General features: G+C 37.6%; 10 protein-coding genes and 1 long non-coding RNA gene across 16 annotated transcripts; 7 read left to right on the top strand and 4 right to left on the bottom strand.

Moving 5' to 3' along the window:
- On the top strand, positions 2569-6466 carry LOC18772038 (poly(A)-specific ribonuclease PARN). The gene is made up of 7 exons (XM_007207075.2): positions 2569-3037; positions 3578-3708; positions 3839-4167; positions 4466-4579; positions 4939-5065; positions 5146-5416; positions 5707-6466. Exons 1-7 carry the CDS (start codon positions 2685-2687, stop codon positions 6428-6430), a joined length of 2049 nt encoding a protein of 682 aa, XP_007207137.1. The 5' UTR covers positions 2569-2684; the 3' UTR covers positions 6431-6466.
- Positions 7938-9605, top strand: LOC18774050. Its single transcript, XR_002271965.1, has 2 exons — positions 7938-8366; positions 8460-9605. It is a non-coding gene; the product is annotated as an uncharacterized LOC18774050 (long non-coding RNA).
- Positions 10757-13505, bottom strand: LOC18773109 (probable L-type lectin-domain containing receptor kinase S.7). Of its 2 annotated transcripts, XM_020565323.1 has the most exons (2): positions 12833-13505; positions 10757-12742 (listed from the first exon to the last, which is right to left on the bottom strand). In XM_020565323.1, exons 1-2 carry the CDS (start codon positions 13111-13113, stop codon positions 11080-11082), a joined length of 1944 nt encoding a protein of 647 aa, XP_020420912.1. In that variant the 5' UTR covers positions 13114-13505; the 3' UTR covers positions 10757-11079. The 2 variants fall into 2 exon arrangements, with proteins under 2 accessions (XP_020420912.1, XP_007208330.1); XM_007208268.2 differs by having other exon boundaries at positions 10757-13505.
- LOC18775212 (outer envelope protein 80, chloroplastic) lies at positions 20504-25693 on the top strand. Its single transcript, XM_007208279.2, has 16 exons — positions 20504-21373; positions 21874-21967; positions 22115-22197; positions 22377-22474; positions 22597-22666; positions 22848-22938; positions 23110-23191; positions 23301-23336; positions 23578-23731; positions 23829-23969; positions 24162-24232; positions 24358-24436; positions 24528-24643; positions 24818-24965; positions 25135-25204; positions 25297-25693. The coding sequence occupies exons 1-16, from the start codon at positions 20696-20698 to the stop codon at positions 25449-25451; spliced, it is 2166 nt and encodes a 721-aa protein (XP_007208341.1). The 5' UTR covers positions 20504-20695; the 3' UTR covers positions 25452-25693.
- On the top strand, positions 28098-30856 carry LOC18775223 (zinc finger protein WIP2). The gene is made up of 2 exons (XM_020565208.1): positions 28098-29168; positions 30173-30856. Exons 1-2 carry the CDS (start codon positions 28476-28478, stop codon positions 30605-30607), a joined length of 1128 nt encoding a protein of 375 aa, XP_020420797.1. The 5' UTR covers positions 28098-28475; the 3' UTR covers positions 30608-30856.
- Positions 35901-41402, bottom strand: LOC18775427 (zinc transporter ZTP29). Its single transcript, XM_020567336.1, has 12 exons — positions 40891-41402; positions 40344-40402; positions 40135-40227; positions 39938-40027; positions 39732-39813; positions 39204-39259; positions 38311-38367; positions 37738-37778; positions 36973-37040; positions 36783-36839; positions 36573-36690; positions 35901-36342 (listed from the first exon to the last, which is right to left on the bottom strand). The coding sequence occupies exons 1-12, from the start codon at positions 40952-40954 to the stop codon at positions 36297-36299; spliced, it is 831 nt and encodes a 276-aa protein (XP_020422925.1). The 5' UTR covers positions 40955-41402; the 3' UTR covers positions 35901-36296.
- On the top strand, positions 45364-47257 carry LOC18772666 (cytochrome c-type biogenesis protein CcmE). 2 transcript variants are annotated; one of them, XM_007205691.2, is made up of 2 exons: positions 45364-46379; positions 46841-47257. In XM_007205691.2, exon 1 carries the CDS (start codon positions 45598-45600, stop codon positions 46369-46371), a length of 774 nt encoding a protein of 257 aa, XP_007205753.1. In that variant the 5' UTR covers positions 45364-45597; the 3' UTR covers positions 46372-46379; positions 46841-47257. The 2 variants fall into 2 exon arrangements, with proteins under 2 accessions (XP_007205753.1, XP_020422457.1); XM_020566868.1 differs by having other exon boundaries at positions 46824-47257.
- On the top strand, positions 50016-50437 carry LOC18772705 (arabinogalactan peptide 23). The gene has a single exon (XM_007206785.2). The coding sequence runs from the start codon at positions 50021-50023 to the stop codon at positions 50339-50341; it is 321 nt and encodes a 106-aa protein (XP_007206847.2). The 5' UTR covers positions 50016-50020; the 3' UTR covers positions 50342-50437.
- LOC18773762 (zinc finger A20 and AN1 domain-containing stress-associated protein 8) lies at positions 51968-54422 on the top strand. 2 transcript variants are annotated; one of them, XM_007205945.2, is made up of 3 exons: positions 51968-52076; positions 52228-52289; positions 53512-54422. In XM_007205945.2, exon 3 carries the CDS (start codon positions 53525-53527, stop codon positions 54044-54046), a length of 522 nt encoding a protein of 173 aa, XP_007206007.1. In that variant the 5' UTR covers positions 51968-52076; positions 52228-52289; positions 53512-53524; the 3' UTR covers positions 54047-54422. The 2 variants fall into 2 exon arrangements, with proteins under 2 accessions (XP_007206007.1, XP_007206008.1); XM_007205946.2 differs by having other exon boundaries at positions 53495-54422.
- On the bottom strand, positions 54989-57906 carry LOC18772939 (protein slowmo homolog). 2 transcript variants are annotated; one of them, XM_020567198.1, is made up of 3 exons: positions 57683-57906; positions 56888-57018; positions 54989-55882 (listed from the first exon to the last, which is right to left on the bottom strand). In XM_020567198.1, exon 3 carries the CDS (start codon positions 55857-55859, stop codon positions 55299-55301), a length of 561 nt encoding a protein of 186 aa, XP_020422787.1. In that variant the 5' UTR covers positions 55860-55882; positions 56888-57018; positions 57683-57906; the 3' UTR covers positions 54989-55298. The 2 variants fall into 2 exon arrangements, with proteins under 2 accessions (XP_020422787.1, XP_007205965.1); XM_007205903.2 differs by lacking the exon at positions 56888-57018.
- On the bottom strand, positions 62825-66099 carry LOC18774176 (AP2-like ethylene-responsive transcription factor PLT2). 2 transcript variants are annotated; one of them, XM_020567197.1, is made up of 10 exons: positions 66047-66099; positions 65767-65956; positions 65258-65636; positions 65064-65146; positions 64903-64911; positions 64680-64768; positions 64483-64556; positions 64320-64370; positions 64140-64216; positions 62825-63916 (listed from the first exon to the last, which is right to left on the bottom strand). In XM_020567197.1, the coding sequence occupies exons 2-10, from the start codon at positions 65912-65914 to the stop codon at positions 63156-63158; spliced, it is 1671 nt and encodes a 556-aa protein (XP_020422786.1). In that variant the 5' UTR covers positions 65915-65956; positions 66047-66099; the 3' UTR covers positions 62825-63155. The 2 variants fall into 2 exon arrangements, with proteins under 2 accessions (XP_020422786.1, XP_020422785.1); XM_020567196.1 differs by lacking the exon at positions 66047-66099 and having other exon boundaries at positions 65258-65873.

Genomic DNA, 68526 nt, shown 5'->3' with positions numbered 1-68526 from the left:
AGTGGCTCCACCAACAACATTCAACATGCGCCTAGAGAACTCGTATGTACCTTAAATCCTTTGTTACCTTAATGTTCCACAAACACACTTTGTTACCTTATGTGACAAAATGTGCAAATTGAAGCCTCAAACAGAGCATTGTACAAACTAAATCCACTATATATATAAGGATCATAAACATTCATGCGTTAGTACTTTATCCTTAACAAGGTTTCATATGATCCTTTAGTTACTTAGAGTTGTGTACATTAATGTATGTTTTGTCGTATATTACCTGGAATGGAGATGGCACAAAATAAATTTGGAGATACTTTGAAGAAGGCTTTTTTGGACACCGAGAAGTATCACTATCGTATGATTTTCTTCTTGACTTTATGTTGTCAAAAAAATAAAATATAGCATAATGATAATGATAATCTTTGATGCATGTTATAATTGAAAATGAGTAACATGTCAAAATGCCTCTATATTTTCTCTTTCTTACATTGTGGCGAATCCAACCTTGAATATATCTTAATTTCTAACTGAGCACCTCACTCTTTCTCACCATTTGGACTAACCTCAAGGTATTTTCTATACTTCATTTTTCATTCTATATTTTATCGGTCATCTTGTGATAAGGGTCAGTACTGAGATTTTGAGAAACCCTGTGCGAAACTTAAACTGGCCCTCTCATAATCTAATATGAAAATAGTTTTAAAAAAAAAACTTATTTAATTTGCCATGACTTAATGTCATAAAACAATGTTTTTAGAATTGAAATTCATAATCAATTAGCATGCAACGACAATTACAAATCAAATTCATAAAAGTTTTAGTGTTTCAATTTGAGAAAATTAAATATAGTATGTTGAATACAAAAAAAGGCTCCTTACACCCCTATAAGCTCCCTTGCTACTTCCATTAACCAATCCGTGTACGATAAAACTAATATATATAATATACATGTTTAAAACTAATATATATATATATATAATGTACATGTTTAAAAAATTTTGCGGCCCTAAAAAATTGTGGGCTTTGTGTAGTGGTGTCACTTGCACCATTTAAAGGCCTAAAAAATCGTGCGTCCTGTCAGTGGCAGACTCACAGAGGAGCAAGGAGGTGCAGTTGCACCTCCCCTTGCCAGAAAAAGCTTTGAAGGCGCTGGAGTTTCCCCTTTGCTATGCTGCCCCCCAACTGCTCGAGTAAATGCCTGAACAATATTATTCTTTCGCTGGCTGTGTTGCTGCACTGCTGGGTTGCGCACATCGCCTTATTTTTTTTTAAAAAAAATCCTAGCCAAAACGACATCGTTTTGGTCTAAGCGAGAAAAAAAAAAGAAAAAAGAAAAAAAAGACTTGTAAACTGCCGACACGGAACGGAAGCCTCCCAATCCAATTTGAAGAAGCCGTGCAAGGTGATATTACTGATATGCAGCGAATCTAAATTTGCTTTTAGTCATGCAAGATGCCCCATCTCAAATCATAATATGAATTTCAACGAAGATGGAGTCCTTGCTTTGGCTTTAAAATTTAAATTTCAGCAATTTTAGGTCTGGTTCATTTCCTTTCTTTTTTTAAATGATAAGTTTTTATTCACACCTTGGCCAATATCAAAACCATTATTGTTGTTTTCTTTTTGTAGAGAACTCCAAGTCTTTTATAAAAACTGATTCATCGATCAAGTCTTGTGCCAAGGAAGAAAATATTGTATCGATCAAGCTTCCAAAGTGTGTTCGAATGTAATTCATAGTTAATCTAGAAAAAAAAAAAAAAAAAAACAAGATGAAACATGCTGGGCTTTTTTTTTTTTTTTTTTCCTTTTTCTTCATCAACCGTGCCAGTTTCATTTTCGGCATATAAATGAAATTAGCATTGTTTAAATTATAAGGCTATTTGGTTGTTAATTTTTTTCAAAGCTTTTAGTGCCAGTTTGGCATTGCTTATTTGGGGTGATAAGTGATTTTTTTAAAATTTTGAAAAGCACAGCCCGTTTGGTAAACTATGAGAAAATCACTTATTGTTAAAAATTGCTGTGAGAGAAAGCTATAAGGGAAAGCAGCTAATGAGATGCTTTCATTTTCTGATTATATGGGAATCAGTTTCAAAGAGGCGCTGAGTTTAATGATTATGCTTCAATCATTTTCTAATTATGTGGGAATTATTACCAACAACATTTTTAACAAAAAGTTTACCAAACGCCAAACTGCTTTCTCTCACAGCAAATTTGACAGCGATTATTTTCACAGCACAACAATGCCAAACTGGTATTAGCCTTTCAAAATTGCACCTCTGCCAAAAAATTCCTGAGTTCTAGTACCTGTAAGTGGCGCCACTTGCACCATCCCAGAATTGGCCCTGCTTGTGACAAGGATAATATTTTGAACATAATACGAATTTGATCCAATATGAATTTTTTTAATTTTTTAATCAACGATTCATTATGGTAAATAATGAATTAACATGATTTTAAAAAATTAGGGTTAGGCTTGGGTCTTCTGTTGGACCAACCTCTAGTTTAGGTTGTGACCCCTTCTTCTCTTGAGCCCAAACTTCCCTTAGGAAGTTGGGCCTTGTTCTATAGCATCCTAGTTGGGCCTACCCAACCCCACGACGCCGTTTAGCTACTTCATCTTCAACCTTGGGTTGAAAACTCTCTCTGCGTAAAACCCGAAGGCCGAAAACTCAGACAATGCTCACACAATGAACACTCACCGCCCTGTGAGGGCTCTATCACGTGCGCTGTCACGTGCCCTATCCAACTCCTCGTCGTCCGTACAACCTTCATCGACCTTTCCTCTGAAAAACGTAACGAAGTCGAACTTCGAGCCGGCACTAGCCGAGCTGCGCCGCCATGTCGCCGCCGCCGACTTCGTGGCCATCGACCTCGAGATGACCGGCATCACCAGCGCGCCGTGGCGCGACTCGCTGGAGTTCGACCGAGCCGACGTCTGCTACCTAAAGGTCAAGGACTCGGCCGAGAAGTTCGCTGTGCTTCAGTTCGGCGTTTGCCCCTTTCGATGGGACTCTTCCAAGCAGTACTTCATTGCTCATCCGTACGTGCCATTGTTCTTTCTTTTCTTTTTCTTTTTTCTTTTTTTGTTCGAAGCCATTTATCTTTCTTTTTAGTTGTTAGTTTGTCCTCTGTTTGGCTGCCAAGAAAATGGGGAACTAAGAAAATAACAGAAATTTAGGGATAGTACATGAGTTTCTTGTTAATGGCACGTTGACTTTTCACTAGTTTGCTGAGAAATTGCTGGGATAGGACACAATTTTGATTTTGAGTGTTTTTCACTGGCGTTTCGAGTGAAAAGCTCAATTTCTGAAGTTTTATTTAAAATGCAGGTAAATTTAAATTACAAAAAAAGAAGAAAATTTGAGATTGATTTGTCTGAAATTGCTTACATTCCTGGTTTATACATGTGTTTGTTGTATCAGAACCTTTAGTTGTGTGGATGTTAAGCTTTGTTTTGTGTAGTTTGAAGCAGATGCAAAAGCACATTCATCTGAGATAAAATGATTTTGTGTAACGAAGTTGCCCCATTGTAAATCTTTTATTTAGTTTTTATTGTTTAACAATATGTATACTCTGGCAGGCACAATTTCTATATTTTTCCGCGTCAAGAGATTTTGGCCACAAACCCTGCTTATGAGTTCCTATGCCAGACTACATCAATTGATTTCTTAGCTAAATACCAGTTCGATTTCAATATCTGCATACATGAAGGTAGTGCAGTTGTTTTATTGTTATATGAAGTAATGATTTAAGAAATTTTATCAGGTGTGGCTCGTATTTCATCTAGTTTTTTTTAAAAGATGCTCTCAGTTTGTAAAATAGGACTGTTGTACAATATCAGGAATATCTTATTTATCCAAAGGACAGGAAATTGAGGCACTAAGACATTTGAGTTTGGCATATGAGGATGAATTATTGGCTAAATGGTCAAACTTGAAAGAACCTGTGCACATGCCAGTGGTCAAGATGGCTGACACTCTCTTCACTGAACGGATGAAGAACATATTCACTGAATGGCGCGATGGGTTGTTGAGAAATAGTAATGGAGAACTCCAACTTCAGGGAAACTCAAATGACTCCCAACAACAGTTACGAATCATTTTCTTTAAGATGCGTCCTGCTCTTAGTCTGAGTGGATTCACTTCTCATCAGCTTAGGTTGATCCATTTGGTAATTTTTTTTGCATTTTAATCTTCTACCATTAGATTGTTATTTGTAACAAATAAATCTTGGATATGTGGTCCAGAACATCATTCCTAGACATTCTTGGGTAATTTCCTCAAATGAGTCAAACTTACTCAAAGGAAGTTTTATTCATCCGAGGAAACCTGGTTTCCAATTTTGTTGTCTCAATATTTTCTTGTACTTTTTGTGATTATGTTGAGATGGATTCTAAGTGGATGTAAATAACATGGTTTCTTCTCAGTCATGGTTTTATTGAGCTGAATATTAAAATGAAATCATGCAGGTCATCAGAAGGCATTTCCAAGATCTTGCTTATGTTCAGATAAATGGTGAAAAGACCTGTCAGCAGCGACTAGTTGTGCGTACAGATTCCAAGGATGACAGGGAGTTACTTATGGTAAGTAATTTGTTTCCTCCAGGTAGATCTGCGGTAAACTTTCCAAAATGTGAAAGATTACTTAGCATGTTTACTTTGTGAAATAGTTTTCAGACTTTCAGTTATTAGAATTTCAGTTTTTTTTCTTCTTCTTTTTGAAGAGAGGTCTTTGTGGTTCAAAACAAATGACAATGATCATTAAAATTACTCTCAAGGGATAGATTTGGCAATTATGTATATGTTCTTTTTTTCAAAATACTTATATGGGAGCATGTTTGTGCTGAAAGTTCAATAGGGAGAACAGAAAATATCACAAAAGGACATGTCTGGGCTTGTTATCATGTGAATTTTAAAATTTTCTGTATGCAAACCTTTTGCAGAAAGAGGTGAAGGATGAGCATTGTAGACAGGCAGAGGTGAAGGTTCAAGCTGCAGTTGGGTTTCGTCACGTTATTGACCTTCTTTCATCAGAACAGAAATTGATTGTTGGTCACAATTGCTTTCTTGGTATAAATATCTGTGCTAGTTTCATAAACAGTTTAATTTGATTTTGTACATCGCTAAGACGTCTTCTTGCTGTCATACAGATATTGCACATATATACAGCAAATTTGTAGGTCCTCTTCCTTCTACTGCTGAAGAGTTTGTCTCTTCTGTTAACAAGTGCTTTCCGTACGTCGTTGACACCAAAATGCTCTTGAATGCTAATAATGTGCTTCAGCAACGGATGAAGAAGTCCCAAACATCACTTTCGTCAGCATTTGCCATGTTATGCCCACAAATTGCTCTTGGGAAGAAAAGCACTGATCTGGCATTCCAATCGTGTGTTAAAGTTGAAGTTCAAGTGGATGATTTGAGGTTTGCTTCTTCCATTATCTGCCCATAATAATAACTTGGAAGTGCCTCATTTATTTGGTGGGTCTCAATAGTTTTTATTGCCACATTTTGAAAGGAAACATAAAAGATAAAGGGTGAAAACTCGAAAGAATAAGATGAACATTTTGATCTCTCTCATAGCATAACTAGTAAATATTGAGAAAGATAATCAAAATAATGAATACTCCTGCCTGTTTAATATACAAAGAAAAGGAAAAGCAGAGGAGGCACCTTAGAAATAAGTCAGTCTTATCAAAATTATCTATTTGCAGGTCCTCCAACTGGAATTCTGGAGCCAAACATGAAGCGGGATATGATGCTTTTATGACAGGCTGTGTGTTTGCTCAGACATGCAGTCATCTAGGGATTGATTTTCAGTCGTTTTTGCCATCTGAACATTTGGCCCACAATGAGAAGCTGCAGAAGCACATCAACCTTCTATACCTTAGTTGGAGTAATAGAGACATTATTGATTTAACCAGTGGTAAGAAGAATGCAGTATCCTTGGGGTATACGAACCACAAAAAGAGGTACCCAGAGATTTTGTTTGAGAACATTGCTTTAATCTGGGGATTCCCATCAAAACTTAAGGCACGGGACATACGAGAATGCATCTCAAAAGTCTTTGGCCCGACATCTGTCACTTCTATCTACCACTTGGATGAAACTGCAGTATTCGTTCAGTTTAACAAGGAAAAATTTGTCTCTGAATTTCTTATTTTGAAGGAAACTTTAGAGAGAAGTGATGGTCCGGTCTCAGTTTTGCATCCTCTTGCTGGACTTTTAGAAGGTGGAAATACCCAAGCTGCTAATTACGAAACTTACAAAGACATTTGCAGTTCACCCAGCTCAAAGATCTTGTTTGCGGATCAGGCAGATGCAGTTGGTACTAAATGGAAAAATAAATTGATTGAATCTAAAGCAGCAATGGAGAGCCTAGAACGTGAGAGCTTTGGTGAAAAAAATGAAGTGAATACTGCTTTTGTGTTTTGCTGACTCAATTACTCAAAACTAATTTATACAAATTCTACCTATTGAGATTTTTGTATACTGTTAGGAATGTGACATTAGGAAGAAAACAAATGTAATTATATGTACTAAAATGCCTTTATAAAAAAAAAAAAAAAAAAAGCCAAGTAAATTATATGTATGAGTGATTTGATTTTTATTGCTGTTAACTTATTTTTGTATCTCAGCGTGGCTAGAAGCCTTTGTATAAAAGCTTCTTTAGGGTTTATTATCAGAAGCTGTACACAAGGTTGGTTTAACGTTCAACGTTTTTAACCCTTAAAAGAAATTACAAAGCAATTTTACGATGCTTTTAGGGGTGTATCCAATTCATACTTATAAAGACTTTTTTTAAATGGGTGACTTTTATAGAGTTGACAAATTCTTAAATACTTTCATAAAGCTGGCAAGACTTTTGCTCTTAACAATTAGGTATGGAAAAGTCATTTATTTAGTAAGTTTTTTAAAAGTCATTAACTTTTTGGATACCACCAAATTTTTAAATACTTTTTAAAAATCACAATTGAATACCACTAAACTTTTATATACTCTTTAAAAGTCTAAATTGAATACCTCGAAACTTTTAAACTCTATAAAAATCATTAAAAATTTGAATTGGATTCACCCCTTAATTTCTTTATTTTTTGTTTATTTATCATGTTCAAACAAACAAGTAACTGTAAATTCAAAGAAAATGAAATGATAATAACTCGAACATGAATGCAGAATTTTTTTCATCACAGTCATCAAGCCAAGCCACTAGCCATATACCAAATCACAAACCTAACCACCCTGCATGTCCTCCACGTGTCACCATTCAACGGTCAAGGTATTCTCCACAGCCACGAAAACCATGCCCCTCTCTTGCATTTCGTCCACACAAAAAATACCCCTCTCTTGCATCACGCGTGATTATTGCATCGTATTGGTAAGGTGAGAGAATCAAATTGGATCCACCTGACCTGAATAGCCGGTCAACATCCTCCTCACCATTTTTGGTTTACAGAGGTTGCTTTGCTTACACGGTTCTTAATTAAATACACGTCATTTTCTGCTGCTTAATTAAATACAGATTTTGAATAATTCTTGGTCACATTAATAATAACTGTGAGTCTGTGAATCTGTGATAGTGAAGGGTTTTAATCCAACTGTGTAGAAAGAAATAAATGTGTTCAAAGGACCATTTTAACCTCACTAGTCGGTCAAAGTTCACTAGTCACCGGTTACAGCAAGTGGCAAAAGGTCCCTATAAGAGGAGGTAAAGGTCACTGTAAGAGGAGGTATCCATCAGTAACTGTTCCATTGTGGTAGAGTTTTTAGCTTATACGTATCTCTCACTCTCACAGATACTCAAAGTAGTCTTTACAGATGAGTTTTTAGCTTATACGTATTTGTTCTGCTTCATTAGTCCTTGTTTCTCAACAGTTATTTTTTGGTGGTTTTACTTCCTCTTAATTTGTCATGGAAAGGAGAAGAAAGAAAGAAAGTGGTGGTTTTCTTTGAGCCTTCTCTTAACTTTTCTTGTTTTTCATCTGTATATATATACATATGCAACTCTGTTTTGATAAAACTTTCATATTGGTGAGTGATATGTTGATAAAAAAAACATCAAGATCATATATGTAATACTTTTAGGGTCAAAAGGCAAGTTTTTATGATTGATTTTTGTATGCATTATCCAAATTCATGGTTTTTCCACTGGCAGGGATGAATGCATGCCTTGTGGCATTGAGGGTGGATGGATGTGAATGTGAATGAGCTGAGAGATCATGTTGACAGAAGAAAGAGAGCACAACCCGCCATTGGCCAAAGAGATCTTCGCCACTGTTGGGAGTGTGCTCTCTCTTCTTCTGTCATCATCTCTTGCATTCCCACATCTGTGATGTTACCAGCACCGTCTGATCTGCATCTATCTAACACATATGTAAGGTCTTCTCATCAACATGATATGTGTTAATTTGAATGCAAACTAAAACTTTCTTTCTTCTTGTGGATCTGTAAAAATAATTCTATGCAGATGATTCTGTATAAGTTTTCCTTTAAAGGTAAACAGAAGAAAGAGGTAGCAGTTGTCACCAATTGAAGCAAGGATGTGTCAATTTTGTAGAAATTAATACTTTTCAAGATGCATGAGCAGATGTTGGTGATCTCTTATTTACTTTCTGTCAAGTAGAAAATTGCACCCTACAACTGTACATGTCATTTTACCGCAGAATAAGAGAGAGAGAGGAAAAAAAAACCCTAGCAGCACTCTGGTCCACTTTCTCTTTGTCAATAACCGACTGCAAGGAAGCTAAGGGGGGAGGTGGCCAGTGCCCCTCCTCCCCTCTGCCCATCTTCCCCTTCCTCTCTTCATCTTCCTTTCTTTTTCTCCCATCTTTTTTCCCCTCTTCTCCTCCCATTCCCCTCCTCAGATAGTCTAGATCTGTTTGGATCTAGGTCTGTTTGTTTTGTTTGATTGTTTTTGCAGTGTTCTAGGTGACTGGTATTGTCTTTGTTCCCGTTGCGGTGATAATAGTGATGCTGGATTGTGTCTCTTCTCGGGAGAGTTGTGATACTTGGTGGCTGATGTTTTGTCTCTATTTCAATGGCGGCGGCAGTAGCGACGCTGGTGATAGTTGTTGGGATCTGGTGCTCTTCTCTACTTTGAGCCGACCGAAGAACTATGCTTGGCCATATGATGTTTTCTTCGTCAGGTTTTAAGTTAAAGTGGAGAGGTTCTCAAGGATCATTTTAATGTTGTTTTGGTGTTCCTCCTTCGTGTTCTCTTCTAGTTTCTGTTATGGTATCCCTTGCAGTTTGTGTGGGTGTCAAAGGACTATGATTTTGCTCATAGAAGGCTTCTTTTGACAATTGGGATATTTTGAGGTCCTCTCCTGCGAGTTTACTATATGGGGTTTCTTGGTCCTCTCATATGGGTCTACTGTGTTGGTCTCTAGTTGCGTTTTGTGTTAGTTTTCGTTTTTGATTTGTTCTTTTATTGTAATGATTCAAAGTGACCTAAATTGTACTCTCTTGTTAGTCCATGACATGTGTGATACTCTTTCCTCCCATGGGGTTTGTCCCATGAGGTTGTCTTAGGAAGGTTTTAACAAGGCCATTGTATCATGTCGCTCTTTGTACATCTTTGGTTCTATGAATGAATTCTCTTTTTATAAAAAAATAATTATTTAAATTTATAAAAAATAAAAATAATAATAATAAAGGGCATGTCATTTTGCTCTTTGGTGTTGAACCATTTTTTGTAAAATATTTCCAAAGTACTTCAAAAAGTATTTATCCCTTCTCACTGTGCATGTGTAGAAAAAGGAATCAAAGAAAGAAAGCCATTTCTTTTTGTTATAAAGAAGTGAAGCCCACATAGATAAAGCTAGATAGTATTAGTTAAAAGATGGAATTATGATGTTGGGGAGAAATCATTATGTCTCTCTTAAAAGCCATTTGCTTTGCTTATAAATAGACATTATATTTGCTTGTAAACATACACGAAAGAGAGAAGAGAATAGAGTGAGAGTCAGAGAGAAGAGAAAGAGTGAAGTCTATCTGAGGAGAAATTCTGTCAGTGTAAACACCACAAAGAGAAATATAATTCCACTCACTAATATTACAGTAGTACTTCTCATACTCTGGTTATTTTAGTTCCATAACACTTTTAAATTTTTTGAATTATTTTTCAGCTCTTGCTCAAATAAGGTCAGTTTACATTATTTTCATAGTGAAGCACAGTCCATCAATTGGCTTTGCATTTTGCTAATAATCTTTTCGTTTCTACTAGTACGTAGTACAGATATTGTCATCCATTTTGTGCACCAACATTGAAATGTTCCACAGAAAACCTTGGTTTATGTTGTAAACTGTAACCGCCTTGAAATCGGCACATATTTTCTTTTTGGTTTTCATGACCTACAGTGTGTAGAAGAATGATACAAGAATTATCTGCTGGATTGTGAGGGACTTAAAAGTGCCATACTCCTGGCTTATCCTCTATGTGCAGGGAACATGAAAAGCCTGTAACGTTTTGCAAGGAAAGATCGGAGAGGGAGATCACAGAAAAGGCTAATTATGAGAATTCAGTGAAAGCCGCTTTACACAGATTCTTAGGCCATTATCCGAAAGTTCTACCTAAAATGAGGGGAAGAAAGCAATTTAATCCAAAGATTTTCAGGGTTTCTCAGGCAGTCTTATCCAAATAATTCTTGCAACTAATGCCAGTGTCAAACCAAAGTGAAGAGATGTACCCCCAGAGCTATAAGCAAGTTACAGAACACTCTACCGAAAAAAACAGAAAATCATAAAACTAATAAGATTGAATAGTATAGAAATCATTTCTGTCTACATTCAACTCTTAAGCCAGTTACATATCTTTTATTGTCACTACAAAGAAAATTGATTACAAGAGATGTTACTTGAACGAGTCATTACAATTGAAATATTCAAGCAAGCTTCTTTTGTCCTGATAAAGCAGAGACCACACAGTTCAATAGATTGCTTTGAACTCAGGCCAGTGAACTCTATAGTCTCTAATCTTCAAATTACAGGATTAAAAAAGCAGTGGTAAAAAGTAAAGAACAAAAGAATTCATCTATCTATAAACTCTGCAATCTGCATATATTGCCTAATAAACCATGAAACCTATTTCAGTTAATAATGATCTCACACATAGAGCTGGTGGGGCTGCTGCATTCTTCACAATCTGAAACAATGTCATCAATAGACAAAGGCAATCCACTAGAAAAACTGAGACTTGGTTTCACCCTTGGCACGCCTAGAAGTTCTGCCTCATTACTCAGGATTTGTAAAACTCTCCTCATTGTGGGCCTCTCTGCACTATCTGGATTAGCACAACTTAAACCCACAAGTAACAGCTTCCTCATTTCTTCCACTTCAAACTCCCCATTCAACCTCTTGTCAGCTGCTTCGATAATCCTTCCTTCCGAGTGCAGTCCCCAAACCCAATCCACCAAATTCACCATTTTGAGACTGCCTGGTTCTCTCTCTATTGGTCTCCTCCCACAAGCCACTTCAAGGATGACCACACCATAGCTAAAAACATCAGTCTTCTCAGTTGCCTTCCCATACTGAAGATACTCAGGCGCAAGGTATCCCATTGTTCCAGCCGTTAGTGTAGAAACAGGGCTCTTATCATGATCCATGAGCTTTGCCAATCCGAAATCACCAAGCCTCGCATTAAAATTCCCATCGAGCAATACATTTCCAGTCTTTATGTCTCTGTGAATGACTTGCTGTTCACATTCTTGATGCAGATATGTTAAAACAGATGCCAAACCAACTGCAACATTTAGTCTATGGTACCAATCCAATAAGGTACCTTGTCCAGATTCTTGGTAAAGCACCTTTTCAAGGCTCCCATTAGGCATGAAATCATAAACAAGAAGCAATTCACCCTTCTCAACACACCAACCTTGGAGTTGAACCAAATTCTTATGCCTCAAACCAGCAATAATAGACAACTCAGAAAGGAACTCAGTTTTACCTTCATGGGAATGCTTGGATCTTTTCACTGCAGAAATAGTCCCCGAAGAGACAAAAAAGGCTTTGTACACAGTTCCAAATGCTCCATGACCAATAATCCTACTAGAATGAAACCCTCCTGTGGCTGACTTGAGCTCTTTGTAACCAAACTCTCTTGGCCCTGCTATAACCTCTGCTTTGAAGCTTTTCTGTCTTCTCATGTTCATCCATTTGCTCACAGAAACATAACCAAACACCGCCAGAGCGACACAAAAGAAGGCCGGCCCGGCAATCCCAAGGCCTAAACCAAGCCTCTTGTGGTGTTTATTGGTGGAATCAGATACCGGAATCCTCGGACTCACCACCACATAAGTATCAGACACATTGTGAGGCTGCAATCTTGGTCTTGTAGGAACAAACCCAAATGTATGAAAGCTCCAATTCTCAATCAGATGAACCTCAGTACTCCCCTCAGTAGAAGCCGAAAAACCCACATACATAGCCTCCTTTAGATACTCAGAGAGGTCAATATCCACACTCAAAGCCGGTTTTCCGGGCTTGAAACCCGAATAACTCAAATACACTTTGAGCCTTTCTTGGTCATTCTTGTAATCAATCCAAGCTGTAATAGAATTCCCACTTTTGAATTCAACATCTTGCAAGATTGGATCTGCGGTCTTTATTGAAGTGAGGCTCTCAATGTCCAAACCAACATGGTTATCGTTGGGGTCGTTGAAATGCAAATCGAGCCTGGTATCAAACTCAATGGCCACGAACTTGTTCTTGGTTAATTGGGAGGAATTAACAAGACCCAGATAACCTCCTGGGCTGCCAAGTATCCTGTTACTAGGTGAGAAGAAAAACGACATGCCGTCTCCATACGAGCTCGGATTGACATTGGTGATGGAGAAAGAAAACCTTGTAGAGAAGGAAGCTGTGATATTGGCTTCAGGGTCGAAGAACTTAATTGGGTTGTTGTAGATTACAGTTCCGGCGCTTGAGGACGGCACGGTGAGCTCACGAGTGAGGCCTACCACGCCGTTTCGGATGTGGGAATCCCCGAGGAAGGTGAGGTTTCGGAAATTGAAAGAGGGGAAATCAAAGTTCACGTTTTCTGCGGAGGCAAAAGGCGGGTCTGTGAAGAAGAAGAAGAGGCTCATGAAGACGACCCAGAAAACAAGAAGCTTTCTTGGAGCCATGGCTGTGGAGAATTCGATTGGTGTTGAGTGAAAAGAAGTGGGCTTTTCTTTTTCTTTGCAAAAGCAGAGAGCTTGAAGTTTGTGAGGGAGAACATGTGGAGTTCTTGGAGGTTCAGAGAGAGAGAGAGAGAGAGAGAGAGAGAGTGGGTTTTAAACGGTTGGGGAATGGGCGCGTGGGTCGGTTTGAAAGGAATAGTAGACTGAGAGGGCTTTGCAACGGTTATGTGGGACTTTTGGTAGTGGGGAAGTCCTGAAAACGACATCGTATTAGAGGCTCTTGGAATTTCATATTCCTTATCGAAAAGAAGTAAATTTTATTAACCGGAAGCAGTTTGGGAACATTTGTCCAACTTTATCATAGTTCATTTGGGTTTGACGGGAATAATTTTCAACCATTGATGAGTAGTGTTAGGTTTTTAGTGAGTCCTATTCGATCAACATTTGTTCATTCTTAATACGACATAAATTACTTGGCATTGATCGATTTGCAAGAGAACTTATTTAAGTCAAAAGATATGATATATTACGTTGTTATACTACCAAGTGATGAAGTACTGTATGGTATTAGATTCTTAACATGTCATATATTTAACAAGAAAGCCTTGCTATTTTTTGTTTTTTGTTTTTTGTTTTTTGTTTTTTTTTTCCAGTTTTGTAATTTGGATAGTTGTGTATTATTATTAGAGTAGTAAGATTTGGTTTTGGAGATTTCAGTGCTGACAAGAGAAGGCTGGAGATTTCAATAATGCCATGTGATCATCGAGTCAAAGATCCAAAATTCCGTATCCACCAAGCTCAAATGGGACAACACACGTCATGTAGCCGTTACCACATTAAAAACATACACAAAACCACATTAGTTTTTGTCTAATTCATAGATGTTTGGTAGGCCTCACTAACCTGGACTGGACAAAATAGCACTTAAAACTCATGTTTGGCAAGAGAGAGGACTAACTTAAATGAGACTATGCAGTCCAACAGTGACAAAAATGGCTCACTAGCTCCTCTAATATAATGAGCCTAAAATGTGGTTCACAAAATAGTACTGTCGCTAAACTGAACAGGCGAGTCCAACACTGGTCTGGCTTCTCTTCCCTGACGCCATTCATCACTTTCTCTTCCGCAACTTCCCTACCTCAACAAAATTGAAGCTCCAAGAAGTATATTTTCTTGATTGAAAAAACTAAAACTCCAAGATCTGATTGGACCCAACAATAAAAGAAAAAAAACGTATTTTTAGAATTTCTTCCGATCCAACTCTGGAAACCCATCTCCTCCGACCCATCGTCGTCCACTGCACTGCCCCCAACCTGATATGGATTTTAAAAAAAAAAACCTGATATGGATTTGGTTGAAGAAAGAGAGGGGAAAGAGAGAAAAATAAGAAGAGAGAAGGAGGAGGGGAGGGGGGCTTGGTTGTCGAATAAAGAGGAGAGAAGGGAGGAGGATGGATGGAGAGAGGAAGAGAGGACGGAAGGGGTGGGTGGGGTTTGGGATATTTGTTTTGGGTTAAAAATATTATCTTTAAGAATATTAAAAATCAGCTTCTTTAAAAAAATATAAGAATATTTATTTATTTATTATTGTTTTAAATCTTTGAATTGGGTTTCTTTGCAACATTTATTTATTTTAAGTCAAAATTCTTAATTAAATTTAAATATTACAAGAATTATTTTTTAGTCCGATGCACCAAACATAGGTCTTCACTATTTTTACAATTCAACTTCTTAGTCCGACGTATTACCAAACGTAGGTCAGTACTTAATCCAGCTTAGGCCAATCCGAGCTAATCCAAGACAGTCCCAGGATTTAGTCCAGTCTATGACAGTCCGACGTACCAAACGACCCCATATAGTATTATCGGAGGATACAATCATTTAATAACAATGGTGGGTGCAGAGAGAGATGCTTGTTCATGCTGTAAGCTTTGTTCTAATTAAAATTTTAAATTAATTACACTTTGTTACATCAAAATGCTTACTATCTGTATTTTTTTAACCTAAAAAAAGAAAGAAATAATGTGTTGTAACTTAAAAGCATTATCTTGTAAAATTCTGTATATTGTGTATATTAATTTTTTTTTAGGAAGTATATTGTGTATATTATTGATAGCAAAGAATGTATAAATCTATATATATCTATATATATAAAGCAAAAGGCAGAGAATAGTGAAACATTCAAAATACCAGAAAATGCCCTTTGTTAATTCAAACATTAAGAATTGAAATTATTAATTAAATGAGGATAATATGGTAAATTCACACTTTTTCTTATTTAAAAAATTAAAATTAAAAGAAAATTAAAATAATGAATCCTATTTTTATGGAACACAACTACCTATTATATTTTTTAATTCTAAAATAAATTTAAATTTAAAAAAAAAAAAGTCTCTCGCATGCGCGGAAGCTCGTGCAGAGAGACTAATAAATAGAAGATACAAACATTTTACTCCATCTCAAACGATGGAGAAAATGTTTGTGGGCCAAAACTTTAAAGAGTAAGTGAAAGGAACATACAATATGCGGTCGTGCTCCTCTAAATCATTATGAAAGAAGCATCATAAACATTTTTAGGTTCTCAAAGAAAATTTTATAATTAATATATGTGAGCATCCAATCCAGTCTCTCCTTCTCGCCTAGAGTCGTGAGAGTTTCTAGAGTGTGATAAAGAGTCCAAGATTACTCTTCTGGTAGTGTAGTTGAGTGCATGTCACTGTGGAAGGCTTTATTCTCTTGGCTAGGTAAGATTCTTGATTGTCACTTTGCTGCCACGGATGCGTTTGTGGACAAACTTACCACGCAACTCAATCTCACTGAGGATGAAAACAGGTCTATAGTATTTGAGCGACCTATTGGAAACAATAGGCAAGCTCAATGTCTCTTTTTAGTTGGGAGGCTTCTCATCCCGAAGGATTTTAAGGTACATTTCTTTATGAGGACCATGAAGAAGCTTTGGTCACCAAGAGCATGTGTAGAGATCTGCCAGTTGGAGCACGGGAGGTTTTTGTTCTCCTTTTTGTCAGAAAGTGATAGAAATTGTGCGCTCAAAGGTAGTCCTTGGAATTTTGAGAACGCTCTTATGATCTTGGGAGAAATTGATGGTTTTGAAGACCCCCATCAAGTTCCTCTGTAATATTCCAAACCAAAAATTCATAATTAAGGAATATTTTATTTTGCGAAAAGACAATTTTGCCTTCATAATATTTTATTAAGAAAAAGGTGACTTTTTGATCGAGAAGGAATTTGACAATTCCGCTTGGCCATTGCGTAGAGCATGGTGAAACGAGTTCATAGACACGTAGTGGGCCCGAATCGGAGTTGTAACGAGAAAGTTATGGTCAAAAGAGTCTCAGTGGCATAACCGTAAATATTTCGAAGTTGAATCTATAAAAAACCAGTCAGCTCTCTCCTTTCGCGCAAAAAACTGCCCGCCGCCTTCCAGAGCTTGCTGGCGCCGCCTCAAGGCACCACATGCCACGGGACCGGTGGCAATGGAACCGCCGTCGAGTCCCCTATCTTTTCCGACCCTTCCCCGCCGGCTGCACGGCCTGTGCTGGCCGAAAATTACAGAAAAGCGACGGGAACTCACAGAAACTTTAAGGTCGCCGATCTCCCTCATCCTGCCACCATTTCTGTCGACCCAGGCACCCGCGACCAGACAGGCCCGCAAGAGAGACCGTCAGAAGGTCTAGCGAGCTCGGACCAGGAGTGAGTGGACTTTCTTTCATAAATGATTTTATATAAATGAGTTATATAAATGCTTTATATAAATGAGTTTACATAAATGATTTTATATTGATTTTATATAAATAAGTTTTTATAAAGGAGTTTATATGAGTAAATTTCATTATTTGATTTTGAATAAGTTTTACCGAATGTTTTCCGAGCATGATTTGTGCCGTCAAATATCTTTATTTCTATGCTGCTTAGTTGAACATGGTAGAAAGTGACAGAAAGCAGAGTTGAGATTTATATCAGAGGAAATAGCAGCTTAGTTTCAGACTTGCCAAATACAGTGATTTATCAGATTTTTCTAAAATATTTATTTTTAACCACCGTGTGTACCCAGTTATGGTGATTACCCTCAGATGGACCGATGTCTACGGACATCCAGTCTATTTACAGTTCTGTCAGTGCACTTGACATTGCCTCACGAGTTTCGAGGACGCTCGGATCATGAGTGCCAGGATTTGCGGCTCGGCAGACTTGGTGTCCCGAGACCTGCCAGGATTTGCTGCTCGGCAGACTTGGTGTCCCGAGACCTGCCAAGATTTACGGCTCTGCTGACTTCGTGTCCCCGAGACCTGCCAGGATTGCGGATCAGGCTGACTACGGTCCCCTGAATCCTGCTAGAGCGGCTCGAGTTGACTTTGTGTCACCGAGACCTGCCAGCGGATCAGGCTGACTATAGTCCCCTGTATCCTGCCAGGATTTGTGGCTCGGATAGACTGTGTGTCGTCGAGACCTGCCAGGGGAATTGACGGAATTACAGGGGTACATCCGAGTGGTAGTTTTGATTAATTGCAGTGCTTTAATTCAAGTTTTGAGTACATTGCTTTATTGCAGGTTAGATTTCAGCACTTTTATGCAAATTGGATTTCAATGCTTTCATGCAAGTTTTATTGCCCTTGAAAGCGATTGCATATATTTCTATAAATATGTAACTGCGTTGACTTTCATATGTTTCCAAGATAGTTTAGATATTTAGTTTTACTCAACTGTATTTGATTTCATTGTTTTTATGCGAGAAGTATCGAGTTCGAATATGATTTACATATAATGCCTTGAGTTTAGTATGCTTTAAATGCAGAATACGTGTTTGGATTTATTTCTTTATTTTTACACCAGGGGTTAGTATATTCTCAGATATTTTATGAACCTTTATTTTTGGTCCACTCACACTTTCAACTGTTTTGCGCCCCCAGGCTGTAGTGTGCACAAGACACCCACCACCGGGCCATCGTGACTTCCGCGCCTTCTGGTTCAAAAATGTTGGTATGCAAACCAATTAAGTGATCCGTAAGCTATCAAAATTGCTCTGATATATTGCCCTAGAGTGAGAATGGAACTTTTGGCATGTTTATTGAAGTGCTGGCTGTTGGTCGTTTGGACGATTATGCTCGTTATGACAGGTTTAAGTTTTGGATTGAACGAAATTTAGGGGAGACTTTGCCGAAATTTCGGTAGAAGTCAAAGTCAAAATTTTAAGAAAAAGGGCAAATAGGTCTTTCGTGCTCGACATTTGCCAAGTGTCGGACACGCACAGGGTTTGACTCGAATTCCAAAGCGGAATTTGATTCGGGTCCTGTCATCCTCTCACTACACAACCTTTGTGGATTAGAGTGAAGGGTGTCCCTCTGGCATATATGGAGAGTAGTACTGGGCAACTCATTGGGGATATTCTGGGGAGGTTTATTGAGATTGATTCTGGAAAATGAGGTACTTGCCTGGGAAGTTTTCTCATAATAAAGGTTATTATTGATGTTACTCAACCCCTGAAATGATGTCTACGTTTTACCTTCTCAAAGGTTGGGAGTCGCCTCTTTTTGATTAAATACGAAAAGCTTCCAAACTGTTGTTATCTATGTGGCCTTTGTGATCATGTCTTGAATCAGTGCTCACTTCGGGATTCTGTTGTTAACCATGGGGATTTCAAACCCTTTGGTTCATGGCTCAAAGCAGAGGTCAAAGAATGGTTAGATGAACATGAGATGGAACCACCAAGATCACTACGGTTGAGATGGTTGATGAAAGCCCCAAGCTCCGAAGAACTGGGCCTTGCCGGCGAAGTTCGTCACCGAGAAAAGGATGAAGATGAAGGGGATCAGTTACTGTAGGGCACCATTAATGAGAATAATGACTACATTATGGCTTACCATCACAAGAGGCATAAATTAGGCAATGAGGCCATTCAAGGAAATTTAAATCAAGAGCAGTTCTTGGGGATTGATTCATTGGCAATTAACTCGCCAATGAATCTCTCTATATAAAGCAAAAGACAGAGAATGGTGAAACATTCAAAATACCAAAAAATGCCCTTAGTTAATGCAAACATTAAGAATTGAAATTATTAATTAAATGAGGATAATATGGTAAATTCACACTTTTTCATATTAAAAAAATTAAAATTAAAAGAAAAATAAGATAATGGATCCTATTTTTATGGAACACAACTACCCATTATCTTTTTTAATTCTAAAATAAATTTTAATTAAAAAAACAAACAAACCTCTCGCAAGCGCAGAAGCGGGTGCGAAGAGGCTAGTGTTGAGAAATGAAAGAATATAATTGAAGTTAAAAGCTGTCATAATTCTAATATTATGGGCCTTAACCCATTCTCTCTTCAAAAAGCGGGTCTGCAAGAGAAGCAAGTTAGTGGGGCAACTCAAATGGTTAACGCAAATCAAAGTGGGCATCAACTCTATCGTGGAAGGCTAAGGCTTGAGCAACCTAATTGGTATCTAAGGCCCAAAAGGGTGATGAGAACCCGCATCAATCGGAGCTGAACACTGTTCAATTGGAGAATGATATAGAGACGGGGTTAGTAGGGCTACCCCGTCAATTTCAACGAGACAAATGAAATGGAATGTATTGGGGCTTGGGAACCCCTACATATTCCAAGCTCTAAGACAATTCCTTAGAGCTCAAGACCCCATTTTTGTGCAAAGATTCTAGTTAACCTCTTGATGATCATTTTGCTTGAGATGATTTCTAGTGTTCAAAATGCCTTTTTTCCTGTCCGGTCTATTCCTGATAATCTCTTGCTTTTGAGCCCATGCATTCAGTCAACAAATGATGACGAAAAAAGGAGCCAAAGGTTGTGGTGATGCTTGATGTCAGTATGGCATATGATCAAGTTGAATTTTCTTATTGTCTTTGTTCCCAGTTTGTGTCTTATTGTAGCCATGCTAAGTTTGCTCTAGGTAGTGTGTCTTCAGACGCTTGGCTTAAAGAGGGTCCTCCAAGGACAATGTGTCTATGCTAGTTGACGTTATTTTGGTTTTGTTTTGAGTTTAGTTCGTAGCCTTTATGGAGTGTGTGACACTCTTTTTCTTTCGTCTTAGATTTTTTCTACTGGGTTTTCTGAGGCAAGATTTTGATAAGGCCACGTATGTTCGCTCGAGTCTGTAACCTTTGACAATTGAATGAAACCTTACTACCTTCCAAAAAAAAGAAAATTTTATAATTTTGTATCATTTAATTAGGAGTGTTCTTAGAAATTGAGCGTTTAGAGATAAATATTTTGGTTGTGCATACACAAAAATTACCAAATAAATAAGTAGGTATGAAATATGGGTTAAATACTAAGGCCGACAACAACAACCCGGCCCAAGCCCACGAACCACCCCCGATCCGAAACCAATAAGTTAACGATACGAGTCCTCCAGATTCTCCGTCTTCCTCGATTCTTTTTCACTCCGTCTTCTTCACCCAACCCCTCCCTGTTTTCAGTGTGGTCCAAGCTAAGCTCTAGGGTTTTTCCTTTCTTCAATTGCATCCCTAAAACCCTGCCCTCCTATTTCCACACAAGTATCTCGGCACCCAAACAACTCTCTCCGTTCTCATTTCTCAGACCAAATACAATGCCGCCGAATGACGAGGTTCGGTTCACTTCGTCGCCTTCTGTCAAAGTCCCTCGGCCCCCGCAAAATCGGCAATTGGACCTTCCCTTTCTGTTCGCTAGAACCAGAAACTCGTTTGCTCAACTCATCGATTCGCTCAAGACTCGTTCAGCTTTCGCACAATTTCCACCATTAAAATGGCCCCCCTTTCTGTCCACCGAGTTGAATCAGTGCATTGCAGTAACTCAAAACGGTCGCTCGCACTCTCTGCCTATTCTTTGCTCCGCGTCGTTGTCCCTGACTCGGTCCGCTGATTCGGCAGAGTCCGAATCACGAAATCGAAATGCAGACCACAGTCAGTTTGTAGGGAAGTCACCGCTTTTATGTTCAGCGTCGTTATCTTTGACTCGGCCGGACGAGTCGACTCAGTCGCAGCAGAAGGGCCACTCATCGAGTCGGCACGACGAGGAGAGGGTTTTGATAAGCGAGGTACTGGTGAGGAACAAGGACGGTGAAGAGCTGGAGAGGAAGGACCTAGAAGCGGAGGCCTTGGCGGCTCTCAAGGCTTGCCGTCCCAACTCGGCGCTCACTGTGAGCGAGGTCCAAGAGGATGTGCAGAGAATCTTCGATAGTGGATACTTCTGCTCTTGCATGCCAGTCGCTGTAGATACGAGAGACGGTATCCGATTGATCTTTCAGGTACAAGCATATGCATTGTTGTCGAATTCAATTGCGTTCTGTGCCTTTTTCTGTTTATAATCCTAATAAATGTAGGAGAAGAGCTTAAAGAAATTGAAACTAATGCTTGTCGTGAACCAAAAGCATTTAGTGTTTATTATTTGTATTATTTTTGTATTCATTTGTCATTTTCAATTTCAGTTAAGTCCTTATGACCTCATGCTAATTATCAAGGTGCTTGTTTATCGGTGTGTTGAGTTCATCACTTTTATGCATTTATTGTTTTGATTTTTGACCCATGATCATTTTTAACTCTTCTTTAGATCATTGTCTTTGCATTAGATAGAGAGATTTGCCCTAAAAATAAATAAATTTGAAATAGAGAGCGAGCAATCATGGTTTTGTGTTATGGTTTCATAGGTGATGCAAACTCATGTCATGATCATGTATGAGAACATGTTTCCTATTTGATTTGGCTTGGAACTGTGACTAATAGTTTAATAATCTTTTAATGGTGCTAGGTAAAACCAAACCAGGAATTCCAAGGGCTAGTATGTGAAGGGGCAAATGTTCTTCCAGCGAAGTTTATAAAGGATGCATTCTGTGACGGATATGGTAGGTTTTTCTTCAACGTTCTTACATATTTAGGGTTGTTCGTGCATGCTCTTTGCACGAAAGATCATTTGCTTTTTTCTGGTGTGCCACTTAAGTGTGATCAAAGAGTCCTATATTGATTTTCGATTTTGGTGTCAAGTTGTGCAGGAAAAGTTATTAATCTTAAGCGTTTGAATGAAGTTATATCTTCCATCAATGATTGGTACATGGATCGGGGCCTTTTTGCAATGGTTGGTTTCTTCTCTATAAGTTTTTCATAATTATTTTGAATTTCGGCATGTACAAAGATGAAGTTAATATTTCTAGTGCTGTAGAATGTAGAATTGGTTCAGTGAAGACTTCACTGTGCTTTATTTTTTATCAAGATTTTTCTTAATAGTAGACAGCTCTTTTCTTGATTACATTATAGGTTTCAGCTGTTGAGAGTCTCTCGGGAGGTGTTCTTAAGTTACAAGTATCAGAAGCGGAGGTCAATAATATCTCCATACGGTTCCTTGACAGGAAGACGTAAGTTCCTGGTTTAATCGAGTTCGCATTTACAGATGTTGCATGCATGGATAATGTTCAAATTTTCTTGAAAAAGTGGCTATGAAATGATTTCTTGGCTAATTCTTCTGTGCTCTTCTTAGTGGGGAACCAACTGTAGGGAAGACAAAGCCCGAAACAATACTTCGCCAACTTACTACAAAGAAGGGTCAGGTACTTTCCTGGACGTATTTTCTCTATATAATAATGATCTTAGTGGGTTTTTGGGAACATTGTGCTTTTACTTTGCCATCAAGTATTTATGCTTAAATGGTTCTTCCTTAAAGAAATGCACTAAATTTAGTGGTGACATGTCAACTTTTAAGGGTTGCTACTTGGGATGATACCTATGTAGGTCTACAGTATGCTTCAAGGAAAAAGAGATGTGGAGACTGTATTGACTATGGGACTTATGGAAGATGTTAGCATTATACCCCAGCCAGCAGGTGGTAAAGAATCTTTTTTGCAAATATTTTTGTTGGATAACATATTTTCCATCTTGTTAGCGTTCAATGATTATTATTTTTTTGTTTATCTTTAATAATTTATACATGTTTGTGTGGAGTTCATGCATGTGGTTGAATGCATTGCTTGCTATAACTACTGCAAAATTGTAGATGCTGGTAAGGTTGATATCACCATGAATGTTGTTGAGCGACCAAGTGGAGGTTTTTCTGCTGGTGGTGGTATATCAAGTGGGTAAGTCAAATGAGTGGAACATACAAATTGACTTTTTTTGTGGTCAATATATGAGTTTATGTTTTAGATTTTGTGGTATAAAATGTTAACTTCTGTTCTTTAATTTCAGAATTACAAGCGGCCCTCTTTCAGGACTCATTGGAAGGTAATCTACTGCACATAAAAAGTTATGTATTGAAAATGCTTTCTATTATTAATATTTTATGAAGAGACAGACCATCTGGATTCTGTAAGCATTATGTATTTCTACATATACATACAAATATACGTGCGTCTATGTTCAAATAGTGTTAGTGTTCACCATCAGCATGTCATCTAGTGTTGCACTAGATTCTTATGATTTCATTATTACACTTTTGACATAAATTTTTTTCTTCCCTTTGCAGCTTTGCATATTCTCATAGGAATCTCTTTGGAAGAAACCAAAAACTCCATGTTTCTCTGGAGAGGGGCCAGATAGACTCAATATTTCGTATAAACTACTCAGATCCATGGATTGCAGGAGATGATATGCGGACGTCCAGGACTATAATGGTTCAGGTACTTTAACGTTGTATTGTATAAAGTACTATTGTTTTACCATTCACTACTTGAAAATTCTTGATGGCGAGATGTTTGACCAATTCTTTTCTGTTAGAATTCAAGAACCCCTGGAACACTTATCCATGGTAACCAACAAGATGGTAGCAACTTGACCATTGGTCGCATCACAGCTGGTATTGAATTCAGCCGACCCATAAGGCCAAAGTTGAGTGGAACAGCTGGGCTTATCTTTCAGGTACTTGTGCTTTTATCCCCCTGTGGCTGTTTTGTTTTGTTTTTTGTTTTTTGTTTTTTTTGTGTGTTTCTTGGATGAGTTTTAACATTCAGTGGTGGTTTTGAACTTGGAAGGTTTGTTATGAGGTTTATGTTGACTTGGTTGTATTTTATTTGTAACATTAACTACCCATATTCTTGACTATTTTGCCAGCATGCTGGTGCTCGTGATGAGAGAGGAAATCCTATTATCAAGGATTTCTTCAGCAGTCCCCTAACTGCAAGGTACACGAGTCTGAAATCAAATAAAAACCAAACTACTTCAGTTTAGTTTCCATATCTTAGTTAAAGTTTTGCTGTGATCCATGATTCTAATCTTCTGCTCTTTGTTTGCCATTTTTGTTTTGTAGTGGCAATAACCATGACGATATGCTACTTGCTAAACTTGAGAGTGTCTACACAGGTTCTGGTGACCATGGGTCTTCAATGGTTAGTCAATCACAGTGTGTTCACAAATTATGACTCTTTTTTCTTTCTGAACTTCCACTGTACTTTGATACTCATTTATGGCCCTCTGCAGCTAGTATTGAACATGGAACAAGGACTTCCTGTTTTGCCTGAATGGTTGGTTTTCAACAGAATAAATGCTCGTGCCAGGAAAGACCTAGAACTTGGCCCTGCTCGCTTTCTTTTAAGGTATGGCCGTTTTGTATTTGTCAAGAATAGGAGCAATCGAATATTATAAAACATTATGAGTTTTATAGTTTCACCCAAAATTTGACCCAACTTGCTATTGTAATTTATATCTTTTGAAATTAAGCAAATGATGCTTTAATTTGGTTTTGACTTTGTTATGCTTTGCACTGCTAGTTTGTCTGGTGGCCATGTGGTTGGTAACTTCCCACCACATGAAGCATTTGCCATCGGTGGAACAAATAGTGTAAGAGGTTACGAAGAAGGTGCTGTGGGCTCAGGTAGATCTTATACAGTTGGCTCTGGAGAAATTTCTTTTCCCGTGGTATGTGGTGAAAATGGGCTCTCTTTTCTTTTGTCTTTTTTGGGTTCTTACAAGCATCTGTGCTGGGCATATCATGTTTGATTGTTATTGTGGGAAACTGTCTTCTCTATATACTTGAAGAAAACATTGATTCCTTGATCCATCATGATATCATGTCCTGTTGTTGCAGATAGGGCCAGTTGGAGGAGTTATTTTTGCTGACTATGGCACGGATCTTGGATCAGGCCCTACTGTTCCTGGTAGGTTTCCCTTAGTTTAATTTACTATTCACTCTTGAATCCTTGGAACCATAAAGAACCATATTGTCCTGAGATTATCTATGCATAATCAGGTGATCCTGCGGGTGCTAGGCTGAAGCCTGGAAGTGGTTACGGTTACGGGTTTGGCATCAGATTGGACTCACCATTGGGGCCTCTTCGTCTCGAATATGCATTTAACGATAAGCATACAAAGAGATTTCACTTCGGGGTTGGACACCGGAATTAGGGCCCGTGTTACTTTGTCCGGCTGTCTGTTAATTCATTTATTATTCTTTTTCCTTGATGTTGTACATGCTTTTCTTCATAATGGTCTTGTTTCATTGGGTTGCTTTGCCTTCATCTTATCCACTGTCAAATGGGGATATTATTTCGCTTTCACCCCCATTTTACTTCCTTGCTCATGATCTGGGTCAGGCTTAATACTCACGACCCAGTTCTAATGAAATTATTTTCATTACCACTCTTTAATCCGTTTTCTTTTTACAACAAAATAATATCCATACATTGTAATAATGAAAAAGGAAAGATTTAAAAGAGAGAAGATAAAAAAAAATAAGGTTGGCCCTAAGTTTTCCGGATTGGGCTTGACATGACCCGACTTTCTTCACTTAGGTTTAGCCCAAGTCCAATTTCTTAATTGCGTTGACCTGAGCCCTAATTTGATTATTCATTTTTTAATAGGACCATCCTACATTGCCAGGTAGAAAGTTAAAAAAATGGCTCGTCTTCGTATTTTTTAGCAAATACGATATACTTATACTAGCAGAAAAAGGCGTTTGCTTTTCATAAAATACAAAAGTTAATTCATACCTACTGTTCTTCTGGCTCCAATTGCTAAGAATGCCCAATCATCCAGATTGTCCCCACGTTTTATTCGTTAAAAAGTAAAGGAAATTTAAAAAGTTATCCACATGTTAATGCTCACATATGACAGATATCAATCAATTTCCTCAACCCACATTATATTTCTTCTTCTATATAATTTTGCTAGCAACAATCGTTCACGCACTATATAAGTGATTTTTAATCATTAATATATCGTGTTGCATTAACGAATTACCGTCACTCACGTGCGCACATGGTCGACAATTGATAGCATTAGCATTACTCTTCTCTATTATTGAGAGGGTCCCATGCACTGAAATGTGACTTTGAATGTGATATTCATTCACACACCAAGTCTCTATAATATTGTACGCGAAATGTATATGGGACTAGAAAGTACTGGCAATTTGGTACCGAATTGGAGTGATGTGGGTAGCCACTGCCATGCTGCTCAGAGTTTGCAGCAAACTTGTTTTCCTGAATTTATGTTCTTTTGTTCTTTGTCCCAATAACATTTCGCAAGTGTGTCTTCTTCCCAAAACCGATCTAATAGCATAATTGCCACGAAAATGGAAAAAGGTTTTTTCTTCCCTTATCATTTTTTCCTCCAGCAAAATATACTTTAAGCGCATCAATACATTTTCGAACCACCTTCAATTTGTACATTTCTACTCTGAATACCAGATCTTGAGAGGTAGTTGAACATTTTACAAGAACAATTGTAAATTTATGAATAGGGATGTCACAAGAATCTTAAGCTGCCCTTTTGATTTTGTAATTTAAATATATATATATACAGTCCCCTTCTATTGAGGGATCCCTCAAATAATTTTATTTGAGGGACGCCCTTTAGAGTACCCTACAATTCTTTTCCCAATAATCCAAACCATCTATTTTTTAGGTATTCATTCATAGATCATCCTTACAAAAAATTAGACAAATCGAAAACCGTTTCGACATCCAATTGTGTCTTACAAAATCAATGAACACGGTGCTTTAAGAAAAGTACTAAAATTTCAATAACTCAATTGAGTGGTCACATGATATCGGATTCAAGTGATTTTTTGTAGAGATGATCTTTGAATGAGTATCTACAAAATAGACGGTTTGGATTAGTGAAATACAATCCGGAGTGGGGCCTACAAGAGGTGTCCCTCAAATATTATTTGAGGGATCCCTCAATGAAAGCTCTCTGATATACATATATATATATATATATTTCTCTTAGACATAGATGTTTTAAGGCTTAGGATAATATGGGGACACATATATATTTATTTCATAAAAGGTTTTAGTAAACAGATGTAATTTCACGACACGAAATTTTTGTCAAAGGTCAATATTACTACCAGTGTCGGCTCAATACGTAGACAGAGTTTGTTGGCCCATACCATTATACGTATTAATTAGAAGAAAAATTAAATAAATCTAAATGGGCTTCAGCTGCTGTTATAGCAGATCAGCCGAGAGAGAGAGAGATGTGAAAGAGAGAGAGAGAGAGAGAGAGAGAGAGAGAGAGAGAGAGAGAGAAGAAACAGTAACGTTGTTGTTGTGCATGTAAACAAGCAAGCAAACAGTAATGAGATGAGATGAGGACAATATCTCTCTGTGCTCGTGGGGAGCCAATTTAGCCGACCATGGCCCGCCCACCAAAGCAAATGCTGGGTTTGGATCTAACTATGTATGTCTCCCAAAGCCACAGAAAATTCAATTAAAATTTTAAAATAATATGGTATATGTATAGTTACATAACATCTATCTCAAAATTACAACCCTTAGCTTATAGCTAGCTAGCTTGTGTTCAGCTGTATGCATGGATGGTTGTATATTGTACAATCTCTCTCTCTCTCTCTCTCTCTCTCTCATCAATATTCAATGGGAGCATGAGGAATGGAATGATGGGGGACAAGCTCCACAATCTTAATTACCAACTTTGTCTTATGCCTTTGTTATACTCGTTCATCATCAAAGTTGAGTCTTCGGGTTGGTGAGGTAAATTTTATTTTCTTCCTTTACATATAGCTAGTATGTACACATAATTGTATACCGTTTGTACACAGTGTTCAATAAGTGATGACTTGTCCTTTCAAGTCCCAAGATTATCTCTCTCTCTCTCTCTCTCTTCTTTAGCATATTTTGTCACTGTTTGGTCACACCTCACAAGTGATTTCTTGTCTCTCCTTTTACTCAGTTGGGTTTGCTTTATCAACCTTGATTTTTGACATTTCTTTAACCCTTCACACTCACACTACACCGCTGCTTCTTTTTGAGTTGGTGATTTTGTTCAATAGGTCTCCACTCTCCTCCTCCACCTTATTATTTACTTTTAGTCCTCTCTCTCCCTCTCCCCCTTCTGTGTGTATATTAACCCAATCCTAGCAAGCCATCCATTCTCTAGCTTCTCCCACCTCTCATCATCATCACCATGACAGATCCCTACTCTAATTACTTCAATAATGGCTGGTTCAATCTCAACCCTCTCCACCACCTCTCCTCCCCCCCCACACCTTCTTCTATTAATCCATATAATTTCCATGCTCCTCCTAATTATAGAGACTGCAACAATTTTTGCTCATCAAATAACTTGATGGTGCACAATCAAAGCTTTTTCATTAATCACCACCAGTCTTCTTCTTCATCATCATCACCTCCCTCACCTCCTCTAAGAGAAGCCCTTCCCCTCCTCAGCCTAAGCCCTTCAAGACACCATCATCCTCATGAAGACTTGCAAGAACCCTCTTTCAATGCCATGGAAGCTGATCATCAAAACAACAACAACAACAGTAGAAAAGACTCAGCTGATCAACAAAGCTTGGTCGTCTCCAGCTCTGCTGATATTGTTGATCAAGATGAAAATGATGAAACTGTTACTGTGGCTTTACATTTAGGGCTTCCAAGCAGGACCCTATCAACTGATTTGATCTCTAGGCTCTCTTCCCCAGAAATCTCATCAGATAAAGAAGTAGTAGATGTGACTGTTGCTTCAGCTGGGTATGCCCCAAACAGACTCAACAAGGGTCAGTATTGGATCCCTACTCCTACTCAGATTTTAATTGGTCCAACCCAGTTCTCATGCCCTCTTTGCTTCAAGACGTTCAACAGATACAATAACATGCAGGTACAACATATTTTAGCTTTCATATATGTCTGAATTGTTCCATGATTTCTCAGCTAGAGGGGAAAAAAAAAAAAGAAAAAAAAAGTTGTGTGAAATATTTATTTATTTTTATAAAGAAAAAAGTATTCACTTTTTGTTTTCCTAGCTCCCATCACTTTCTGCTTCTGATCATATTCTCTTGATTTTACTGAGAAAGAGCAAATCCATTCCTATCTATCTTTGTTTTGTACACTTCTTTTTTAGCTTGATTTTAGTCTTTAACTTTTATTATTATATATATATATATATGCTGTGGACTGGTGAGAGGAAAGAGCAGTGGTACTATATGGGTCCTTAGGGTTTCCCTTTTCTTCTTCTTGCAACTTTAAATCATTTTTACTTTCTTTTGTTTTGTATGTCCAGAATGGCACTTTATATTATGATCACCACACCAGCCACTCTTTTTTTTTTTCATCTTTTTGCATGATTTGTGGGTTTTGGGATTTAAAAAGTAAGAATAAATCTCAGCTAGCTACCTGGTCCAAGACTGAGTCTCTGAGAATAATTATGATCAGCTCTAGCACCCCTCTTTATGTGATTGAACTACACAGCAATTGTGCTTTTTGCTCCTTGAAGTTTGTGTCTCTCACATTGGCTTGGCAGCTGTCTCAAACCCAAGTTCTTCCTGCCTTCAGAATCAGATGATCTTCCTCATTAAACCCCGAGGAACCAATAAATTTCTCAGTATCATCAACAGTGCTATATATAACGTTTGCTTTATCTTTTCATTTGAAAACACCTTGACCCATCACCCATGTTTGTTTTAGAAAAAGAACAAATTACAAATGCTAGCTATATTCAAACAAGTCTAAAAAGAATCAACATTTCAAAGACATCCGAATCTTATGCACAACAAGTCCAACTTTTTATTCGGTGAAAGCTAGTTCCTTTACATTTTCATTTTTCTTCCCTCATCAGCTTGAGGTGGGTTTTTGCTTGACTAATTAATAAAATTATATGTGTAGATGCATATGTGGGGGCATGGATCTCAATACAGAAAAGGGCCAGAGTCTCTAAGAGGAACACAGCCAACAGCCATGCTTAGACTGCCTTGCTATTGCTGTGCACCAGGTTGCAGAAACAACATTGACCATCCAAGGTCAAAGCCTCTCAAAGACTTCAGAACCCTCCAAACTCATTACAAGAGAAAGCATGGGATCAAGCCTTTCATGTGTAGAAAATGTGGCAAGGCTTTTGCAGTGAGAGGTGATTGGAGAACCCATGAGAAGAATTGTGGCAAGCTTTGGTATTGCACTTGTGGCTCTGATTTCAAGCACAAGAGGTCTCTCAAAGATCATATCAAGGCATTTGGACATGGCCATGCAGCTTATGGCATTGACTGTTTTGAAGAAGATGATGATGCAGCCTCTGAAATTGAGGAAAATTACTCTTCCCAGTGAGCTAGTTAGTGACCTTGGGTCAGAATAACGTTTTATGGATGGGCAGCTAAAAATTTGCTTATGACCGGAAGCTAGCTAGCCTAGCTATGCTCTTTTCTTCATTCTTCTGTTCTTGCTTCTTCTTCTTTTTCCTTATTTTTTAAAAAGCTTCCTTAATTAGCAATGGCTCCTCATACATCAACGATAAACCAAGTTCCTGTAATTTCTCTCTCGCTCTCTCTCATGCTCACTGGCAATTTCTTTTCATCAGTTTTTTTGGGTGAAAGTACATATCTTAGCTATACATGGCCATGAGGAAAATGAATACAATATGCTCTCATTTTTCCAACAAGTATATCCCACTTTTTCTCATCTCTAAATTGCAAATTAAGAGTAAAAACCCTTTGGTGGATATATAGGACTTGCTTGCTAGTTGTTGGAAACACCAAAAACATCAAAAACAACGAAAGGGCAAAAGGCTTAAGCAGCTCAAGTCGTATAATTTATATACACGCAACTCAGAGATCCCAAGCCAAGCGTGTGTTCTTCAAAGTTTCTAAAGGATATGCACATTAGTCAAAACAGTGCATTGGTAGACAGTGACATATATATGTTCATGGGAAAAAGCAATAAAAAAATAAGTTCATGGGATTGAATTGAAAATTTCATGCATTGTTCCTTTGGCCTCCTTATTTGGAGAATTGAAAAGTACATGTTTTCGACGTTTACCTAAGCATTATATCAAGAGAAATGTGAAGCCCCCTCACTAAAAATGACAGATCCCATTTCCTCATTTTCCCATAATACGATTTTTCGGAGGAATTAATATTTTTTTCTTATGAGTGCTTACGGTCCTTCTGTGTTTATATTTACATTAATAAGATTAAATTCAACTTCAAATCAAATATTGATTAGGTTCACGCAAGTGAGAGAGAGAGAGAGAGAGAGAGAGAGAGAGAGAGAGGTAGATGTGCAATTAATAAGACACTACACTACAGTAGTAGCTAGTTCTTATTTCTGTAACCTTATTTATTATTTTCACTATATATCCCACAGACTACAGAGGTTGGAAGGGATATAATGGATCTTGTTGGCAGCTTTATGAGAGGGAGAGAGAGAGAGAGAGTAATATTTGTGTCTGTAGTGCAGTCAAAAGAGAAAAGAAGAGAAAGAAGTCTTGAAATGTCATATCAAGCTGCAAATATATACAGAGTATGTACTGTTTGGTGGGTTCAGCGTGTGTCCCAATTCAGCTTCACATTTTATGTCTCCTTTTCCCTTCCCTTCCCTTCCCTTCCCAGGTCATGAGCTCTCAAGCTCTGTCTTTCACTTTTATGATGATGAGGTAAGTTTTTGCCAGTCTTTGACAGTTATTATGGTTTCATTGTACCCTATCTAGATAGATTTAACAGAACGTAAAATACCCTACGTACCCTAATTAATTAATCAGTTAATTTATTCATTAATAATCTGTCCAGCTCTGTGATTCTTTTCTTGTTCTCCTTGTTATTCCCAGCCAGTGATCCGTCACTGACTCACAGCTAGCACTAATCACCATTTGCCTGCACCACTAAAAAACCCCACTGAGACATCATCTCTTCTTCATCCCATATTCCCATGTCTTGGTTTTATACAGCAGGTTCCTATAAATTGTCCTTTTGCTTTTTGACATCAATACGTTTACAATAAGCAAATTATTTGGTGTAACCGTAACACTATTATATGATGTTATCAACGCACTTATATCATAACTGGTAAATATATTAAAATATAAACTTCCACTCACAACCAACTGGTTTTAGAATCACTTGCATGAAAGTTACCCTACCAAACTCTTAATTAAAAAATGGGTAAAGAAAAAGAATAATTGCATAGAAGGTAGATGCTAGTCCCCACCATGCATCTATGTATGATTACGCTAGTACGTACTCTCTATACACATATGTATATATGTAATTATATATATATATATATAAACTTATTTTTCTTTCCCTTTTCTCATTTTTGGCTTTAGGCCGACACTTTAAGTAGAATCTCAACTGCTGTGAAGTCCCCTGGTTGTTTAGAATTTCTATTTCTGAATCCCCCAAAAGAGCTTGAAATTGTGTTAAGAACCCCTTAAACCATTTCATTTACCCTAATTATGGATTAATGAGGTTAAGATACCTCATGTCGCATTAAAAAATGAAAAGAAAAACGAAGAGAATGGTATATGGTAGCAGAGCCAAGACTGTCCATGAAGGTATAAATTTGTTCTCTCTATTGTTGAGTCCTTCTATTGGCATGGCCAGCACAAAGGGGACAACTTTGTCTCCCTATTACGTCTCAATGTGCATACTACCGAATTCTTGTCTCGAGAGACATCGATTGGCTAGGACCAAACCTAATTGGTTTAATAGTAATTTATTACAAGATGTCCTTAAATATCTTTTGGGGATGAATAAACTAATATATATTTGTTTTGGAGGACGCATTTCTATATATATGGTTATGATTATTTTGAATTAGCATGGAAATAATTTATTTGGTAAAGGGATCCCCATGCATAAGGAAAATAGAGATGGGCGAATACGAATTCTTGACACATTTATCACTTAAGAACTTTATAAAAATAAATATAAAAAAGTAACTTAAAGTAGAGAGAGTAAAATCTGTGGGTATAGTTCTGTTGGTTGATCTTTTCCACTTCCACTCATGCGGACAGAGATTCGAAACTCCCAAACACCCATTTAATAATTGTATAAATTCCCTCCCCCAATCACTTGTAAAACGAAATTAAAGAGCAAAAGTAATAATCCATTTGAATATACTCTCTCTCTCTCTCTATATATATATATATAATACATACCATAAGCTTACTCATCGATTATCCTACGCTAAATTGGTTTTATATTGCAAACTTGGTGTTTTTTCCCCCTATTTTTATCAATGTATATTATATAACATAACATGGGGGATGGGGTCTCAATGTAGGGGAATATGGACAAAATCTTGAAAGAAATAAAGAAAGTATATCATCATTAAATGGAGAGAAAAAGATACATGTTTCACATTGAAGATGTACAATATAATGAACTTATATAATGTTTCTTTTTTTCTTTTTCTTTGTATTTTTCCTACTTTTTTCTGTGGAAGCAATAATTTAGACGCAAATATGGCAAAGTGCTATAACCTAGGTACTAAATTAAAATAAAGTATGCTAGTGCAGATAGAAAATGGAAAGCGTAAAAAAGCATACGCAAAACACGTCCAAGTAATAAAAAAGATCAGTGACAGCAGCAAAGGTTTGCAAACTTGCACCAGAATGTGTTTTTTTTCTTCTTCTTCTTCTTTTATAACTTTTAATTCATGATTTAAACCCTTTTTTTACAATGCACAAAACAGATGCAATATTGTGTAGAATTTGGATTTAGCACTAGAGAGCTAAGCATAGGTGATAGCCTATAGGTAGCTATAGCAATAGTATTTCTGGTGTGATTGAACAGATAACTTACTATTCAACATCAATAAAGGACCTATGAACTCAGAAGCATTCCTATTGCTTATTTGTCCTGACCATAAAAACGTACAAAAATCCCATAATGTTAAGCCTAAGGTTTCTCTGTAGGCTGTAGATCATGTACAATTGCACTGTATATATATAATGGGATGAAATTAAAGATGTAGTTGATTCAGATGAAGATACAAAGTTAGTGATGGGGTTATTGATAATGTTGGGAAGAATACTACAAGCAAAAAACCCCATTAGTCACTGAAATTAGTCGTAGAGGATAAGGTGGCTAAAGGCACTATTAGGGTCTAATAACAGACGGACACCAATAATTGTCGATGTTAGCTATTAGCCACTACTATTAGCGTCTAATAGCAGACGGACACCAATAATTTTCTTGTAGTGATTAATTGCATCATGTCCAATTACCTGTGCTTCAATTACATCCCAGTGTTCTTGGTGTGCTTAATTCTCTGTCCTTCAAATACTTTTTTATTTATTTATAATCATATTCATGAAGTAAATCGTGCAATTTTAAAGCGTTGGACAAAAAAACTTGATTTTGTTAACTTTACTTGATCCTTCGGGTGATGAAAGGCCTTTAAGTCTTTTCTTATCTTTTGCTTTGAGTGTGTGCATATAATATAGTTCCTATACTAATCTCACTAGCTGTAGCCATATCCCATTTTCTCTTCAATTTCATAAATCCAATCAAAAGCTAACTTTTTGCATCACAAGGGAAAGACAGGACTAGACAGCCTAAATCCCATAATAAGCTTTGGTTAGTTCTAAGAAATTCTCTTACCAATAAAAGCTTTTGTCAAAAAAACCTGATTTTGGTTCCTTCCCCACTCTACTTTACCTAATAAAACACCTTTAGTCTTTTCTTCTCTTTTTTCTTTGAGTGGAATTTCTCACTATTTATTTACCCCCATTTTCTCTTCAATTTCACAAATCTCATCAAATGCTTTTTGCATAAGAAGATAGGACTAGACAGCTTTAATCCCATGTTGTCCAGATTAGTTTTTTGTTTCTGAAATTGCATTTCCAAGAAATTACAATGATTTCCTAGATGGGAAGTCATTATGAGATTGAAGAGGAGAAGACCTTCATTTCAATTGACCACTCAACAGAAAATCAAAACTATGATGGCTAGGTCTTTGGAATCTCCTAAACTTTTTATATGGATTAAAGTTTAAGTGTTGTGCATTGCATGTCATAACAGCATGATCCATACACGAGTCATCATATATCTATATATATGCTGCCTTTCTTTTCTTGTCTTTTCTTTTCCTTTTTCATGCCTTTTTGAAATTCACATGTCGTTTCCTTTGGTTGCTCAACCTACATGGGATTGTGATGTATATGCCAAGCCAAAAGCAATAAAATATTAGAATCTGATATTGCAGAGAAATAATTACATAAAATATCAAGATATGCCAAGAGTCTTGCACTAGGAAGAACAAAATGTTCTTCCTACTGGTCTTGGAATCTATCTGTTGTTGAAGGAGCATATTCTTAATGCATGTTTGGGATCGTGGTGTTATTCAGTTGTCTCTTTTACCATTCCAGAGCACAAATTTGTCTAACCATAAGATTTTACAGGATTCATAATGTTGCAAATTTGCAATTACCATTTCAAGCTAGCAAATTTCGCTGACTAATTTACTTACAGCGAATACTTTACGGAGGAAAGTGAACCATATAATTCATACCTATATCACCTTATTGGATATTGAAATTGTTTTCAACTCCATAACTTATATGGATAATACAATTTCCAGCCATGGATTGTTCTAACCAGTTTTCATTCAGGATCATCCATGAAAAATCTAATCCACGACTCAACTTATGTGGAAGTAAAATACACTCTGTACATCACATGTTTGGGTGGTACTGTTATCTGCAATATTCATATTCAAATACAGGAAAATGAAAGAGTGTTCAGTAAAGAAATCAAGTTCCGTACACTATTCATTTTACATATTTATTAAAAGGAAAAAATAAGTACATCTCTTTTATATCGAGTATGAACTACCATCCTTGGGGTATTACTTTCTCCTTTGCGCCGAAACCAGATGAGCTATTAAAGGCCGATTAAAATCACTACAGGTCTTCAGGCAGAAACGAAATGATCTATTGAAGGCGGTCTAAAGTCAGTAGACTTGTACAACAATGTAAATTACTGTGGGGTAAGATCCATGGAATGATGGAACACAGCTACAAGCTCATCTCCTGAGGTAGGCTGATTTCGAGAAAGTAGAGGCTGCAAAACAGGCAAAGAGAGAGTAATCTGTAAGGAGAATAAGCAACACTTATGTACAGCTACAAATATCACACCCTCAGATTCTCTAACCCTTTTCTAGATATTGATAAAAAGAAATTAAACAGCTAGTTACTCTGAAAAACTCCTTTACCAACAAGTACCCTATTTGCATTTGTAAGAGCGACATTCTCGAATATTTTTCTTCAGTATATTTAAAACATAAGTATTACCTTGCAGACATGAAGGCCATTCCCAAAAATACGGCCTTGACAGCTTGCTTCTGCCCCGCATAATCAAACGCCAAGGGAAGCATCTCATGCAGGGTTAGAAAAGCCATTACTCCACCAACTGTGTGACAACAAAAATGCATGGGAACCAAAATTTTCATAAAAAATAATTCTTATTCAGTTGATATATTAAATTATCATTAATTTGCAAACCTGCTCCCAGCAAGCCTTCAAGAATATCAGGACTCAAGCTGCTTGGAAATAGATAGGCTGTAGCAGAAGTGAAAACCATGAACAAGTGGCCTTGAAGAAATTCAGGACTCAAGCACCTATTCTAAATCCACCCTTCCCATTAAGATTGGTAAAAGAAAGATATCTAAGTTTCTTTTCACAGTTGACATACCTACAATTATGACACCCAAAGGCTCAGCAAAACCAGAAAGTGTTGCCAATTTGAATGCCTGCCATTTGCTGGGACATGTAGAAAACCCACCATTTAATAATTTCTCATAAGAATGATTCAGTGTTCGTTTGAGAGAGATTCATAAAATTGTCTCGATATAAAGGCTAACAAAAACTTATGAAGTAATTATTGCTCTAAAGTGAACGAAGCTTAGAACTCATGTCTATTATTCAAAAAAAAAAAAAAAAAATTGAGTTAAAATTTTGATTGAAACCCTCTGCTTCTGAAGTGAGACAATCTGCATCCAATTTCCAAACTACGGCACTGACATCCTAAAGAATAGCTAGTTACCAAACCACCAGACACTACCACTAGTATTTATATTGCTCCACCGGAACCCATTACCAGGAGTAGCGCACAGCCACAAACATGATATCCTCCACCACCAACATCGTTGCTTAAACCATCATAACACTGCCCGTGTACAACCATGACAGAACTGCCTTTTCCATTACCACATTCAATAACAATTTCATACCACTGCCAAAACTACAACTACCTCCACCACTTCTAACAAAATTACCAAAACCCTCAGAGTCGACATCATTTTACCAAAGACCACTACCTTTTTAAAAATATTTTTGTCTGCCTTCAGGGTTAATTAAAGACACTTGAGAGTTATTTAAAAAAAAGAAGAAAGAAAGTAAACCCATTGTTTGTCACAATTCATAAGTACTTCAAAAAGCCAACTCCAAAAATTCTCACCTCTGTGTTGCGAAGTAAACAGGAAGTGCAACAGCGACGCCCTAGAAAAGAAAAAGTTGTCACTATAATAACAATAGTAGTTCTACATTAATATAAGTCCAAACTCAAAATTTAAAGCAACCTCTATCTATTTAATAGTCTACAATTTTGCTCATCACACTCTGGGCATGAAGTTTATGAACAATTAGAGTTTGATGATATTCATAACCAAAACACAGAATACAATCTTTAAAAATATTGAATCTTTCATTTAGAAACTCGGAAATCATTTGACAGGTTTTTGAATTTTTGAAATGTTGAATGCAATTTTCCATCCTTTTTCTTTCAATTTCTCTTTGTTGCGATGTGCACTATTCTTGCAATCAACATTAGTTCCATATATTCCAAAAATTGTATCCTTAATAGCAAAGGAACCTGTCCATTATATTACCAAAATTACCAGTCCAGCCATTGTTATTATGGTAAGTGGTGGACCCTGGAAGGTACAAACAATTATGTCCTACTTTAATCAATGGCAGAGTGCGAGCAATTAGAGCAATACCACACAGTACAAGTATTAGAGAATATACATACCTCTGGAATGTTGTGTAAGGCAATGGCCAAGGCCAAGTTGACACCAACACGAAGGCCCTGCAAACAATTAGGGAACAAGCAAGAATGGTATATGACATTTAGCATCAGCAGCAATTATAGTCCTCAAACAGATATCGAAAACCATTCTTGCTGCATCTACAACCACCAATCCCGTATGATGAAAAGACCATGCAAATCAAAACCAATATACAGTAGAAGAAAAGAAAACATACAAGAATGCATGGAATGGCACACGTATTTAGCAATTTCAACTAGCATATACATCTATGAAATTAAGAAGAAGAAAAAAACATATAAGCCAGGATCTGTAAGCATCTAAAATTGTTTTAGATAGGAAAAATACAGTAGCTTTACTAATGAGTTCCCATACTAGGAACCACAGCATCGGAAGCTGTGCTTCAAGAAGATAGCAACATATACAGAGCTTCCGTGACCAAATTAATTGGTTGAATGTAGGAATAAAGCTAAAACTGCATCACAAGGAAGAAAAATAAATAAAATTTCACCATCTAGATTGTATCTTAAATAATAATACATCTAATTTGGTCATGAAGAATACTAAATAGTTGGTATAGTTGGTGAGTATAAGTTAATTAAATGGTCGCACTACCCCCATACTATATTATATCGACAACATATCTTAAAATAATTAGGCAAAGAAAACTGCATTAGTATTGCACATCAAGAATCAAAGGAAGTCTGACCATTCAAGAAGACATTTTTATAGACATAATTTAAAAATAATTTTGTTTTGTTTTAAATCAGACACATATTGTGAAATTCAAATCAATATAAGCATGAGTTCATCCATCTAATCAAACTTAGAATTAACTCAATATTCTAAGAACAATAAAAACTTAAGATAGAGGTACCTTCATTGATCCAAGGAACACGGCCATTCCTTCTGGAAAGTTGTGTAAACTTATGCCTGCAACTCAATGGCCATGATATTCCACATTAGAGGGGATCAACTATAGACATTAACCATATTACTCAAACATTTTCTCAGACTTTATTTCTCAAAAGGGGAAGAAAATAAAAAGTCCAGAAAATAAAAAGTATTGCTGTAAGCTATTAGAAACATTCAAAACGTGCAGAAGATGCAAAACACCCCTAGGCCTTGGGTTGTGAGAAGAGGGGTAGATTTTATTCTTCTTGTAGGCCCAAAAAAAAACAACAACAAAAGACATATCCAAAACACAAAGACATAAAAATGGTTTTTCTAATTTATAGATTTGACTAACTTGACTTAATTTATCAAAACAAGCTTTTAAATTTCAACATGCAACCATTAACTAACTAAAGTTTCCAATTCCACATGTAACATCAAATTAATTTTGTCTTCTAATTCAAAGAACAGTATGGAAGGTAGTTTAAACCATCTCAAACAAGTAGTATACCTATTGCTGTAATTATCCCACTGTATAGAACTTGGCGGCGATGCTTCTTCAAAGTGTCCTTGCCCCCTTCATCCCCACTTTTCTGTTGTTAAGTATATTGTCGCACAGTCAAACATGCCTTCTATTTGGGGTAGAAGTATAATGCCAAATCATATGCAAAAGCATCCACAAATTGCTCAATTAGAAGGAGAAAAGTTGATTACTACCTTTTTACCTCTCACATCTGAACTAGGAGCAAGTGTTGGTTCTGGAATAAAATTGGCAATGATACCAAAGAATATGACACCGCCAAAAAACTGCACCACCGATAAATTTTACATATAATTCTAAAAGAAAACATGAGCAACTCATGTCGGAGAGGTTATGGATTTGAATCAGACAAACACTAAAGTGTATGGCTTACCCATAGGTTGCCTTTTAAAAAGCCAATAGAATTTATAGCATTGTGAGCCAAATCTAGGAATGATATGCTTAGCATCAAACCTGCAGCAAAACCCTGAAGAGAGAAGAAAATGTAAGCAATTGAGTCAACACATGAGCTAATTCTTTAAGAAAATGACCGAACCAGGGAACAAATAAAATTTCAGAATTTAAGGATATGAATCAGAGCACCTGTAAAAGCCCAAGTATCTTCAAATTGGGAGCCTCATTGAGAACTACAAAAAGTGCACCTGTACCACATTCCAAGACTTTCATTAGACTCCAGAACAGAAGCTGATTTACTGAGCAATGAGGTGAACATCAGAAATTAGGAAATTCCATAAAAATCAAAAGCCTTTTTCACAACATGACTAATACAAAAGAACTGGCCTAGAAAACAGCGGGAACACATCCCAACAATGCCTTCTACACCATTAAACCTCAATTTCGCAACAACTTGATGGATAGGGAACTGAAACTAGTAGAAGCTAATTTACAAAACCCACCAGCAAATTAACCAATATCAGACTTCTATCTAAAACTCAAAAAGTCAAACAAAGAAAGCAAATTTGAAGCCAAAACCCAAAAGTAAGAAATACCCAGAAGCAAATTTGGATAAGCATTACTTGACAAACGAAACAAGAACAACAAAATCTTCCTAAATGTGACAATTTGAATTTGAAATTGCTGAAATGGGTAGTTGAAGCAGTCGATGAATAAGCATGAGCTTTTTACTAACCGATTGAAGTACTCAGTCCACCCACAAGTGAGAGAGCCAGAGCCATCAAGACCTGTGAATCCATGGAGGGATTTTTCTTGACCAAGGAGTCCAAACTCAAAGACCAAAAAGCTCCAAAATCCGTGGGGCTGAACCGTTGAAAAAAGTGTGACGGAATATGACTGAGTAGCTAGAGAGTAAAATGAAACAGTGAAGCTGAAATGGTTTAAGCTATCGGGGAACTCAAAGCCAAATATATATACAGAGAGGGAGAGAGAGGGAATTTTCAATTTTGTATAGTGGAAGAAAGAGATGTTTGTAAGGGTGGTCCAAAGAAAATGTAAGAGAAGAGAACAATGAGTTTCTTTCTCTACAGTCTTAGTCTATACCTAACCTGTATCATCATCCTAATCGTACTTCAATGGAAGTGCTTCGTATTTCTAGGGGCTAGGCTTAGGCTACTATAGCGAACGGCTTCAAGCCACGAATCAATGCCTATAAATTAGACATTCTTGATTGATTTCTTGTTTGTCTATTTTTTCTTTTTAATTCATTCCTCATCCGTTTTCTTTTGATTAGAGATAAGCAAGGAGTGCATAAGGACTTTTCTAATAGTTATCAATGCAAAAACTTCATTTTCTTAATTGCAAATAAAGAATATACGATTATACATTTGTATTTTTCTATACTCATTTCCCTTATGAGAACAATATTGTTTCGGTATCGGAGTATAACTCTAGAAAGAGAAGTAAATAACGTATAAAGCAATGTACTTAGTTTAGTTATAAATGTATCATTGACATGAAATGCGTTTATATAGATATAGCTCAATGAAAAAGGATATTGACTTACACACCAGAAGTCTTATATTCGAATTCCCATAACATATTAGTAGTGTGTGTGAAAAACTTCCTCATCTTTATAGTTGAGACTATTAATTGTATTCAAAATATATGTATATATATATTACATGTATGTTCAAATGGATCGTTATAGAGTTGCTAATACTTTTTTTTTTTTCTAGCCGGTTGTGTCTGATCAAGCATGGCATGTTGATGCAAGAAAAGAAATGAGGTCATGTATGACAAAAGATTTTGATCAAATAATGTTTTATACTTTCTCAATGGTTTATGTTGAGAGTGGCATGCGCTTGCAATCGTGCACGAAAGCTTATTTAAGTCGAGTTAATCGTGGGTTAGGTCGTAAGCACCAATAGCTTGCTCAATATTCATTTCCAAACGTTCAAAAGTTGAAGATAATACAGACTTATTGGCCACCTAAAAGTAAGGTGCATCTTGTTAATACTAGATAAATCAAAGCATATAATTCATCACGAGCATCTTCAATCGATATGTCAAATTATCACAGGAACATGAAATGACAAAAATTAAAGATTAAAGTGCCCTAAATAATGTATCTTACTTTCTCAATGGTTTAAGTGCAGAGAGAGAGAGGTATACATATTCCTTTACAATAGCTAGCTCAGTCTTCCTTCCCAAACCTTCAAAACTTCCAGACTGAGATTTGGGACATAATACAAATACTTGTATTATATTAGCAAACTTTCTGAGCAAATTCATAAAATTAATGAAGTAAGTGCATCCAATCGTTGTCCATCGGCTAGCTTTTGCCAAAAAGAGACTTCAAATCTTTGCAGGGCATATTGCCATACAGCCTTGACAGTGAACAAAATGTATATATAATTCTTCTCTTGTTGTGGGTATGATCATTGCACATGAAAATTATCATTTTCAAATATTGTTTTCTGTTATGTCAATATAAAATTCTAATGATTTGATAAAGTTGCAAGGGGAAAATCCATATGGGTTTAATTGATTATTTGAAACATGTGAAATAATTTGGGACATTGGAGAAAATTAAATTGAGAATGGATGTCAAAAATTAAAGCGGTAGACACTATTTATTGTATTAGGAAAAGGAGACGAACTATTGATTATAATAGCAACTTCTTGCGCTTCTCTCCATTTCTCTCATGGTTAGCCTCTCGCATCAAGCTCTGTATGCAAAAGGATCGAGATGTAGGATGGAGACTATCAAGAAACATCCATTTGTAACATCTTGTGTGTATGATGTTGTCTGTATGATCATGGAAATGTTTCCTAGAACTTTGTTGAATGTTAAGGCTGATGGAACTTAACCACCTTATGTAGTTCTTTAAACTGAAATTATAAATAAGCATGAGTTATTATGAACAACAATTGGGTGGCCGAAACCTTAAGCATGAATTATTATTATGAACAAGAATGGGGTGGCTCAAAAAGAAGTTGCGAGGGGTTAAAAAGTGCAAAATTTGCGCATAAAAAGTGCTCTTGGATGCATTGGTGCAGGGAAGTTATACTTGATTTCTTTGGGGATTGATTGGACTTGTGGGTTTGCTGCTAATTTCTGCAGAGGTCAGATATTTGAGGCTCAAATATGGGGGTATTCGTAATCTGTTCAGTTGATGCAGAATTCTATACTCTTGGTTCGCATCCTATGGCGTCTTTGGTTTCAAGCTATAATATGCTGGGAGTTTATGGGAAAGTTTGATACGTGTTTGCTAATTGTATTGTTCAGTGGTGCTACAATTTGGATCTAGTTAATTGCTCTGTATTTCTTGAGGTTTTACCCCCAATTTCATCAAAAAATTGCAAAATTTGACACAATTAAGACATTAAGCTGCACCCTCTTTCAACGCAGCAAGGGGGGAGGTGGTCACTACCCCTTTCAATTTCTAATTTCCATATTCCATCTTCCTCTTCATTCCAATCTGTTATTGTTGATGCGAAAAAGTGGTTCGGCACTTTTGGGCTCAACTTGGTGATGTCTGGACCTTTGGAATGTCATGAGCCTTGATAGGAGTAAACGCTCGATAATACCTAGGGCACCGGTGTGGTACCGGCCGAAGGCTCTCCGATACTTAAGTAAGTACGGATTTAGTAAATAATCTGGACAGAGCGATGACTAGTATGCCAAAAGTTTCAGTTACCTCCATTTTAGAACTTGTGCCCCTTCTTATAAGCCTTGAGAGGCGTGCATATTGTATAGAATTTCGATTTGGGATTGTTGACATTCACTGTAGATGCTCCACGTGTCCAGAGGGTGATTTTGCCCTAATCACTTGATCGGCAGGCTTGGGTGCCGAGGGCTTCTCTACCAATGCCCTATTTTGTCCACGTGTCTTATCTCCATTGGTCGTTAATTTCGATATAAGTAGTTATCTTCCCTTTTTTAAAAAAAAAAAAAAAAAATTATTTCCTAGCTCTCTTTAAATTCCTCCCTTCTTATATGGCTTCTTCAAGAACTCTATCTCCCTTTTGGATCTATCAACCCCCATAGGCTGCAGAGACTAATTCCAAACACGATTTTTCATGTCTCCTTCGGAAGATGTGTAGAGCTTTTGCTCGGGTGTGTGCACCACCTCCTTCCATTCTTGGGTTGTTACCACTTCCTTCCTTGATTAGGATGTTGGTTTCTTTGGCTTTGGGAAGTGTTTTCCCGGGTTTGTTCTTGGATTGATTGTTGTTTCCCTCTTGGTGCTTTGGTGGTTTCATTTTTGTAGTAGTTATTGAGTCTGTGATGGTCGGTTTATGTATTGCGAGGGATTTTCAGATTTGTAGTTTTTGTATTTGTTCTATGTGTTTTGGTGTGTTTGCAGTTCTTTCACTCATCACTAGTCCTGGTGGCGATGTCTCGGTCTTCATGGAAGTAACGGTAGCATTACTTTGGTGTTTAGTGGTGTTTTTGCTTTTGGTTGGCTCTGGCTTTATGCTAGTTTTGTACTCTGACTTTCTGTCAGTTCGGGGCTCTTGCTTTATGCCAATTGTAGACTTTATGCCTCTTTGAGTTTGATTTCTAGTGGGCTTTTATTGTTGCATTTGTTTGGACTTAGTTTTATAAGTTCCACGATCTTGTAATTGGCATCGCCTTTCTATCAATGAAACTTGATTCCGACCAAAAAAAAAAACACACACACACACACATTAAAAATAGAAAATCACTGATAAATTGGAACATATCATCCATCAAATACTGCCAACATAAATCCAAACTATTTTCAATAAAGTTGGAATTATATTGAAATTCCCCATCCAATACCGCCAACATAAATCCAATTTAATAAATCCAAACTATGTTGAAATTCAATAAAGTTTCTAATTTAAATTTAAGGTTAATTTTTTTAATCAACATTTTGGGTTAATGTGGATCATTCAAAATATCACAATGTAGAAGCCAACAAAGGTCGATTGAGTTAGTAACAATCATTCTTTTTGCTATCCAAACTTAAGTTCGAGTCATGTTGTCGATAATTCTCTTGGTAGGTAATCTATAAAAATAAAAATAAAAGAGCTAAGACCTTCTGTAAGTCCTCAAAGAGCCCTTAGTATGCCCTGACTTTGAGATAGAGTAGCCTCCTCTTCTCCTAAACTTGTGTTCATAAAAAAAATATATATATATATTCACATCGTGGAACAGATGCTGTTTTCTTTTTTTCTTTTTATTTTTTGGTTTGTTTATAATTCTAAAAAATAAAAAACCAACGTAAAAGAATTAACATTTTCCAAATTCCCTTCATATCCTTCTGAAAAACCCTCGTCAACTCTACCGTGGCCGAATAACTCGAAGCTTCTCTTCAGAGAGAGGGCTGCTACTACCTCTCCAAACCCCCCACTTTCACCCCTCTTTTCCATCACTTTCCCGAGAAATAAAAACACCCCCTAAAACCCAATGGCCAATCGCATCGCCCTCCGCCTCAAATCCCACCTCCTTCGCATCACAACCCCCATCCACCCCCGTCCCTTCATCCAATCTCCACCGTTGATCTTCTCCCCACTCTTCGACCCCCATCTCCAACGTTCAACAAATTTCCTCCTCCCGTTCACTCTCCGCTTCCTCTCCACCTCTCGCCGTGGCCCGATCCGGCCCAAACCCGTCGACATCGCGGGCCGGGCGCGCCAGCTCCAAACCCGACGCCTTTGGACCTATGCACTAACCTTCAGCTGCATCGCGGGCTTCATTGTCATCGTCCTCAATAGCTTCCAAGACCAGCTCGTCTTCTACGTGACCCCAACCGACGCTCTAGAGAAATACTCAGCAAACCCTAGCAAGAGCAAGTTCAGGATCGGCGGTCTGGTCCTCGAAGGCAGCGTGCTCCAGCCCGCCTCGTCGCCCGAGATGGAGTTCGTCGTCACCGATTTGATGACCGATATATTGGTCCGATACAAAGGCTCCTTGCCTGATTTGTTTCGGGAGGGTCACTCGGTTGTGGTCGAGGGCTTCGTCAAGCCTTTTACGGATGAAATTCGAAGGGAGATTTCAACGAAGAGTGTCTCGGAGAAGGCGAGGAGCGGCGAGTGCTATTTCGCCGCCACGGAGGTTTTAGCAAAGCATGACGAGAAGTACATGCCCGGTGAAGTCGCTGAGGCGATCGAGAAGAACAAGAAGCTCCTCGAGGCCGGTCGGGCAGGTGGTGGAGAGTCTGAAAACCCCAAAAGCGAATAGATGGATGGGTAAGAGCTAAAATTTGTATCTGTTTTGGTGATATTTCATTCTTGTTAGTATATATTAGTTGATTGGAGAAATGGGTTACACTTGGATAATTGGATAGTTGATTTAAGCTTAGGTGACCGTGCGGAAATAGGCATTGGTGTTGAGGAAGAGAGATAAAAGTTTGGAAATTTGAGTTCCAATTTTGTTGTTGGAGTGATATATCTCATTCATGATGAATTCTGTAGTGTTTCATATCAATTTAGTGATGAATAATGCCATTAATTGAGAATGGCAATGCTGCCAGTTATTGTTTCTGGCTTTGATTTTGAGAATTACATTCGAGATGTTTCGAATTATTGAGAACAGAGAGATCTTCTTTTTTTGTGTTCAATAACATGAATCACTGATTGTTATGAATTGTCTGAACAATTTGTTATCTTGGTTTATGTTTTGGTCTTTTGAAGTATGAATGCATCTTCAGGGCCCAGCTTTCTACACTCAACAATGTCAAAAGTTTGGAAGTCAAAACGTAGGCCTATTCAGAAACTCAAAACAGAGCCGTAAACTAAGTTTGGAATTGCCATTCGTATACACATCACTATTGACATTATTGCCCAAAAAAGTGATGATTTCAGATGGACATTCTCTAATGGAATCGTCTCTTGTAACCCCAGTTGTTTAATTAGTGAGGTCTCATATGATTGAGAATGATGGCAGTGTCAATACCGTAGGATGATTCATTTTAGCATTCTTGTGGTGGATGTGTTTTGGTTGTAACACTAATTTTAGCAAACTTTTCTGCCTGAGCATTTCGTTTCTTTGCTCAGCAGATGATAACTTATTATTGGTGTGACCAAGTTTTATGAACTTCCATAAGTATTTCAGATTTACAAGTTACAACAGGCTACTTTATGTTGTTTTAAATGTGATTTTGCCGAAAAATCCACATTCCGACAACGGCCATTGCCTTGACTCTTAGAAATGAAGTAGGATGCTGTTTTTAAGTAGTTAATCAAACTCAATGACTGGCATTTAGCCTTGTTTAGGTTGCTTGCATCTTCGAGGCTATGGAATCCATGGGCGTTAGAAATGCAATAATAAAGGCTAAAAATGACACACTCACACTGAAGCACTGTACTAAATTTTATAGTGAGGCAATATAACATCCATAACCAATGATTAGGAAGATTAAGAAATAACAAATACATGCAGAAAAGAATACAAAAAATACCATAATAATTATATAGTAGTCTCAGTCCAAGTCTCCCTAATGCCTAAGCAGCGCAAAGAGAGAGAAGAGCACCGGAGAGTATATGTATAGGCTGGAAATTGTCACCAGAGTTCCAGCTCCAGCGTCCAATGCCGGTGATGGAGCCGGCGCAGTATCCTGAGCTGTAACTGAGACAAGCACCATGGCTATTACCATCAAGAACATAGCTTTGCAGTTGCTAAATTGCGCCATTTCTAGACAGAGGAGAACAGAGGAAAAGAGAGTATTCGACCAAAAGAAAAAGAGAGTGCACTGTGATGAGAGAGTGTGTGTGGTGGATTGAAGAGTGAGGAAGGTGAGAGACTTGGAAACATGGTATTTATAGGACTTTAAATTTTAATTTTAATTTTAATTTTTCGTAATTAAAACTTAAAAAATTTTCAAATTGGAATATGAATTCCGTACGAGGATGGAAACGTTACTCTCCCGTTACGTCTTGTGGCCCCTACAATAAGAAGGTGATATGATATAATGCCAGCCTTCTGTTCCTTTATGTGGTCCCCGCAACACAACGGCTCTCTTGGTCGGCTTGTCTTCTCTTCTGTAAAAGCAGCCATATCAAAACCGTTGAGTTCAAAAGTTGTGTTTCAAAAGGAAAGGAGAAAAGGTTTCGTTGCCAGTGCCACACAGAATTGTAGTTCAAATATGATGCTTTACCAAACGAAAATGTTTTTACTTATTTGCACTTCATATAAAAATCTTGTCTTCTACGTTTATTAATAGGTAAAATGAAAATAACACCCTCAAGCAATAACAACAATAATATTCATTGACACAATTATAGTCGGAACTAGGTTTCTAATATGGGTTGGGCTAGCGTTGGAAAAATGGGCTGGAGTTGGACGTTCTGTTGAGCTCATGGGTGGGCTAAAGTTGTATAAGAAAAATTCAGGAAGAACTAAATGATGTTCCGCCCTTATTTGCAGGAAGAGGAAGTCCAGCGTTTAAGGCCAAATTTGGAATTGCTGTCATTTTAAAAAAAAAATTACTTCTACTGTGCTTTAAAAATAACTAGCTATAAAGTAAAGTACGAAAAGCAGTGTCAAAACCGTTTGGTAAATTTAAAATTGTTGCAACTGTGAATAATGATTAAAATAAACATGATGTTAAAAGTGTTATGTATTAATCATGTGGTGTTAGTGGTAGTGATGGAGTGGAGGTGGTGGTTGTGATGAAGGTGGAGTTGGTGGTTGTGGTAGTTGTGGTGGTGGGGATGGCGGTTGTGGAGGAGGTGGTGGTGGTGGTGTTGGTTGTGGAGGAGGAGGTGGTGGTGGTGGTGGTGGTTGTGGTGGAGGTGGAGGTGGAGGTGAAGTAGGTGATGGTGGAGGTGGTGGAGGTGGTGGAGGCGGTGGTGGTTGTGGTGGTGGTGATGGCAATGACGGTGGTTGTGGAGGTAGTGAATGTGATGGTGCAAGTGGTGGAGTTGGATGCGGAAGTGGAGGTGGTGTCATTTTTAAAAATGAATGATGATATTTTAAGAATTAAAAAAATTCATTAAAAGTTCATCTCTGCTTCTTTTGAAAACAGCTTTGAAAAGTAATTCAAAGCCTACTTTTAAAAGCTGCTGTCAAAAGACCATTGCTTTTAAAATAATCATGATATTTTATTTTTACCAAACACCTTAAACTGCTTAACTTTAAAGTAAAGCAGGTTTTTGGCCCCCCAAAAAAAAAAAAACAATCCCAAACGGGGACTAAATTCTTTTGATTTTGTTATTATCTCAAAACATCCCTGAGGTTAACGAAACTATTAGATTGCGGCCTTTTTGTTAACCTTAGGGACGTTTTGTGATAAATAAAAAAAAAACATTCTTTTGATATATAAGTGATATTGGGGAGGGAGAATCGAACATAGTATATCGGGTGCATAGATTAATGCTTTTCCTCATTTGAGCTAAAAACCGTTTATGGACTAGAGTTGAACTCTTATTGTGATGTGAAGGTGAGAGTAAATAATATTTGCCACAAGAGAAGTCCCTATTTTATTATGCTTTTGTTCGAAACCGTCACAAGACTCTCATTTGATCATTACTACTCATCTAATCATTTGTTTATAAATGTAAGTTTAAACCATTGGGCGTACCCATTTTTATACATGTTAAAATGCAAAAATCAAACCTAATCTCATCTTTTGACACACTCAGCATCCTTGTTATATGTCGTTATCATCTTGTAAATCTTGACATTGTTAGTACTTTGTTGTACCCTTAAGTAGCCGCCGTTCATGCAAAACCATACACGTAACCTAAGAACCCTTCCCTCATAAATTCACAACAAACCAACCAACTCCACAAAAATCTTCCAAACCATAAACAATTTAGACCCAAACAGATAATCTATTTTCCAAAAATACCCAAAACGCTCCATAGCTAGAGAGCTATATATACCCTCCATGGCCACCCTATTTTCCTCAGGACGTTCAAACTACAACTCTAACATTTCCATATCCAAGGCTTATTTCTCAATATCAACCACACCCACAAAAATGGAGATGAAGAAGATTGCCTTGGCCGTCCTCATGGTTGCAGTCTGCATGTCCGCAGCTATGGCTGCCGGAAGCCCGAAGGTCGGTGCCCCCGTGGAGGCTCCTTCCCCCTCAGCTACCACCGCCGCATCTGCTCCGACACCTAGTGGCTCCATTGCAAACATGCCCATCGTTGGATCTATGGTGGGAGCTTCACTCTTGTCCTTGTTGGCCTTTTACTTGCACTAAATGTGTCTAATCAACTGATCAAGAGGAGGATGCGTGCGTGTAACTAATTAATATATTTTCCAATAAATGAAGCTATTTATATAGCACTATTTATTCTTGGTGTGTTTTGTTTATTTGTTTTATCTTTTTAATCTCTTTGCTTAATTTGCAATACGTCCCTACTACTATTTCCCTTCCGACGTGATTTGTATGACACAATAGATCTAGTCCAAGTTCATCAAAAACATCGACCAGGAGGACATTAAGATTTTGGCCGATAGGATTTGTTTGACACAATAAATCCAGTCCTGGCTGAGGCACCAGAATTGAAATGTGTTTTTAATATCAAATTCTAAACACTTTATAATTAAGGTTCCATTACCGGTCTTGCTAATGCTAATATAGTTCTCATTAGGTTCTATGCGTGTATAACCAAATTGCTGTTTCTCTTGATAAATCTTGTAAAACATACTAATAAACACTACCTTTGGTGAAGCCATCTTTTTCCAATATTCATCAAGCAACGCAATTGTCCAACAGAAGCACTAAATTGATTGATCATGATCAATTTGTTGCTTTTCTTTTATGGTCGCACCTTTAACTTCCTTTCACTCTATCAATGTCCATGGCATACTAATACCTTTTTGAGGACTTATAAATGAGATCTTAGCCTTTTTTTTGTTTGTTGTGTTTTTATAAATTACCAACCAAAAAGGATTGTCGGTAGCAAGGCTCGAACTTTACCAACTCAACTAATTCTCCTTGGCGAAGACTTTGGAATTGCAAAGGCTAGGCATGAAAGTATATGAAAAGATAGAAGATTTGATACAAACGCAAAGGAAGGAAGAAAAGAGGGTCTTTTAGTGACAGGTTTAATTGCAAACCTGAGTTTAATTAAATACATTTCAAAGGTAAATCTTTGCTTGCATTTTGAGTTCCATGGATACCATTATTACTACCATGTGGTTGATGTGTCACTAATCATATGAGATTCATAGCTTGTCAAGGTAGGAGGATGCATGAAAAGCATATATATAGCTGCCATTTATATTTCAGTTTTCGTTTGTCTTATCAATTTGACATTTACCTCACTACATATGCAAAGTGACAAGATTTTAGGGGGATATAGAAATAGAGATTTTGAAAATGATAGATGGGTTAATTAGGAGTAAGAGATAAGTAACCAATTAAGATTTGTTAAGCTTTTTCTCCTACAAACCTACATATTGAAACTAAATTTGATAAATATAATATTCTGCTAGAGTTTTGTGATTCGATACAAGTTATGAATATGTGACTGGTCATAATTACACATTAAAAATATACTGCAATAATCTACTAATTAAAAATAGGCGATTCAATGAGATATTTTGAGTTAAAAAAACATATTGTGAGCTCCTTTCAATTATTTTTATAGTAGGAATTGGATTGGGATTGATATAAAAAAAGGATATTTATTGTTTTTGACTTTGAAGTTAGAAAAAATCCCAACATTAGCATTGTGATTAACCGACCACTACACCTAACCTCACCAGCATTCCCAACCTTGCAAGGCGGTTATTAACGCTTTACAAAAGGGACAAAAGAGGAAAATTGTTCCAATAAAGGTAAGACCGGAGGCCAATGAAAACCGGCCACGTCGGTTTCTTAATAGAAAGAGAAAATTATTAAATAGCAAGGGAGCGTCGAGCACAAAAAGAGAGAAACACGTCTCTTGCTTTTCCGCTCTGTCCTCGGCGATCCAAAATCTGATAGGGTTAGGGTTTTGAAAATCTCCCTTTTCTTTACTCTTTGAATTTCCTGTGTTGGCTTTTCATCGAGGGGTTCTTTCGATCTTCTTATTCGTTTACTGATTCTCTGATTCTCTGTTTTGAATTTTTGGTTCTTTGGTTTCTTTTGGTGAACAGGGGCCTGGTGTCCGATGCGATTCTGAGCTCCGGAATCTGTTTCAGAGGTTTTCTTTAATTGGGTAGGGTTTCTTTGTATGCATATGTATATGTGCTTGTATAGCTGACTAAAAAGTAGGGTTTTTTTTTTCTTCTTTTCCTCTGATTTTAGCTGTTCTTGTTCTTGAGGGGTTTCAAGGTAGGTAGTGTTTGGAAATTTATAATTTGGGATTTTTTTGTGTGGATTTTACTCTTTGGATCAATAGTTAACATTTGAAAGTCAAGGTAGGGTGTTGGGTAATTTGTGAGTTTATCGTAATTGCTAATTGGTTAAAAATTTGAGCTTTGTATTTGAAGTTTGGCACACATAAGTAGGTTAAAAGAAGATAAATTCATTGTTCTTTTTCATTTTAAAAAAGTTTTGTTGTATACTGTCAGTTAATTGGTAGGTGTTTATGTAGCTTAACTACAATACGTGACATAGTTGGTTTGAGGAATGGCCATTCAAGTCTTGTAATAAATATATTGTTTCTAACACTACACTAATACATGTGTGTGTATGCCTACAAATAGCAGTTGGCTGTTTTTTATTGCTTATTGAATTGGCATGTGTAATGTACTTTTGGATTTCTATAATAATGCATTCGTTAAAATTTTCAACATCATTCAATGCTTTCATTATTATTCTATTCTATGCTAGATTGAAATCTAAGTGTTGTCTATTTAACGATGAGTTGTCCTGCGTACAAGTTATAAAGATAATGAAAATCTGCCTGACCTCTATGATATTATGCGACATGATAATCAGATAGAGTATCACAAGTTGTTTAGTCTTCTCGATGGTATATAAAACTAGCATTAAATTACAATAACAGTATTTTTTGTTAGAAACCAAATCTTGAAAGGAAGATTGGGCGTGGGGTTTGGGTTTCCACTCTAGTGATGTGGACATCATTTATTAGTTTTCTAGTTTCTCTAGTTTTCCAAATTTCAGTAGGATTTCTAGTTTCCTAATTTATTTGGGATAGGATTTCTGTTTTAGTAAGGGATTTTTTATCCTATTGCCTCTAGGTTTTGCTATAAATACCCCCATGTAGTTCATTAAAGTTTATTTTCCAGATATTGGAATTCTGGAGTGAAGACCCTGGAGTGATTCCAGGCCTATCTTTATTCATCTAATTTTCTGTTTTCCATTGTTTTTGCTTGTGCTAAACGGCCTAAATCTATAATTCACCTATATCTTACATCACTTAGCTGTCCCCCATTGATTTGTTGGTTCCCTATTCAGGTATATTCTCTTTGCAGGTAAGTTGAAAAGATGGAGCATGAGGAGACTGGCTGTCAACCTCACCCCGAGGGTCCTATATTGTGTGTAAACAATTGTGGGTTTTTTGGAAGTGTGGCTACTAGGAATATGTGTTCCAAGTGCCATAAGGACATGATGTTGAAAGAGGAGCAGGCAAAGCTCGCTGCATCATCCTTTGGAAACATTGTCAATGGAACATCAAACAGCAATGGAAATGAACCTGTTGTTGCTGCTGGTGTGGATGTTCAAGCCCATCTGGTGGAGCCAAAAACTCTCTCTTTACAACCATCCTTTTCCTTTGGTTCAGGTTCGGGGGGGAGTGGTGAGGCAAAGCCAGAAGGCCCAAAACGTTGCGGAACTTGCAACAAGAGGGTTGGATTAACAGGGTTCAATTGTCGGTGTGGTCACCTTTTCTGTGCAGTACATCGTTATTCAGACAAACATGACTGCCCTTATGATTACCACACTGCTGCACGTGATGTGATTGCTAAAGCCAACCCTGTTGTAAAGGCTGATAAGCTTGAAAAAATCTAAGCCTGATGTGGTGAAGTTTCATATTTTGGAATTGATGCTTGTTTTCATCCAGGAGATGGCTTCAGAGTCTGCTGCGATATCTTAGCACTTGCCCTTTTATTATGTTATGTCCAACCGGGGAAGGCATGGACATCTCAGCACTTTGAAGAACTCTGTATTTGTTGTGATTGGGAGAACTTTATGTGTTGTAGTCTGTGCTTGTTTGGTGGACATGGTTATGGGTTAATGTTCGTAATGTGTCTACTTGCTGTCTATATGGCATTTCTTTCGTGCAGTACATTTCAGTCGCAATTCTCAGATGTGGACGCAATGACTGGTATTGTATATTATCGATGTGGTTTCCATGCATGAATCTATTTTCCTTTCCTTTCTCGTCGATTAGGTTTTCAGGCATAATTTTAATCAAAGAGTGCTCCTTTTATGATTGTGATCAGTTTTGAATGAACTTAAAATATTTTGAGTGTCATCCATCACTAAAACATAAAGGGAAAGTTGAAAGTATAAAGTAATCTTACAAAAAAAGGGAAGCAGAGTGTCATGGGTCACCCATAACAGGAGTCTTATTGCCAGATGATATTCAGCTGCGCTACTACAAATCAAATATGGTAATGGGTAAAAATATGGTAATGGGACAAAATGGGCTTTCATGGTCCTTATTTCCTAGAACATCCCCTATTCCTATTTCGTGGAATAAGACTCTTCCTATTTCGTGGAATAAGACTCTTCCTATTTCGTGGAATTAGACATGAAAATTTCATTCTTAATAAGATCAATTCGTAAACCAAAGAAGTTCAAGGAATCATAAAATATATTATTTCTTACGTGGCGATAGCTGTGTAAATAAAATGACCATTGAAATGTTAAAAAGCACCAAGAAGATTGGTCACAAAGCCAACGCTACATTTGCTCAAAGGAGGACAGAATAAAGAATGGAGTGTACACTTTTGGTCAATTATTTTCCGAGTATATATTCCAAGAAAAGTTCTCAACGATTCTGTAAACTTGTTTCTTACAATAGCCAAGATTGCAAATAAGTTCACCCCATATAAATCACCAAGTCACTGTAATCGTTGAAATAAAAATAGAAAATTAGATACACATAGCGAAAACTAAATCTAATGGGAAATTAATGTTCCCAACAGTACATTTTACCGCATCAAAATTTCAACCAACAAGAGATTCAAGGTTAAAAGTCCAGGTTCTACACTCTTTCAGTCTTCTATTATTTCTACTGTGAAAGAGTTCACATGCCCTATGATCTAGCAAGCCCTTTAGATTCAGCTTCAAGATACTTGCATATCCTCTCCATAACCTCTCTACCCTTTGCACTATTCTGTACAAACCTCTCAGCACAGCGTTGTTCAACCTTTTCTGCCATAGATGCCAATGCGGATAATGGTTTGATTCGGATACTAGTCTCCTGTCGGCAGATTGTCCACCCATCTGGGTTTTCTGGGTGGGGATCATACCTGATCTTCTCCTCCACCTCTATAAACTTTTCAAGGCTGATATTGTTGGTGGTGAGTTGCATTGATCGTGTTTTCGCATCCACAACCGTTGATTCAACACAGTGGCAGACATCCTGGCGAACAATTTTGCGAACAAACCATGGTCCGGGGGAATGGACAGTGATTGCACGTGTGGTGTAAAGCTTTCCAGTACTAGGATCAAGCTTGTGGTTCAGAGTGTCAACTTCAAGGATATGTGACAAAGTGCGTTTGTTTTCAGGATCAGCAAATTTTTTCCAAGATGCAGAAGTCACCCTCTCCCATGGGTGCTTGTATGTGTACTCTTGCGTGTATGCTTTCACCATCACTTTGTTTGTCACCTCGTATGCTGATAACAGAACATTATATTAGTTCTCAGCAGAAAGAGTAAGAGCATATAATTTGGTTTAATTTCTGAACGGTAAGAACACATATTAAGATAATTTTAGTCCGTGAAAACAAACACTACAAATCAGAAACGTAAAGTTGGTTCTCCAATTCCTGTAAGGAACTCATAAATGAAAAGAGGGAAAACTATGAGATAACTCATAGCTAAGGATTTAGTTGATCTTAAACCATTTCAAGGCTGCAATCAATTTGACTATTCACAAGATGTAATCAATGACAGTTTGGGACGGTAAATGATATCCGTAGGTAGGGACTATCACTGCTCAAACCACAACCAATAAACAGTACTGATCATTTCACACAGGAGCCTAAACAAGATGCCAATCTTCCGGTTGGGAACCACCACTCAAAAGTAAGTACAAACTACACGATGACAATACTCTTAATTTGGTCGCTGTTTCTTCCACATATACACTGAATTACTTTGTAATATGTGTGTCTGATTGCCCCATAGAAAAGCAGCTATCAACGAAAATAACTACAATAACCTATTTGTACTTCATGCACAATCATTAACAGTAACAGAAGAACAAGAATCCGACATCCAAATGATAGATCACAGATATAATTACGAGTCCCAGAAAGTTAAATTTAGTGTTGAGTACTGGATGGACCTATTCGATTAGTATTTATGGCTCCCAACTTAGGTTTAAAATTTATATTACAACTTTCAGGGTAGATATTCACATATGTTATGCATTTCTTCACATTTTGAATGGTAGATGATATTAATGCTTTTAGAAATGTGCAACGCTTTCCCTCCTCAATCTAGTACTCCTCCTTGATACACATCTCTAAAGCTATAAACATATGCAGCAATACTACATTGATATGCACCAACGCGGCATGCCAAATGTTGGTGCTGCATTTCTTCTATAAACTTATAAGAAGCTAAGGATCTTGAAAGGAGTATACAGTGGCATGTGAAGAATACAATAAGAAGTACCAGCAGTGATGGCTGTAACAGAGTTCTGAGACGATAGAGAAATCAGGATATGTGTGTTATGCTGAAGGCAGTTATACCATAGATTTGTATTGCGTGGGCATCAGAAGCAATGCAATAGTAAAGCTGAAAAACTAAAAGAATCAGATAGTTATTACTGGAAACAAGAGCAGTACCGCCTGCCTTTGTTAACTAATAGCTACAAATAAACAAATGAAGTTTTTGCATGCAAAAACCCATCTTTCCTCCTAATCTGAAACTCCCACCAAAAAGCAGTAAAATAGGCAGACTTCAAACACAAACGGTCTTAGAAAAGCTCATTTCTCAAGAAACAAGATTCAGGTCCAAAGTGATTGAAAAACAACATTTATCCTAATCTCCTCCACCTTCTTTGTGATATTGACACAGACAACCAACTCTCACAGAACATATAAATCCAGCCTATTTCTTCACCACCTACAAACTATAAAACAATCACAGATGTACGTGTAAACACAGAAAAAAGAGCTAACTTTACAAAAAAGCATCAATGGGTCCTCCAGAATCACAAGCCTTAAAAGAAAAAAAAAGAAAGAAAGGAAAATCACATATTGTAAGCTACAAATTGCAACTGGACCGCAATTCCAATCACAACTAATCAACAACACGACCAATATGAATACAAATATAAAGCATCAAAAATTTTCTTCCAATTCCCTAATTGCGATCCAATTAGAAATCACTGAAAAAATAAAAGATAAATCCGACTGAAAGAAAGAAGCAATAAAGGATGAATTTTACAAATCTGGCAGAGCTTACCTCAACAGTGAATTGATGAAACCCAAAAATCTTGCATAAAGTAAGAGACGGAAAGATTATTTAAGGAGCGACAGAGCTTTTCTTGTGCTTCTCTGAATTACCTTCTCCTTCAATTGTATAGATTTCATTTCTTGTATCATAGCATTTGGCATTTGCCACTTTCAACAGAATTTTATTAATTTTTTAGATGATGGTTTTTTTTCTTTTCTTTTCATTTTAAACTGGTTTCTATAAACTTCTTCATGAAAAAAAAATAAATGAATAAATAAATAAATGTGAGGTCCAATGTTAGAAAAAGTTGACCCAAGATGAAGGCCTTATCCAATTGGAGCAATAAGGTTTGCTTGAGGCCCAATTCTACCCACCATTAGTTAACAAATAATATTATTTCAGACGGGCCTAAAAAAACTCACTAATTGATAGGGGTTTGTTCATCAAATGATTAAGAACGTTTATTCATGCATTTTAGGTCATAGGTTCGATTTTCCTTTTTCCAGCATTGCTTGGTTTGATCCTGTCATATTGTAACACCCCGACTCCAAATTAAACCCCTTATTTAAATTATTTAATAATTTAAGGGAAATTACACATTTACCCTTGAGATAAGGGCATTTTGGTCATATTCGTAACCTGAGAGAGTTTGGGGCATCGACTAGTATTTTTGGTTAGGTCGTACTGAGACGAGTTCATAGACACGTAGTGGGCTCGAATAGGAGTTGTAACGAGAGAGATATGGTCAAAAGAAACCCAGTGGCACAATCGTAATTATTTCGAAATGAGATTTTTTTATAAAAATCAGATTTTTTTTTCTCTATCTCTCTCTCTCTCCCTCCCGCGAGCTCTCTCTCTCTCTGCTGTCGGTCTCTCTCTCTCTCTCTCTCTCTCTCTCTCTCTCTCTCTCTCTCTCTCTCTCCTCGTATCTCCAGCCACCGGCCGCGGCTGCGGACGGGACCGGTGCCAAAAGGACCGGCTCGGCCTCGGCGTCACGACCCATCCCTCCCCCGACATCGGCCGCCGCTCCAGCCGCTGGAAAAAGGCGATTTTCGCCCCGGTTTTCGCCCGAACTTCGCTGCTCCGATCTCCCTCCTCCGGCCGCCATTTCTGGCGATCAAGGTATGAAAATTCATCCCTTCTGCATGCTCTAGCTGCTTGTTGGGTAGGATTGGATCGATTCTTAGCGTAGCCAATTCGATTTTCGAATTGAAATTCGGCCGTTTTGGGATCGTCATTCCGGCCACTTCCGGTCAGTTTTTGGGTAGGTCCAAAAACAAAAGTGGCTCCAAATAGGGTGTTATACCTAGGGTAGGAGTTTGGAGCCGTGGTTTTGAGATTTTTAGCGAAGCTTTATCGCCTTGGGCACCCACGCGCTGCCGGCGCGTGCGGCGGAGCGTGGGCACTATAGAAAAAGTGACACTGTATCTCGGTGAGATCCTTAGGTTGTCACGAGTGCGCAGGATTTCACGGATCTCAATTCGGACGTCGTTTGACTATCGAACGGACGATCGCATATTGTGCGTTATCCGGGTGCGATAGGGTGGGACCGTTGGATGGTCCCAAATTTAATACATGTTAATCTAGGTATTTCTAGGATCATGTAGGAATTCACGGATTGTGCGGAGCCCCGGATGCTCCGAATAAATAATTTTAAGTTTATATTTTATTTTAACCGTCAGATCGTGCGATTATGAGCTCTCCGATCGTCCGATCTGAACCAAATTTGTAAGACGAGTGTCCTATACCTTATAGAACCCATAGGAACTTTCGGATCGGAATATGGAGGTCGTGAGCCCTGCAGGTCCGTTTGACCAGGGTTATGGTAGTTTGACCCTTGGTTGATCGTAAGTCTCCCGGAGTAATCTCACCTTTTCAGGGGGGATTATCGGGTGCTAGACCATTGTGGAGAGTTACACAATATTAGAATTATTTTACATTTTGATATGTTTGTTTAGGGATACAAAGGAGTCTAGAGGTGTCAGTTTGGAGTGCTATACGCACTACCTTAGATACCTCCCAGGATTTTGGTTACACTACAAGTACCACCAAGTAAAAGTTAGGTTCCACGTGGCGTAGGTTATTCGGCATGCGGACAGGCCCCATACGTGGCGTTGGTTGTACCGGCGTATGGGGAGATTTGTGATATGATGTTCAGGTCTCACGTGGCGTAGGTTATCCGGCGTTGAGACAGGCCCCATACGTGGCGTTGGTTGTACCGGCGTATGGGGAGATATGTGATATTATGTTGAGGTCGCACGTGGCGTAGGTTATCCGGCGTGTCGACAGACCCCATACGTGGCGTTGGTTGTACCGGCGTATGAGGATATATGTAATATGATGTGCAGGTCTCACGTGGCGTAGGTTATCCGGCGTTGAGACAGGCCCCATACGTGGCGTTGGTTGTACCGGTGTATGGGGAGATATTATGATAGTATGGCATGGTCGCACGTGGCGTAGGTTATCCGGCGTGTTGACAGACCCCATATGTGGCGTTGGTTGTACCGGCGTATGGGGAGATATTGTGACAATATGGTATGGTCGCACGTGGCGTAGGTTATCCGGCGTGTTGACAGGCCCCATACGTGGCGTTGGTTGTACCGGCGTATGGGGAGATTATGCGAAATACAGAGAAATGAAATAAGGTATCGCCTATGTGTGGAATTGGTTTTTATGAAAGAACTACATGTGGCTTGATCCCTCAAGGAGGGTACGTAGGCAGCCTAAGGTTATTAGGTGCTGCCGCAGACTAAAAGTTAGTCACAATTTATATTTAAATTGGTTGCCTTGTTTAAGGCATGTATTGTTTTGTTAGTGTGTTTGGTAATTTGTTGAGAATTTTTGAAAGGTCAAAGGCCGTTTATGTGAATTGTATGAAATTATATTGTGCATGTTGCCAGTTGTGGATATTAAATATGTTTTTATACAGGTTGTAATTTTGGGAAATGTTTAATTTATAGGGGAGACTCTGCCGAAATTTCGGCAGGAAATCTCGGTCTTTAGTAAGTGGGCCTGGCGTCGGGGTGATGTCAGGAATTACAAAGGGTTCGCCTCGGATTTTAAGAAATTCTGGACGGATCCTTTCACATATTCAAATTTAATTCTTCTCTATATTTTTGTGTTCATCTATTGACTTTCACAATTTGTAAAATGTATATATTCTTGTCTATGTCTCATTCAAAGAGATTCTTCACCCATCTTTTTGGCACTAATCCAAAACGACATGGTTTGGAGGTTTAAGGGTTACTGATTTAAGCTTTAATTTTTTGTTTATTCTTAAAAAAAGTTAAGATCCAAGTAAAACCAGAAGAGACCTCTTTTTGCAATGTAATTATTTCCAATTTGAAAATTTGTTTGCATCTCTCTCTCTCTCTCTCTCTCTCTCTCTCTCTCTCTCTCTCTTTTGGATGAAGGGGCAACATGATAGTATTATGAACACTTGATCCGTGGCATCATATTATGATATATATTCAAATCCAAATTTGAGTGTTTGAAGTAAGGTAGTTATTTGTAATATGATATAATATTCAAATCCAATATAAGCAAGCTAGTTACTAATATACTAACCACTATATGCCACCATATTATAATTACGATCAGCATATACATAGGCAGCTTCTTTCTTCTTCTCAGCAGCACATCCTAACTCCCCAAGCGACCCAACGGTTTCAATCTCCAAAAAATATTCCCCTCTTGGTGTTTTGGTGTTGCACAATACCAGGTGATTGTTTGCAGATAAAATGGGGATGAAGCCTTCGAATGTCAGGCAAGCGCGGCGCTGCATCTCCACAATCCTATGGAAACCCTGCATTAGAGAGCCAATGTTTTCTGTGACTTCTAAGTGGAGAAACTGCAACTTGGGCACACAAATAATCTCTGGGAGATGGAAGAAGTTGGTGATAATATCAGCAGAAATAAGTGTCTTGCATTTGAAAAGAGCCTCAAATAATCGAATGGCTGGCTCCACATTGTGCTTGGTGGACTCTTTGTGCATGTTGATGTTGAGCCTAGTGACTGTAGACCAAAACAGATGCTTCCATCTTGAAGACAAAACGGTTGTTTTAGCGGCTGCCTTTGAAGGAAGGAAGCATAGGATGTGATCAAGAATGTCATCTGGCAACTGGCTGATCCTATCTTCTTCTTCTTCTTCTTGCTTCTCCTCCATGGCAATAGTAGGATTGGTTTGTGATTGAGATGGACATGATGTTGATCTCATGTTGAAAGCCGGTGACTGTGATTTCAACAACGAAAATATCAACCAAAATTTATGTATCAGAAGCCTCACTCAAAGACGTGAACAGCTAACCACTACTCAAAGCCTCAAATACAGAGATAATTTGACAAAAATGAAATAAATTAGTACTGTTATTAGCAGTATAATCTAAGCTTAGCCAATGCTAGTCACAGACCTTTGTCCTAACCTCTATATATACTGTATTGTACAATGTTTAACTCAAAGCTAAGGGATCATAATTTCTCTCTTCTTCCATTTTTTTTAAAATGTTTTATAGATAAACTCATCCAAAATCAAAATTTTGGTCCAACCCTCCATTACTTGCAATACAAATAAACTACAAAGTTTACAAACCAACCACCCATGTCATCATAAAACAATCTCTGCTAACGGACTCCGTATTGATTAAACATAAAATCTTCCAACTGTTTTTCCCAAATTTAAGAAGAATGAACAGAAACATGAAACAGAAAGAAGAATGGAAATTAAAACTCAGAGTGTACTGATATCAATCAGATTGTCTAATGACTTCGATCAGCAAAAAGTTGATAAAAAACTGTAACTTCCAAAAAAATTTCAAAAAAGGAAAAACTACCAACCTCAATTAGACTGGAATTAACGAGAAGTTCATCTATGAGAGAATATTGATGATGGAGGAGGGGAGAGGGGGTGGTAACTTGTAAGTAAGCACGCTAGGGTTGAATAATAATTTGGTGTGATTGAATGTGGGAAGGAGTCTAAAGTGGGTCGGGTCAGTCATCTCGGACTCCCAGAGGGCCGGACCTTATCAAGCCTTTTTTTTTTGGGTAGATGGTAGTTTTGAATTTCTGATTTTAAAGGTGTCCTAAAAAACTTACTAATACAAAAACACAAACACCAAGTTGTGTTGAATTACTGTAATGGCATTTTGTGATTTGGTAGTAAAAGCAACAAGTCCATACAGTAAATAAAAGTAGAATTACATCAGCAGTTGTGCAATAGCTAGGTCTTCTTCTGCACACAAAATTTAGGGTTCCAACTTCCACTTGCACCCATATACCACTGATCCTACTGATCTTTACCCCACAATTGGATTAATTTATGGTCAGTTCTCAACCCAAAAAAGAAAAGAAAATACTAGAACAAAAATAAAAATAGGGATAGTAAATTGCTCCTAAACCATGCTTAATCCCCCCATCACAAAATTACTAATCTCCCCTCCCCCCCCATCACAAAATTACCAATTCCCCCAAACAAAATGTCTCTCAGTCATTCCACATTGTAAAAATACCCATACGCTCCTCCACCATTAGGCATATCATAATCAACCTTCACAAGTGCAAGTTCTTCAGCAGACCCCACTGCATTGCTTGCTGATGAATTTGAAGCCAACCCAATTCCATTATTACCTAAATACCCCCCTGCACTATAGCTCCCACTGGAGCTGCCATTGTTGTGATCCATAACCCCAGAAGCAGAGCCCATGTCCATGAGACCTTGAAGCAAAGCTGGGTGTGTGCTCTGAAGCCCATAGCTGTTGTAGAACTGGTGGTGAGGGTTCTGGGTTGGCTGGTATTGCTGCTGGGCCTGGTGCAGCTGCAGCTGGGTCTGGATGTAATTTTGGTATGAAGAAGGATCATGGTGGTGGCTGTACTGAGAAATATCATGGTTTTGTAGAGAAAGTAGGGGCTGAGATGGTTGCTGTACAGCTTGGTCAAAGGTTGACTGCTGCTGCTGCATCAATGAGTATGCTTGCAAATTCCGACCGGCTGAGGTGGATGAGCTGGTGGCTCCGGCAGCTGCGTATTGAAAGGTGGAACCAAGAGCTATCATCTCTTCGCGTTTTCTAGAAGATTCCAGGGCTTGAGCCTCTTTGAGACGTTTGGCTGCTCCTCCTCCTATTGGGAGGGTGTTGCTCTCCAAAATGCTCTTCACATCATACCGGCTCATGTCGAAGTTGGTCACGGCATTTAGGCCTCGGAATTTTATTGCTGCTATGTCATAAGCTTCAGCTGCCTCCTCTTCAGTACCTATGTATCAAGTAATGTTTCATGTATCATATTTACTGATCGCATGTACTGCTTATCACAAACTTAATAATCACTTATATAAGTAGGTTTTACATGAATCCTACATAGTTTTGTTCAGAATGTTTTTTTTTTCTCTACAAGTATTGTTAGGTTTGTATGTTTGGTTGTGGAAAATAGAATGCATTAATTGCAATGGGTGCATGGTGTAATTTAAGTGACTTACTGAATGTTCCCAAGTAAAGATCCTTGTTTCCGGCAACTCTGCCAATCCTTGCTTGCCATCGTCCATGTTGATGATGCCTGAACAAAGATTTTGTTTTGTACTATGAGAGAGAAAGAGAGACAACGAGAGAGACAAAGAGACAAAGCATGCCTAGCTAGCTATAGCTAGTTTTTTTTGTACCTTGTAACTCCACGATACATGGATGCTCCCCTAGAAAAGCCACTACTTTTCCTGAAAATTTAATTAAGTGCAAAGTGAAGGCCTTCGATTATATAAATAAAAAACGAACAAAGATTCTCAGAAAATTTTGCTTGAGGGTTTCTGATCTATCTCATTTACTTACCTTCTAATGGCTGCCACAAATTCTTGTCTTGTCATGTTCTTCATCTCCTCTACCTCCTTCTCATAGTTACTAATCTGCAATAGGCACGACACTTGAAAAGCCATACATGATATATATTAACATTGCACTTGCTTATTCTTTTCTTCATTTTATTCTTGTCACATTTTTCATTGATTCGCTTTTCGGCATAAACTTACTGGAAAATTGGTTGTAGTAGAAGTTCCCCAGTACTTCAGTGCAGCCAAGTCATAAGCCCTAGCTGCTTTCTCTTCTTTGTCATACCCACCTACACGAAATAAGCGAAAATTTCCCAAAAGGGTAAAGAATAAATTGCTTCATATCCAAACGAATTTCAAAATCATTAACTTTAGAATAAAGCAAATAAAGAAATATAGCTAGTTATTAGAAATTGGAACTCACCCAAGTAGACTGCAAAGACAACGTAGGAAACAAAGATGACCATGAAACGAGATGAAGGTAATGATCAGTGACATTAATGATCTCATTAAAGGAAAAAAGAAAACTGTACAAAGCAAAAAAGAAACCCTAGCTTAGCTAGCTGGTAGAAGAATAAGGCATACCTTGGCGGCCCTTCCTCGATTGTCCCTCCCTTCTGCAACTATTATCCCAAAGATGAGCTTCATACCTTCCTGTCCATCTATGCCTGCACTTATTCAAAATGAAATAAACATTAAGTTTAAAATGTTATAGAATTAAAATAACAAAATTGGAATAAAATTGAAAGGAGAGCTAGCTAGTATGAAAATAGGCACACCTTGTTACGCCGCGATAAATAGATGTTCTTTGTCCGAATGTGTCCAAAATCCTTCTTGGGGGAGCTTCCACAGTCGCAATGCTGGTATTTTCCGTGCTGGTTTCACATGCTGAAGAGCCCTTGCCACTTCCCATTGAGAGAGTCAACGATTGAAGGCTGTTGGATTTTTCTTGGAAATCATAGCTGCTAGAATTGGCTACAACTGTGTCTTGTACTGGGACTATGCTGTTGTTGGGAAATAAGTAATCGGACACCGAATCGTTGGCCTGAATATCATTGAAGGCCACAAGATCTGAGTGGTTTTCGGATTTGCTCACGCCGAGAAAATCAGCCACCTTTGGAACTTCATTGCTCCCTTGGGTGTTAATCAAATTCCACTCTGTAAATTTACAAGGTTTATGTACAATAAGACTGAATGAGAAGGAGCTACATATAGAGAGAAGGAAAAGGGAAGAAAAAAAAACCCAAAAATAATAAGTGAAAGTGAAAAGGAAGAGGAGGGTTTTTACCTTGGTTTTGGAAAGGGTTGTCCATAGAATCATTGACTAACCCTAGAGAGAATTGGTGAGACTGAGAAGGATGGAGCTGTGATGGCAAAGAAGAATGAGTAGGAGAAAGAGGAAAGGAAAGCCAGTTGTTTGAATTCATGGAACCCATTTTATTTGATCAATCTCTTCTCTAAAGAATCAAAAACCTCTCCTGCACATTGATATCAGAAATGTTAAGACAAACATATTTAACAAAAAGCAAAAGGCCAGTAGAGAGGAAAACATTAGTATAAATGTTTACCTAGGGGACTATAAAGCTAGGGTTTGGAACAGAAGCCAAGTAGTGCAACTCTAGCTCTTGTATCCTTCTCTCTAGATTTTCATTTGTGCAGAGAAGAATGTAGTTTTGGGAAGATGAGAGAAAAGACAACAGAAGAGAAGAGAAGAGAAGAGAAGAGAGGCTGAAAAGAGAAAAATATTGAGAATGATACAAGGTATACTTATATAAATTAGTATAAGGTATAGCTAGGTGGGTGTAGTCTTAGTCTATGTGTCAAAACATAGGCAAACAAATTAATTAAAGAATGAGCTATATAGCTGTTGTTGTTTGTCACCCCTTTGGCAGTGGTCATTTTAGGATGGTCTGACTCTGACTCTGACTCTCAACACCACATTCCAACACTTCAGAATCAAGTATTACCACAATAATTATATAAAAATAATGTTTAATCATATCACCATAAACTAGATTAAAGGGACACGAGTGTCATACTAAACTACAAGTATAGCTCCAATTTAGTCTTTGTACTGAGACAAAAACCCACAATTCCAACTGGGAGAAGTCCAAGCCAACCCTACTCTCCCTCTCTCTCTTTCCCTCTTAATTTTTTCTATCTCCACCCACTTGGGTTCATTGGAACTCTCGACCTCGTTTAGTGGAACAAATGACTCCCGAAAGCCCAGCATTCCCACACTCTGCAAATCATCTTCCACTCTCAAAATCGACACTCTACGTAAAGTTAAACAACTATATTTATATATCTATCTACACCCAACCGACCTCTCTCTCTCTCTCTCTCTCTCTCTCTCTCTCTCTCTCTCTCTACATAAAAAGATAAAGATAAATTAGAGAACTGAGATTTTATCAATCAGAGAGATGACGAAGAAGCAGACGATCAAATTCCCATAATAAATCAGAGAAGAGAAGAAGATCTTGCCAAAAATTGGCTACTCTCTTTATACCAAAGAAATCCCAAATTTTTTTTTTTTTTTTTTGTGGATCCCCGAGTCCTGCATGTGTTAAAGATGTGAGTGTACGGACATGCAATATTAAAAAGGACTGGCTAAAGAGTAAGGATCACTCGACTGTTCAAAAATCACTCCAAACTCTCTGCTTCCACTAAAATATTGGGAAATTATATATATATATATATATATGTGTGTGAAAAAAAAAGATTGAAGGATTTAGCTAAGCTTTGTTTGGTTTCCCCAAAGAATTCTGTTGACCACCAAATTGGTTTGCGCACCCGTCAAAAGGTGGAAGCAGATATTTATTAATTTAATATCTTCTGCTCATGTCCTGTCCACAGTTAGAAAGAAATGCTTGTATTGTGTTGTGCCATCCAGTTAGGCGCCCACGTTATAAAAAATGTTTAAGATTTTTCATCCAATTAGAAAACTAACCACAAATTAATTAGCCTCCACAATGATCATCAAACTATCACTGTCACTATACATGATCCCTAATGACCAAAACATTCTGGTAAGAGATAAGAGCTAGGCTGTCTTACTTATTCTCTTACTCTGATTTCACATTTATTTATGTAAATGTATATTATTGATTCTAAATCACTTGTGGCGATAAGTGATCGTCAACTGCTGATATCTGATTCTTACATTAAATTGCATACATCAATGACTGACAATGTTCATAAATAAGAAAACACTGAAAAGCAAACAAACATACATTGCTTAATTTGTGTCCTCATTTTTAGTCTTCTAAGAAGACAATAAGAGAGAATACTCTTTCTTCTTAGGCAAATTTGAAACCTAAAGGAAGACCTGTTCAATGCATGTGCACATATACATGTATATGCACAAGACATATACGTGTATAAGAATTTAACACCACATAGTGTTGCATTCACTACAGATAGATATTATATTGTCATTAACAAATGTTATTATTGTATCAAACACAAAGAGAGAGAGAGAAAGAGAGAGAGAGAGAGAGGAGCAAATCTGCTGCGAAGAATTTATACCTTTTCAAAACTTTGGATTATTTCAATTTTTATATGATTCAAGTAGACAGTTGGTTTTCTAATCAGTTGAATCAATGGTCGTCTTTTCCCAGCTGATCCACTGCATGTTCAGAGAGTTTTCAGAACTCAGACTATACTCATTTACTGGTACCAAAAGTAAGCATCTTTTAGCCCCAAATTATTCTACAAAAAAAAAGGTTACAAAATAAATATATAAAATAAAATAAAATCACCTGCCGTTGTTGATGACACGGTTCCCGCCATATTCTTGTACATAAATATAATCCTATTTGACTGAAGTGCGCCACAATAAGGGGGCAGCAACCCACGTCTATCGCTTTCTTCAACCTCTTTCAACTATTTTTTTTTATATAAAAAGCAGAAAACCCTTGAACCAAAAACTGCAAAACAAAAATAAACACCAAATATTAACCCTTTTGTTCCCCCAAGCTTCAATACAAACTCATATAAGCAGAGTTTATACGAACCAAGCTGAAACAAAATGCGAAAAAGAGGTAAC

The sequence above is a fragment of the Prunus persica genome, chromosome G6 (genome assembly GCF_000346465.2).
Source record: "Prunus persica cultivar Lovell chromosome G6, Prunus_persica_NCBIv2, whole genome shotgun sequence".
NCBI classification, from domain to species: domain Eukaryota; kingdom Viridiplantae; phylum Streptophyta; class Magnoliopsida; order Rosales; family Rosaceae; genus Prunus; species Prunus persica.
This window is presented reverse-complemented; position numbering and strand designations above follow the sequence as displayed.

What these genes read in the sequence shown, in the direction of transcription:
- LOC18772038 (XM_007207075.2), top strand. Translation starts at nt 2,685, where the DNA reads ATGAACACTCACCGCCCTGTGAGGGCTCTATCACGTGCGCTGTCACGT. An exon ending in AGCTTAGGTTGATCCATTTG is followed by an intron (nt 4,168 to 4,465) that starts GTAATTTTTTTT and finishes GAAATCATGCAG; the next exon opens with GTCATCAGAAGGCATTTCCA. An exon ending in TGGTCACAATTGCTTTCTTG is followed by an intron (nt 5,066 to 5,145) that starts GTATAAATATCT and finishes GCTGTCATACAG; the next exon opens with ATATTGCACATATATACAGC.
- LOC18773109 (XM_007208268.2), bottom strand. Translation starts at nt 13,113, where the DNA reads ATGGCTCCAAGAAAGCTTCTTGTTTTCTGGGTCGTCTTCATGAGCCTC.
- LOC18775212 (XM_007208279.2), top strand. Translation starts at nt 20,696, where the DNA reads ATGCCGCCGAATGACGAGGTTCGGTTCACTTCGTCGCCTTCTGTCAAA. An exon ending in TTACTACAAAGAAGGGTCAG is followed by an intron (nt 22,667 to 22,847) that starts GTACTTTCCTGG and finishes ATACCTATGTAG; the next exon opens with GTCTACAGTATGCTTCAAGG. An exon ending in CATTATACCCCAGCCAGCAG is followed by an intron (nt 22,939 to 23,109) that starts GTGGTAAAGAAT and finishes GCAAAATTGTAG; the next exon opens with ATGCTGGTAAGGTTGATATC.
- LOC18775223 (XM_020565208.1), top strand. Translation starts at nt 28,476, where the DNA reads ATGACAGATCCCTACTCTAATTACTTCAATAATGGCTGGTTCAATCTC. An exon ending in ACAGATACAATAACATGCAG is followed by an intron (nt 29,169 to 30,172) that starts GTACAACATATT and finishes TTATATGTGTAG; the next exon opens with ATGCATATGTGGGGGCATGG.
- LOC18775427 (XM_020567336.1), bottom strand. Translation starts at nt 40,954, where the DNA reads ATGGATTCACAGGTCTTGATGGCTCTGGCTCTCTCACTTGTGGGTGGA. An exon ending in TTTTAAAAGGCAACCTATGG is followed by an intron (nt 40,028 to 40,134) that starts GTAAGCCATACA and finishes TCGGTGGTGCAG; the next exon opens with TTTTTTGGCGGTGTCATATT. An exon ending in ATGGCCTTCATGTCTGCAAG is followed by an intron (nt 36,343 to 36,572) that starts GTAATACTTATG and finishes CCTGTTTTGCAG; the next exon opens with CCTCTACTTTCTCGAAATCA.
- LOC18772666 (XM_007205691.2), top strand. Translation starts at nt 45,598, where the DNA reads ATGGCCAATCGCATCGCCCTCCGCCTCAAATCCCACCTCCTTCGCATC.
- LOC18772705 (XM_007206785.2), top strand. Translation starts at nt 50,021, where the DNA reads ATGGCCACCCTATTTTCCTCAGGACGTTCAAACTACAACTCTAACATT.
- LOC18773762 (XM_007205945.2), top strand. Translation starts at nt 53,525, where the DNA reads ATGGAGCATGAGGAGACTGGCTGTCAACCTCACCCCGAGGGTCCTATA.
- LOC18772939 (XM_020567198.1), bottom strand. Translation starts at nt 55,859, where the DNA reads ATGGTGAAAGCATACACGCAAGAGTACACATACAAGCACCCATGGGAG.
- LOC18774176 (XM_020567196.1), bottom strand. Translation starts at nt 65,799, where the DNA reads ATGATTCTATGGACAACCCTTTCCAAAACCAAGGTAAAAACCCTCCTC. An exon ending in ATTTATCGCGGCGTAACAAG is followed by an intron (nt 65,147 to 65,257) that starts GTGTGCCTATTT and finishes GAATAAGTGCAG; the next exon opens with GCATAGATGGACAGGAAGGT. An exon ending in CTACTACAACCAATTTTCCA is followed by an intron (nt 64,557 to 64,679) that starts GTAAGTTTATGC and finishes TGCCTATTGCAG; the next exon opens with ATTAGTAACTATGAGAAGGA.